The 72,089-nt window shown below is 43.4% G+C and overlaps 3 protein-coding genes across 8 annotated transcripts in view; all 3 read left to right on the forward strand.

The window, feature by feature from the left end:
* The window catches only part of LOC135557831 (heat shock protein HSP 90-alpha 1), a 5,253-nt gene extending 3,541 nt beyond the window's left edge, over positions 1–1,712 (forward strand). Inside the window, exons 8-11 of the mRNA XM_064991475.1 lie at positions 46–193; positions 313–581; positions 700–1,033; positions 1,269–1,712. Coding sequence (XP_064847547.1) covers positions 46–193; positions 313–581; positions 700–1,033; positions 1,269–1,378 — 861 coding nt within the window. The 3' untranslated portion in view covers positions 1,379–1,712. The remainder of the gene's footprint in view (positions 1–45; positions 194–312; positions 582–699; positions 1,034–1,268) is intronic.
* Positions 1,713–2,164: 452 nt separating this feature from the next.
* On the forward strand, positions 2,165–9,837 carry LOC135557830 (heat shock protein HSP 90-alpha-like). The gene is made up of 11 exons (XM_064991474.1): positions 2,165–2,364; positions 4,926–5,075; positions 5,369–5,738; positions 5,855–5,988; positions 6,335–6,667; positions 6,861–7,026; positions 7,133–7,323; positions 8,073–8,220; positions 8,316–8,584; positions 8,766–9,099; positions 9,342–9,837. Exons 2-11 carry the CDS (start codon positions 4,926–4,928, stop codon positions 9,449–9,451), a joined length of 2,205 nt encoding a protein of 734 aa, XP_064847546.1. The 5' UTR covers positions 2,165–2,364; the 3' UTR covers positions 9,452–9,837.
* Positions 9,838–17,580: 7,743 nt separating this feature from the next.
* Positions 17,581–59,270, forward strand: LOC135557832 (serine/threonine-protein phosphatase 2A 56 kDa regulatory subunit gamma isoform-like). 6 transcript variants are annotated; one of them, XM_064991479.1, is made up of 17 exons: positions 17,581–17,678; positions 18,130–18,177; positions 19,676–19,841; positions 38,613–38,812; positions 46,835–46,945; positions 47,137–47,229; positions 47,325–47,455; positions 47,812–47,871; positions 47,965–48,073; positions 48,279–48,332; positions 48,857–49,027; positions 49,169–49,296; positions 49,414–49,515; positions 49,862–49,934; positions 52,026–52,136; positions 54,105–54,128; positions 54,635–54,724. In XM_064991479.1, the coding sequence occupies exons 1-16, from the start codon at positions 17,652–17,654 to the stop codon at positions 54,114–54,116; spliced, it is 1,596 nt and encodes a 531-aa protein (XP_064847551.1). In that variant the 5' UTR covers positions 17,581–17,651; the 3' UTR covers positions 54,117–54,128; positions 54,635–54,724. The 6 variants fall into 6 exon arrangements, with proteins under 6 accessions (XP_064847551.1, XP_064847552.1, XP_064847548.1 ...); XM_064991480.1 differs by having other exon boundaries at positions 54,105–54,146; positions 54,635–54,665; XM_064991476.1 differs by lacking the exon at positions 54,105–54,128 and having other exon boundaries at positions 54,635–59,270.
* Positions 59,271–72,089: the final 12,819 nt, after the last annotated feature.

The raw sequence follows: 72,089 nt of genomic DNA on the forward strand, positions 1-72,089 counted from the left end.
CTTTTTTAACATCTTTAACATCTTCCATCGTTGTGTGCCTTTTAGCTGGGAATCCATGAGGACTCTCAGAACCGCAAGAAATTGTCAGACATGCTGCGCTACTACACCTCCAACTCCGGTGATGAAATGGTTTCCTTGAAGGACTACGTTTCCCGCATGAAGGACACCCAGAAACACATCTACTACATTACTGGTGAGCTTCCCTACATTTTTCCTCTCCATTATTTTTCCTTTGTTAAATCAATGTTACATTGAAAACTTGAGAAAGAAACAGGGCAATCAAAATGTTAATAACTGTGTATCCTCTTCTAGGTGAGACCAAGGAACAGGTCGCCAACTCTTCCTTTGTAGAGCGCCTCCGCAAGGCCGGCCTGGAAGTGATCTACATGATTGAGCCCATTGATGAGTACTGTGTCCAGCAGCTGAAGGAGTATGATGGCAAGAACCTGGTCTCTGTGACCAAGGAGAGTCTGGAGCTGCCTGAGGATGAGGATGAGAAAAAGAAACAGGAGGAGCTGAATTCTAAATTTGAGAACCTCTGCAAGATCATGAAGGACATCCTGGACAAGAAAATTGAGAAGGTACAAGCACAATTTACCTGAACCTAATCCCTCTGCAAAGTGTCTTCACCTTTTAATATCAGACCACTTACAACAATTGTCACTATGACTACTAATCATCTGTTTTCAATATTGACAGGTTTCAGTTTCCAACCGCCTGGTCTCCTCCCCCTGCTGCATTGTGACCAGCACCTACGGGTGGACAGCCAACATGGAGAGGATCATGAAATCTCAAGCTCTCAGAGACAACTCCACCATGGGCTACATGACAGCCAAAAAGCACCTGGAGATCAACCCAACCCACCCTATTGTCGAGACTCTGAGAGAGAAAGCTGAGGCCGACAAGAACGACAAAGCCGTGAAGGACCTGGTCATCTTGCTATTCGAGACTGCTCTGATGTCTTCTGGATTCACACTGGACGACCCTCAGACCCACGCAAATCGCATCTACAGAATGATCAAGCTTGGCCTGGGTGAGTTGATCACGCTTATTCGCCCTCAGCGTTTGTCTTGGTTGATGGGATTGAAAGTCTCCTAGAGCAATATACAGACAGGGCTGCAAACACCAAGTAACTGACAGAAATATCATGGTAGTACAATGGTAAGGAATATGGCTTTTGCTTTTTCCATACTTTGGCTGTCTGAATAGCAGTTAGTACACCAACTGAAGATGGTGTTCTAATGTAGACTATTTCTTCCCATCTACAGGCATCGATGATGATGATTCAGCAGTGGAGGACATCCTCCAGCCCAGTGAGGATGACATGCCTGTCCTGGAGGGAGATGATGACACCTCTAGAATGGAGGAAGTTGACTAAAGATATTACAGAAGTACATCATTTTATTTCTGCCTTTTAACTCTTTATTTTGTAAGTATTTTTTTTTGTTGTCCCAAATAGACTTTCCAATTTACATTTTCCATTACTGTCGAGCTGTGGAGAAAGTATTGTATTTAATCAATCATAATTAATCAATACCATAATCATATAGTATGCCGGCTGCCTATTCATATAGTATCCCCTATTCAACTGTACTTTAATAATAGGCTATTTAATGTCAAATCAACAGGGATTTGACTTGTCTTTTTGTAACTGTGAGCTATTTTCTATGAAAAACGACAAGATTTATAATAAAGATGTATTTAGAAAAATATCTTACATCGTCTCTTTCTGGTTGATGAATCCTCTTTTTCAAATAGTCTGGATTATTGTCAGGCATGTTTATAATTCAACACAATTTAATATCTCAGAGATGGATGAATGGAATATTTATTTTGCATCACCTTACCCTCTCCTAAGTGCTCCCTGTAATGACAGTTTTTCACATCTTGTTTTCTTGTGAATTCTTTTGAGTTATCATGATGATGAACATGTCATGATATTGCCGTGGAAATTCAACACAGGGACACTATATTGGTATGTACTGTACCAATGACTGTTTGTTTATATGAAGGTATTAACCCTGATTTTAAAAAATAAAATACAAAATTAACCCTGATATCGCCACGCCCATAAACCCGCCTTCACAGAATTGAATGCAAGAGGGGCGTGGACAGAGTTCTAGCGTTTGATTGACATTCCATCGCTCCTCTCAGTGCACACACTCATCCTACACACTGTAGAAGAACAGTTTTGGAAGAGTCCAGACGGTTCTAGAAGCTGAGGATTTCTCGAAGACACTCAGCTGGGATAAAACCTTGCCAGTTGTCCTCCTCTCCCCATCTTTGGCGTTAGCTGGCTGGGTTGTGTTTGGTCAGGAACCAACTTCTGAAGACGAGTACAGGGACATTTCCATCCACAGTAAGGTAAGAAATTAAATAACATTTTCCAACAGTAAAATGAGTGTCACTCTCCAAGTCATACAGTCAGTGGTAGTCAGTGGTAATATATAGATTATATTTCATTTCTTTGCCATCAGAAAAATCCACCCAAAACATTATTTTGTTGCAATGAATTCCATTGTACTTTTCCTAATTTCCTTCCATTATTTCACCATAGCCCACCGTCCATACGTTTGCATTCATTATATTATGAAGCTGACCTATAAAACCTGCAGTATATCCCGTCATGGATCTTGACTGTCTGTCACACTTTGATCATTTTTCTGAAAATGATTTTCATTCACTTTACTAAATAACTATTCATCACGAGTTGGATAATATTTCTTCAAGTAGGAAATTCATAAATATAAACATAAATCGTTATAATACACAGTCGCGAGGAGGAGATTGCGATATGATAGATAGAAACGGATTATGCCCTGGTAGGTTCTAGAATCATGTCATTTACCGTACCAACCGGCAGGTGGAGCATGTTTGTCCGATGTTACTTCAAACCACGTGCTTTCGGTCAGATTACGCTGAGATTTGACGATGAATGAGTTTTATTTTTATATATATCTATCCGTCCCTCTAAAAGCTGTTGCTTATTAGCGCATCGTCATTGTGGCTGGTACTTCCATAGCCTACCGGCAGTGTGGAATGTAGAATATTCGATTATATTATAGTGCGCCTGTTCAGAGTAGACAATTATCCATTGATGTAATTTCCTTACAATTAATTTCAGTTTATTGTTGAATACATTCCTCTTTAAAATAAGCTATTGTAATGACCTGACTAGATCATAAATGAACAATTGTCCAGACAGAGGCTTGAGTTTGCGAATTGACGGTTTATTAAACCAACTTTACACAGGCTACTGTTTGGGCCGTAGCACACGCCAAAAAGATGACAGATAACCCACAAGCCAATCGTGACCTTCTCTTGGGAAGCCCAGACGTAAGAGAGAGAGAACAAAAAGCTGAACCTGGTCTTAACTTCCAATGCTCCACCCCCCTGCCCAACCCCCCTCCGCCACTCCGCCAACCACCAGGATGCCCGGCATCAGAACATTCCAGGCATTCCCGTGATTGGCAGATAGCAGGTTGATTGACATGTCGGACCCCGCGAACACCGGGTACTGGTCAGTACAACACAACCACCTCCTAGCCTAACACATAACACACAGCTGTCTGTGCGGGTCGCTACACTATGTAAAATGTAAGAATATACTTACTACATTTTGAGGGAGACATTTGGAAAAGTATTCATACTTCTAGGGGGGGGTTATATTTATGACTATGTGGTCGTCTCATCTTGCTATCTTTAGATGAATGCACTAACTGTAAATCACTCTGGATAAGAGCATCTGCTAAATGACTAAAATGTGGCAAGGACCTGTGGCTTCTCTGCTGATGGTTTGCATTTGGTGGATTACAGTCATGAAGTCAATGCAGCTGTGAGGAACAGAAAGGACAGTCTGTCACACACCATCTGTCTGTTTTAAGCTATAAATCCTTTACGGAACTCCATGCAGGTGCACGAGCTCGTGCGCACATTAAAGGCCCAGTGCTGTCAAAAACATGATTTCCTGTGTTTTATATATATTTCCAAACCGAGGTTGGAATAATACTGTGACATTTTGAAAATTATGATAATTCCCTTTTAGTGTTTGAAAAGAACACCTGACATTTCAGCCTGTTTTGGTGGGATGGAGTTTTGACCTGCCTGGTGACATCACCAGGTGGTAAATTATTTAAGATGCAATGTGTAACTTTTTGGGTGACCTGACCAAATGCATATAGAAATGTGAGTTAATGATCTGAATGTTCATTGAAAGCAAGTCTAAGAAGCGGTAGATTTGTTCTATGTGCGCTATTGTTTTGCTTCCCTAAAGTTTAGATTTTGCATCTTACTTCTGGTTTTGTACACCAGCTACAAACAGCATAAAGTTGTTATAGAAAATATATTTCACGGCAGTTTAGATTGTACAATGATTCTCGACACTACTTGTTTTGTCACATGAACTGAAATTAGCTAAACTATTTTAATTTTTGCAACCAGGAAATGGTTCAGTGATTTCTACATGGTACACCTTTAAAATAGGCCAATAAGAAAGATACTTCCTAACCTCTCTGCCAATAATGGCTAGTTTTCAGTTTCTCACTCAGACCACTCCCAGACAGTCCTAGCAAAATTCTTGCTTGAGAAAATAATTGAAATTAAAATGACTGCATTGGACCTTTAAGTCTGAAACGCAAATGTCAGGTCCAGCCATGTCTTATGGTTTTGAGAACTAGTATTGTGTCAGTAACATCCCTACTAGCCACTCACTGACTGCCGTTGACCTGATGGAGCTGTCTGGACTGCCATGACCATACTGACACAGTGGTTAATTTGGGGTAGAGTTGAAAAATGTGTTTTTTGACGGTGACGTCAGGTTGCACAACTTCGGCTGGACTGACAGTCCAAGGAGTGATGCAACCCGTCAGAAGACAGTCTGACGTGTTGTGTTGTCTCCTTCTCAGAGTGTGTGTCTGTCTCCACAGATGCCAGAAGCCCATGACGCTCCGATGGAGGAGGAGGCAGAGACCTTTGCCTTCCAGGCTGAGATCGCCCAGCTGATGTCGCTGATCATCAACACATTCTACTCCAACAAAGAGATCTTCCTTAGGGAGCTCATCTCCAACTCCTCAGATGTGGGTACTTCAGACACCACAAGCACTTAGACTTCTTGGTAGTTTAGTATTATTTGACAATTCATAAAATACACAGGCATTTTACTTACATTCCTAGTTTATTGCACCACTATTAATATTTGAAGTATCTTTAGATTGTTTAAATTCATATTTTATTAAACACAATAAAATATTGACGTAGCCTGCAGTATACATTTACATATAATTAAGAGTTTTGTTAATCTTGTGCTGAGGTCGGTGTGAAATCAAAATTCAGATGTATTTAGACCTATTTATTTTCAATCGACTACTAGGCTCTGGACAAAATCCGCTATGAGAGCCTGACAGACCCGACCAAGATGGACTCTGGCAAGGACCTGAAGATCGAGGTCATTCCAAACAAGGAGGAGCGCACCCTGACCCTGGTTGACACCGGCATCGGCATGACCAAGGCCGACCTGATAAACAACCTGGGAACCATCGCCAAGTCTGGCACCAAAGCCTTCATGGAGGCCCTGCAGGCTGGAGCTGACATCTCTATGATCGGGCAGTTCGGTGTGGGTTTCTACTCTGCCTACCTGGTGGCTGAGAGGGTGACTGTCATCACCAAGCACAACGATGATGAGCAGTACATCTGGGAATCCTCTGCTGGCGGATCCTTCACCGTCAAAGTCGACACGTCAGGTAAAGACAGATTATAGTTTTACAGTGAACTGTACCACTTAACTCTATGTTAAGACTATTTTCCTGGTATGGTCTGTCCTAAACGCTGACTTGATTCCCATGTCTCTCTCCTATAGCTGAGTCTATTGGTCGTGGCACCAAGGTGATTCTGTACCTGAAGGATGACCAGACAGAATATTGTGAGGAGAAACGGGTCAAAGAAATCGTGAAGAAGCACTCCCAGTTCATCGGATACCCCATCACACTCTTTGTAAGAACTAGTAGGCGTGAGTGGATTCAATTGTAGCTAGTGTGAAATCAACCTCTAGATGTAGTGGGAACTCCACTGAGTGACTACTACGTTGTTGGAAGTACATCTCAAGGATCCTTTCAGATTTGCATAAGAGGTCAAGGGAGGGGGTAGGAAGAGATTTCAGATCGGACAAGTAACTGATTGGACGATAAATTGATGCTGATAACATTTTTCACTTTTTTCATTTTTATATCGAATGTGAAACAGACACAGTGAATGAAATATTTCTGCCAACTTCCCTCTAAAAATAACTTACTGTACACCAACTCTGTCCCCTAACATGCCCATGATCCTCTCTGTTCAGGTGGAGAAGGAGCGCGACAAGGAAGTGAGTGATGATGAGGCAGAGGAGGATGAGGAGGAGAAGAAGAAAGATGGGGAAGGAGAGGAGGACAAACCTGATATTGAGGACGTAGGCTCGGACGAGGAGGATGACCATGATCATGGCCACGACGGCACATGTGGGGACAAGAAGAAGAAGAAGACGAAGAAGATCAAGGAGAAGTACATTGACCAGGAGGAGCTGAACAAGACCAAGCCCCTTTGGACTCGTAACCCTGATGACATCACCAACGAGGAGTACGGAGAGTTCTACAAGAGCCTGACCAATGACTGGGAGGAACACCTGGCTGTCAAGGTGAGGATATTCTATTTATATTGGCCAAACGAATACATTTCCACACTATTTACAAAGTTTCACTCTGATTTGTAAAGTCATAGGTAGTACCAATATTGGTCAGTTAATAATGCTTGAGCTAATTTCATAATGGCATACAGTGTACATGAAGATTTGTTTTAGTTAGTTGTTGACCTTCTGTTTTCTTCGACAGCACTTCTCAGTGGAGGGCCAGCTGGAGTTCCGTGCCCTGCTCTTTGTGCCTCGCCGTGCGCCCTTTGACCTCTTTGAGAACAAGAAGAAGAAGAACAACATCAAGCTGTACGTCAGGAGGGTCTTCATTATGGACAACTGTGACGATCTGATCCCTGAGTACCTCAGTAAGTCAGATAGAACTGAAGTAGATGCTCACATAGAGCAGGTCTGTGAATGATTAACACAGCTATAGTCTCATCTGACCCATATTGTCTTGGTCATTCTCTCCAGACTTCATCAAGGGTGTGGTGGACTCTGAGGATCTCCCCCTGAACATCTCCAGAGAGATGCTGCAGCAGAGCAAGATCCTCAAGGTGATCCGCAAGAACCTGGTCAAGAAGTGTATAGAGCTTTTCACAGAGCTCTCAGAAGACAGAGAGAACTACAAGAAGTACTACGAGCAGTTCTCCAAGAACATCAAGGTCAGTTTCATACTAATGTGACACTGTAAACATAGTAATAATGGATTATATTATTAGACAGAGCTTTTCACTCAATTTCTGACAATTGATGTGTAACAGCAGCACCCACCACATGGGTGGTACACGGCAACCATTTTGTGCCAACATGCTCACCACACATCAGCTATCATCATTGTAACATTACCTTCAAGGTCAGCCTGAACTAAATCTAGGTTGCGACAGTCACCTTGTATCTAGTGGTATAATAGGATGTAGGAGACAAGCTAGGTGGATACTATGTCATATACCCACCTGTTCTTTGAAGAATCATTGGGGAACATTCTGAAAGGTGTAGCTGTAGAATGTTCCACTAACCTTTAACTGGTCTGATCCCCTCGCCATCTTGTCTCCTCTAAACCTGATGTAAGCTGCTTAGGACCCTGTCGCTCAGAGTGCTCCTTACCGCCATCTTGTCTTGTTGAAGTGGGTTTGCATGACTAGGGTCAGCCTCTATGGCATATTGGCCTTGGATTCCAAGTTAAAACAATCTGCAGGGGGCACACCTTTCATGTCCTCCGGAATTATATGAAATCTGGCTCTATTCTTAAAGGACGTTTACCTTACTGACACAAGGCAACAAACAAGCCCCTTCTAGATATCATATTTGTCAGAACTTTGGGTTACTTCCTGGAAAATGAAAGTCTCGTAATGCACCAAGATACTTTCTGGGTGACTTGTTGTTTAACTTAGATCTGTGTTTTCTTTCTCAGCTGGGTATCCATGAGGACTCTCAGAACCGAAAGAGGCTGTCAGACATGCTGCGCTACTACACCTCAGCCTCAGGGGACGAGATGGTCTCCCTGAAGGACTACGTCACACGCATGAAGGACACCCAGAAACACATCTACTACATCACTGGTGAGGAAACACTCCTCACTGTACAGCCCAGTTCATAGGTTGTCAGATGGTAGGAACCTGTTTGCTCAAGTTTCTTTACCTACTGCATGTTCCAGGCGAGACCAAAGACCAGGTGGCCAACTCCGCATTCGTGGAGCGCCTCCGCAAGGCTGGCCTGGAGGTGATCTACATGATTGAGCCCATTGATGAGTACTGTGTCCAGCAGCTGAAGGAGTATGATGGCAAGAACCTGGTCTCTGTGACCAAGGAGGGTCTGGAGCTGCCTGAGGATGAGGACATGAAGAAGAGACAAGAAGAGCAGAAGTCTCAGTTTGAGAACCTCTGCAAGATCATGAAGGACATCCTGGAGAAGAAAGTTGAGAAGGTGAGGACGCTTAATCACACTGCTTACAGATATCATGTTGCTGAATAGGTCCTTTATGATAAGGCAAATGTCAGGAGGCTTCACTTTACCTCAAAATGTCACCAATAAACCTAACTTTATTTACAAGCTCACTGACAGTACAACGATTGCCTGATTCAATGCTGTTCTGACCCCCCCCCAGGTGACAGTGTCCAACCGCCTGGTCTCCTCCCCCTGCTGCATCGTGACCAGCACCTACGGATGGACGGCCAACATGGAGAGGATCATGAAGGCCCAGGCCCTGAGAGACAACTCCACCATGGGCTACATGGCTGCCAAGAAACACCTGGAGATCAACCCAGACCACCCCATTGTGGAGACCCTGAGGCAGAAGGCAGAGGCTGATAAGAATGATAAGTCTGTGAAGGACCTGGTCATTCTGCTGTTTGAGACGGCTCTACTGTCCTCTGGGTTCACCTTGGATGACCCTCAGACACACTCCAACCGAATCTACCGGATGATAAAGCTAGGCCTGGGTTAGTTGATTTGCTCAAACAAATGACGATGTTTGTGATCAATTGTAACCCCTTTGCCTGTCGTCCTTTTGTGTTTTCTGATCTGAAGGACCCATGTTGGTGTAATCAGTAAGGTCATATTGTCTCCATCTAGCCCTCCAGTATACTATACTTAACATTAAGTGGCCTAGATATGAGAGAGAACCTTGTTAAAACTTCAGTAACTGACCATGACTCATTCCTCCCCCTCTTCACCTGTCCAGGTATTGACGAGGATGAGCTGACCCCTGAGGAGCCAACTTCAGCCCCCATCGAGGACATGCCTCAACTGGAGGGAGATGAGGATACATCCAGGATGGAGGAGGTTGACTAGACCAGCTTGCTCAGCTGCAGTGTTACTGTAACTATGGCAGTTTGCTTCGGCACTAGTAGTGTTAACAGGACGAATTTGTTTGTTCATAACCCTGGAATGCCTCCCCCCTTGCCCTCTTACTTGATCCAAAATCCCTTGACCCGCATTGACCACATGCAGTTCAGATTAATTCCCCTAAATGTTAAAATCTTTTGAAGAAAAACAAGAGCCTGTTGACATTTTTTTTTTTGTATCTTGGAATTGTATCAAGCATTTTTGTATTTATTGACATTCCAATGTTCTTTTGTGTGTTGAATGTATGACTTGACTGTAAATATCTTCTCGAATTGATACGAACTTCAAATGTTGGGGACCCAAAAAATAATAAAGTTTACCACGTTAACCAATTGCATTGCTTCATTTTGCTATTTGTGTTTTCGAATAAAATTAGCTTTTCTAGCGGTTTAGTTGGATACTGTACAAATTCTCCAAAGTTATAATGGTGTACAGCTTCTTCTGTCAGTAGGGTAAGTTGATTTAAAACCATTACATTCAGCATCCTGCCATCAAGGGAAATTAGTTATTTCTTACTTTTACCACTTTTTCTCCTCAATTTCATGGTATCCAATTGGTAGTTAGTCTTGTCTCAAAGCTTCAACTCCCGTGCGGACTCAGGCAAGATGAAGGTCGAGCTGTGTATCCTCTGAAACCCAACCAAGCCGACACTGCTTGACACAATGCCCACTTAACCCAAAAGCCAGCCGCACCAAGGAAACACTGCACCTGGCGACCATGTCATTTTGCACTGCGCAAGTACACAATGGGATAAGGACAACCTTGCCGGCCAAACCCTCCCCTGACCCAGATGACACTGGGCCAATTGTGCGCCACCCCATGGGTCTCCCCGTCACGGCCAGCTGCGACAGCCTGGACTCAAACCCAGAATTTCTAGTGGCACAAATAGCACTGCATTGCAGTGCCTTAGACCACTGCACCACACCGGGAGGCCATAAGTATTATTTCTAACAAAGATGTCTATATATCTCAATGTTGTATCTCTGGAAATGATCAGATTTCATTTTAACATTAGTTTTGAAAACCATAGCTTGTCCAAAAAACGGGTCTCCTGGCACAACTTATCCCAGGACTGGGGTAAGCTGAGCCACGGTACAGCATACGTTAGGCCACCTACACATTTCTGTACTGAATTAAATATTACCACTCTTTTTAAAATATTTACTCAATTCAACACAATCACAAGTGCTTTTTTTGTCTTAATTTTAAACATATTTTAAAACGGGCTTAACACCTTACACTTTAAACATGGAGCAGGCCCTGTTAACTCATATCCCAAGTGATAATGCCTTGAATTATCCCTGGGAAGAAAACATTTCAATTTGCTCAACTTGCCATTGGCTTACACATTTTCTCAACATACCCCAAGGCCATTTTCTCAACATACCCCAAGGCAAACATTTAGACTTAATTAGCCCACAAAGCTACAAGGATGCACTTTCATGCTAGATTTTAACAACACATATTGAAACTAATAACCCAACTGATAGAAAAAAACTACCTTAATTATCTAATTTGGTTTAGAGGTTTCATGACACTTGTAAGACTAATTTGACTTGGTGAAATTTCTTACCACTTTTTCCATGTTTCTTCCTCCACACATTCCATGAAATGACCTCTTAAATATTTGGTCAAATTATTAATTATACATTTTGTGGGTGGCTCAACTTACCCCACTCTCCCCTAATGTGCTGACAAATACTTTGCATTACAATCATTGTCTACGATAACAATTACACAGTTGCATAGCCTATGAATAGACACCATGAATGGAAGGAGAAGAACTCCATAATCAGAATAAATATGCAACACAACATTATGCACTCTCATGGCATCTGCCTCTACTATGCTATCCCAAACAGACTAACAGAGATAGTTGACATATTAAACATGGTGAGGAACTGCAATACTAGTACCAGCTGCATACTATGTGCTATATGTCTCCAGCAGCTGAAAATGTAAAAAAAAAAGTTACAACCATACAAAAGAAAAACTGCTATCGAACTGCCATGTTGGAGTAGGAGCCAGATAGACACCCATCCAACTTGACTGATGTCAAACAGCTGCAGTTGTAACGTGTTTTGCCAGCAGGGCGGGTGCCAATGGGTTGGTGCTCCCATGCACACTCGTGCACTGTCTGTTAAAAAGAGACGTTGAGTCGCCTGACAGTTAGCAGCCTAATATATCAGCGAGGATAGGCAAAAATGTTCTGATGATGTTTCATCCAGACAAGTTGTGAGACACAAAGTTATATGGGCAGAGTAGCCCACATTTTGGGAGCATGGAGAGGCTAGAGACAGACAGACTAGTGAATTACAGAAGTTGGGTATTGGAGAAAGGCCACTAGTGAATACTTTGCAAGCAGTACAGTGGATGAAGGCGCGGCATGAGCATGGTGAACAGAATGCCATGGAAATGGCAGCGAAGAATGAGAAAAGCTGGCTGCAGCGGGAAGATATGTGTTGATGAAGAATGGCCAAGTACAAACTGTATTCTGTTGTCTCTGATGGCTCAGATTTTTAACCTGATGAGAGTGGTGGCAGGTGTGAAGTCCCCCCGAGTCCAAGCCTTGCCCCGATGATCATGCAAAGGATGATTCATGCCCAGTGGGAGTGACATTTTTGGAGCCAGTGGATCCCTGCCTTCTGGCTGATCCATATGTCGTCTCAGGCTGGGTAGAAAATAAGTTGTGTACTGTTAAATCTGTGAAGATAGCTCAAAGATTACTTGTGACTTCTGTCCAGAGGTAGCGGGCTCTTCTCATCACACGCCTAGGAACAAGACCTGTGACTTGCTTTGTACTCCAGAACAGGGCGCCTTTGAAAGGAGTGATTACTGAGTTGGTGTTGAGTGTTGAGATGCAGCAACTGAAATTGAAAATTCCCTGTCTGTGACACCCGTCGTTTGGTGCGACACAGACACGGTGGCGAGCATGGTGAAACGGAGAAGACATCATCTATCCTTTTGAGTTTTGAAGCAGTCTTAATTTGATCAACTAATGTTAAGATGTCAGTTATCCCCGTGAGAGATTTTGTGCCAAACCCACTAAGGTGTTTCAGATGACAAGTTTATGGTCATGTTGCAATAGTGTGTAGGAGGGAGATTCTAAGATGTGAGAAGTGCAGGAGGCCTGGGACAAAGGAATGTGTAGTATTGGTGGAAAAAACTGCCTCAATTGTGGGGGTGCCGATGTTGCTGGGGATCAGAAGTGCCCAGTGCAAGAGAGACAGGTTGAGGTTGCCAGGGTCACAGTAGAGGAGAATGTGTCATATGCTGAGGCAGTGAAGAGAGCACAGGATGAATGGTCAAAGGTGAGCAGTAGGCCTAGGCCAATACAGTGATATGAATTTGTGCTTCAGTAAGGTTTGCTTCTTTGCATCCTTTGCCTTGGTTATCAACTGTACTACAGAAATGGTATGTAAGTCACAGAAAATAGATGCAGAGCCCCACATGTTTTGAGCCCCACCTGTTTTCATGTTATTTTGGCATTAATATGCAGTTTAACAATGTATAACAATGTATAAATATGTATAAATATATATTTTGAGTTAAGAAAGTACTTTCTGTGGTGGAGGGGCATCCATCGGGAAAATACAGAGCGTAGGGGTTGCTAATCTTCTCTAGTTGCGCTGTGATTGGTTTAGTGTTCTATCACTCATGGGACACTACGTCTCCGCCAAATCTACAGGGAGAGCTAGAAAGTTCAAGCCCCCTTGCGTGCTGCCATAGATTTACATTAGAAGTGCCTATCCAAGAAGGGGCAGGATCATTGGCCACAGATAAAATTACTCAAATCATGTTATATCTACCGTAGCTTTGATTGGACTGATCATGTCAACATCATGAACAACACTCAGGCTCCCGAGTGGTGCAGTGGTCAAAGGCACAGCATCTCAGTGCTAGAGGTGTCACTACAGACCCTGGTTCATTTCCAGGCTGTATCACAACCAGACATTATTGGGAGTCCAATAGGGTGGCACATAATTGGTCTGGCCTCATCTGGGTTAGGGTTTTCCCAGGGTAGGCGGTCATTGTAAATAATAATTTGTTCTTAACTGACTTCCCTAGTTAAATAAATAAAATCATATTTTCAAAATCATAGCAAGCAGTCATCATGAATCACCTCGACAATCTACTGGCAAATCCTTGTCATATGAAAAGAAATTAAAGATAAAACGTATCAGTGCTCGTTGGCCATTGGACATAAACATTATACAAAAATTTGGAAATCGCAAATTCAACAATGAGTAGTTAGGATGGAATCGATGCCTAACTGCAAACGATGTAAAGCAATCACTATTTTGCTTCCGCTGCTATTTGATGGAGAGTGTGTGTGATCCAAGTCTGGATAAACATTCAAGGATAAACATTCACACACAACACCATGGGTCAGAAAAGGTTGAATAAATTGGCCATGCTATCAATCCAGCATAAATTCTGCCACGTTCAAAACAACTGGAAACTCGGAACTTGGAAATCTCAGACTTCAGTGAGTTCACGACAACTGGGAAAGCTGAAAAAAAATGATCTCAGACTGGGAAAATACGTTTTGAACGGTCATCCAACTTGGAATTCTAAGTCGGGAACTCTGGCCTCTTTCTAGAGCTTGGACCTGAAGATCACTGACATCATGATTCAACACTCTTTTTTTCAGAGTTTACAAATCTAGAGAATGCCAGACTTTGAATGCGAAGTTTCATGACAAAATTTGCCCACAAGCAGGACCGCACCATCTTCCTGTTCAAGTGTGCACAATGGTCCAAAAATGTCTTGTATGCTTCTGCATAAATTGTGTAATATGCCAGGGAGATATGTATACTGTAGTTAAGAAAGTAATACTAAGTGTATGTTGTGTAGTAAGATGTTAATAGCCCATGTGCATCACCCTAATATTTCAGTCCTTTTCCTTCTCACAAGTTAGCCTACTGTTCTGACTTGCTGGTGCACATGTAGCCTATAATCTGTTTTAAAGTCATCATCGAATATAGTAAGAACTTTCATTATCTGCTTATATGGCCAATTTTATTTATCCTAAGGTTCTGACTTGGTGTACAGGGAGAATACTGTAAGAACGGCCCAAGTTCTGAATTATGTCGCAGTACATTTCAAAAGTACTGAACAAATAGTTATATCGACCATGGAGGAAATTATATTGGAAGGTCGGAAGGCCCAGCTGCGTTGTTGTAGGCACGTTATTGGGGACATGAGCAGAACTCCGGAATGAGAAAATGAAGTCCCTAGAGAAAGCAGGTACAAGATGGAGCGGCAGTATTATCATAAGGAGACGTGTACTTGCAAAACGGAGAAGGAATGGAGGGGAAAAGAGAGGGAGAAGAGGGTGAGCTTGAGTCGGATAAAAATGGTGGGAAAAGGGAGATGGTTTGTCAAAGAATAATGGTAGAAAGTGTAAGCAGAGGGAGCTTGTAACACCTGTCGTCGGAAGGAGAGGACCAAAGCGCAGCGTGAAAAAAGTGTTCATGATTATTTTTATTATTAAAAAACACTCGAACAAAGTAATAAAACGACAGCGAACAGTTCTGTCAGGCAACAGAGACAAAACAGAAAATAACTACCCACCAAACACAGGTGGGGAAAAGGCTACCTAAGTATGATTCCCAATCAGAGACAACGGTTGACAGCTGCCTCTGATTGGGAACCACACTGGGCCAAAAACAAAGAAAAAGGAAACATAGAATGCCCACCCTAATCACACCTTGACCTAACCAAATAGAGAAATAAAACGGCCCTCTAAGGTCAGGGCGTGACAGCACCCCCCCCCCCCCCCCAAAAGGTGCGGACTCAAGTCTCACACACCCAATTACCTCTCTGCAGCTGTCACCACAACCTCAAATTTCTGAGACTGAGGAGACGTACTGGAAGCCTGGTGCGTGGAGCTGCCACAGGGCTTACCAGGCTAGGTAGACATACTGGAGGCCTGGTACATGGAACCGGAACAGGTCTCACCTGACTGGGGAGATGCACTGGAAGCCTAGGGCATGGTATAGGCACCGGATACACTGGGCCGTGGAGGCGCACTGGAGGTCTCGAGCGTAGAGCTGGCACAACCCATCCTGGCTGGATGCCCACTTCCGCCTGGCAAATGAGGTGCGCTGGCACAGAGCGCACCGGCCTGTGAATGCTCACTGGAGACACCTTGCGCATCACCTCATAACACGGTGCTTGACAGGTCACACGCTCCCCATGGTAAGCACGGGAGTTGGCTCAGGTCTAAACCCTGACACCACCAATCTCCCAGTGTGCCCCCCTCCCCATTTTTTTGGGGGGGGGGCTGCCTCTCGGGCTACAGTTGTTGTTGTGGACCAAAGTGCAGCGTGAAAAGTGTTCATGGCCAAAAACAAAGGAAAAGGAAACATAGAATGCCCACCCTAATCACACCCTGACCTAACCAAATAGAGAAACAAAACGGCTCTCTAAGGTCAGGGCGTGACAGAGCTGAAGACAGGAGGAGAAACGGAAGTGAATGAGGGGGAAGTATCAGAGGTGGTAGGTGTGGTGAAGTCATCGGAGACTGAGGTATGCCCAGAGGATCAGGATGAAGAAGAGTCTGTGACAGTAGGAGTGAAGCTTACAGAAAAAGTGGACTCCTGCCTTTTGACTGATCCACTTGTGGTTTCACGGTGGGCGAAAAAGAGTTGGGTCATGTGGAATCGGTGAGGGTAACTAGAAGTGGTTTAGTGATAATTGTTTGTGTTTCTGTTGGGCAAAGGAAGAATGCTTTCGAAGTAAAACTAATGGGGGCAAGAAAAGTGAATTGTTTCGTTCTCGAGAAAAGGGCACCAATGAAAGGAGTGATAACTGGGGTAGCAGTAGATATAAACGTTGACCAGCTGAGGGCAAAGATTTGAGTCTTTGCCTGACAAAGTGAAGTTAGGATATGTAAGTTATCATGTACGAGTGTATGTGCCGAATACATTAAGAAGTTACAGGTGTCAAGCTTATGGACATGTGGCAGCAGTGTGTAGGAGGGAGGGTCCAAGGTGTGAGAAATGTGCAGAAGGGCATGAGACAAAGGAATGTGTAGTATTGTGGAAAGTAGTGGAAATTGTAGGGGTGCCCATTGAGTTGGGAATCAGAAAAGTCCCGTGCGAGAGAGGCAGCTTGAGGTTTCCAGGGTTAGAGTAGAGCAGAAAATGTCATATGCTGAGGCAGTGAAGAAAGTAGAGGAAGCTGGTTAAGGGGGAGGAGTGGTGAGAGTAGTAAAGATATACCAGTACAGAGGGACAGTCCAAAAAGTGAAATACGTTTCAGTAAGATTGGATTTTTAGCATTTATAAACAGGGTTATTAATTGTACTGCAGGGATGGATCGGAAGTCTCAGAAAATGGAGGTTGTGGTGACAGCTGCAGAGAGGTAATTGGGTGTGTGAGACTTGACAGCAGAAGAGTTACAGGATGTGTTAAGTGGTGATGTCACATCCTTTCAGGGTGATGGCATGAGGTAGGAATAAATACATTTCATTAGTGGAGTAGTGGGGGTGTTCATTTTATTTTATATAATTTTGAGATTATAGAGTATAGTGTGAGATGATAGGGTATTTATTTAGTACATTTTTCTTTTTCAAGTAAAGTATAAGGGAGTTTGTACTCCAGTCTAGCCGTTAAACCTCATAGATGAAGAATAAGTTATATCGACTATGTCTGTTTTAGCTCACTCATTATTGTCTTAATTGAAATTACGGATTGCCTCTTATCCGCTCATAGTTCCCTTATGCCATAGTTTGTACATCTCAATTGTCAGTAGAAACCACATTTGTTTAAGCAAGTCAGCCATATCAGCTATGTTATTTTAAAAGGCAGTAAATGAGGCTGAATGAACAGTTTGGCTGCCAGGCATGGCTCCTCTGATAGCAAGGATTTACTCCATTGGGTTTAAAAGAAAGCTCTTTTAAAGATTTTTATGGTAGGTTACATAGGTGTAGGTTAATCGGTGGTGAAATTCTTTCATTTTTAATTTTGTATCACAAAATATAACGTGATCGACCACACACTACCGCACAGTAGGTGGCGGCGTGCACAAACAAAATATGCGAACGCCATGATACCAAAGAAGAAGAACTGCTAAACGTTGTTAGGCTTTAGCTTCTGGAGAGCGTCAGAGAGGGAACGAGGGCGGCTACATTTTTGCAATGCCGAATAAAGCGAAAAAAGAGAAGGTAAGTTGGGAGTTGGCTTGCAAAACCGCAGATACGAGTAGTGGAATGTACAACAACTCGTTTGATGTTTTAAACTACGAACAGGCGGCCATCGACTCGACATTTGCAATGTCCCATTATGACTAGCTAATGTTAGCTAGCTATGCTAACTTGGATAGCTACCGTTAGCTGGCTAGTTGCATGTAGCTAGTCAGATTATTTGTAACAAAAAGTACAGTACGATTTGAGAGACATAAACGCATAGCTAACGTTTGCTACATTTTAAAGTTAGCGTCTTAAAGTAACTAAATAACTTGTTCAACTTCAAGAAAACTGTCAAATATTAGCTTTGCTTGGGAATGTAAACATGAAGAAATGCTAGCGTTTGACATTAGTCAACTTGCCCCCTGTCCCTACACATGACTTAAATGACTTGTGAATAAGGCATGTCTAAAATATGTTTTCTTTACAGGAGTCGGGAAAAGTTGTAAAAACTGGAGGTCAAGAAAACGACCATGAGGTAACTAAACACCTCGCTAGCTCTTGAGAACCTGTCTATGAATGTGCAAGATAAACACTTAACGTTAGCTACTACAAAAAACTATATATATATATATATATATATATATATATATAGCAAACATTTCGATGCCATTTTGGTCTACCCAAGCAGTGGATATGAACCTGATTCGCATGTAGAGAGGCTGGTTGTCTGTTTCTAAAACATGGTAGCCACTATCCCTTTACTGTGTCCGAATATAAAGAATGCTTGCATAACATTAACTACTACCATTGTGATCTGAGACCACTTAAGAAGGCTAGCTATGTCAGTTAAAATCAGATGTACTGAAGATGTAGATCTGGCCATGAATCCACAGGAACATACACCAGTCAGTGATTAAGCCCTCATAGAAACGGTTTGCCCTCCTCTCTCTCTCTCTCTCTCTCTCTCTCTCTCTGGGGGTGTAATCCGGGGTTATCTATCTGTACACTGTGTCATCAGCCATGCAGCCGATCTGCTAATGTGCCAGCGTTGTGTCGAATTGAAATCGCTGTATTACTCCCACAACCCAATCCAACCCCTCTGCATACCGCCAGGTTCCGCTCTCCTCTGGGATGCTTGTGGCCACTGGGGTTCTAAGCTTTTGACGTCAGTGGGATGATGACAATGAAACCATGGGAGTCATATTATACAGGCTGGTTCAGGTTTAGTAATACCCTTTGTTTAAGCTCCAATGGCCTGAGCTGGCACGACCTTCTCATTGTTTGAGCTGGGTTATACAGGTCGATAGATGCAAGCAGAGAAGTTTGTTGATATTTATTCTGCTTGTTTCTGAACAGCCATGTCTGCCTCTTTGGTTACATGGAGCTAGACTTATTTCCTATCTTGTCTCCTGTGTTTTTTGGATGTGTGAACCACACCACTTTCTTACCCAAGGGCCTGACCAGCTGCAGTATGAAGCTAATACAGTATATGAAGCTGACACCGCTATGAAGGTATATAGTTAGGAAGCTAACTAGTAAATTAATCAGCGGGAGAGAAGACCTTCTGTTGTGTCATGGGTCAGTAATCCACGCCTGTCATGTGTTCCAGCAGCTTTATTCCTCCCATTACTAGACAGTCGGCAGGCCGGCTGCTCACTAAGAAGGCCTAAAACCCTAAACCCTGTCTTGTAGTGTGAAAGGCAACATTTAGTTGAGTTCAGTGAATTTGACATATCCCCCTTCTGATGTAACTCCATAGCGGAAAGACAGCCTTGTCAGGTGTATATGTGGTGATTTAAAGGATCCCAGCAGGCAGGTGGGACAAGACTATAAGAAACTGCCCACATTTACCAGTTTTCATATCTAACCTAGGGGGACCGGGACGACTCTTCACGGGGTTGTGTTCAGTAGGGAAAAACCTTGGGAAATTAGATAAAAATGAATAGTCCCTCCGATTCATTGTTTTGTTTGGTGTCGAATGAACAAACCTTGGTGCATGCTCTGATCCATGCCCCCCCCCCCTCTCCACACAGCAGGGTTCCAATAGGAAAGGCAGTAACAGCGTCCCTCCCGCCACTCAGCTGCTGAAGGGCAAGCAGCCGGGTTCCCAGATGCCGGTCAAGAAGGACAAGAGGCAGAGCTCGTCCCGCTTCAGCCTCAGTAACAACAGAGAGCTGCAGAAGCTGCCTGCCTTCAAAGGTACGATTGGACCTAATCTAGCCTAGCCTTAACTCGGCCTATTCAAAGACATATATTTTGTCTCTGTTTGCTCCATAATTGAAAATAAATCAAGGTACCTAGGCAATGGTCTGAATCCTGCGTTGGTTTGGTTTCTCAGCCCTCCCAACTGATGTATGTGCTGGCCCCTGTCCCTTTACCCATGTCCCATTTCCCCCAGCTCTGGCTTATCCTCTAGGTTTAACCCTGGTAAGCTTTAGCATAGCTGCCTGCCATCTCCAAAAGCTCTCTTGCATTCTTTTCTGATGTAAATCACAGCAATGTCACCATCACTCTCTCACTCTCTGTGCAAGTCTCTGTACCTCTCCACTGCTCTGCCTTGCTATAAAATGTACCTCCGACAGCGTTGCTCAGGACGTGGAAACAAACAGTGGACGTAAAGGGCTCTGACTTTGTGCTGGATTTAAACGAAGTGTCTATATTTAGGGGGTAATCCAGAGATAAGGCTTTGATGCTGCCAGGCCCTTGTTTCAGGATGCTGCCGGTTGCCAGATAAGTGGGTGGCTGGCAAAGAGCTACATTACAACCCAACTACCCTCCCCTGCATTTCTCATGGACAATATCAGCACTGGCGTATGCAAATCCTATGCAGTGTTATAATGTTACTACTGTGAGTGACTGGCATGCAGTTGGCTGTCCATGGCAAACTATTATAGATGTGGTATGTGTGCAGTATGCACATCCAGCAGATTTCATAAGTACATAAGCTATGCTACACCACGTGAAAAGGACAGGACCCGTGCAGTACTTAGGCCTAGATGCAGGGTTTGAAATAACATGGGACATTTGGTGTTTAAGAGCTGGGGCAAAGTGGAGAGCTCCTTTAGTTTCTGTCTAGACATTCAACTCTGTCTAGAGTAGCCACACAAGCCAACTGCTTCAGCAGTGATAGTGTGTCCTGTACACCTCTCACTCTTCCCTGTGTCTTCTGTCAGACCGCTTACATTCAGGCAGACACTTATCTCTGATCATGTAATGCCTTTGTTTCCTTTCTCTTGTGTTACTGTGTTCTTTACGAGTTCGATAAGCTCAGTCGTGATAACAGCTGGTCACATCCATGGGCCCAACGAGGGCTTTTGATAAGGTTGTTCTGCAAATATTGTCCGATGGACCATGACCTTGTGGGTGTTGCCAGTGGTCCTGTCCTATTAGGCAGTCAGGCACCGAGCAAGGCCTGCTTTCATTCCACACATTCTCCTCTGGATGGAGATGGACTCTTTTGGGCGGCAGCAGTCAGGCTACACCGAGCTTTAGTCCTGCTGCTTTTTGAATGGCTGAACTACTGCAGACTAGACTGCTTCATAGAGCTTTACCAACGGGTTGTCTCTGGACACCTGGGCCACATGAAGAGGTAGAGTGCTGCTTTTGGAGAGTTGGTTCTGTGTAGCTGAAGAGCTGATTTCCGAGAGCTACAATGAACTTTCGGGGTTGTTTATTTTGTGTTCCACAGAGTTTTAGTAGGTGCCTCTTTTTGACAGCAGACTGACCAGGCAGGGGAAGATGCAGCCTGATACCACCTCACATTATTGCTGAGGGGAATATGCAGTCTGCATCCTGTTCACGTGGTGGTAATGCCCAAAAAAAAGCTGTTCCAGGATAATGTTGACCTTTTCCACAGTTTGATAAGCATGAGCAACTTGCTATGTTGGGGGAAAAACAACACCACAGTGTTTCAGACGAGTGTCTGTTTTTAGTTAACCCCCCACTTGGCTCTCAACTCTCCCACCACTGCAATGGTTTGCCAAAAGATGGTGAAGAAAGGAACGAACAGCAGCTTGTGTTTTTGTTTGAGATCCCGTGACAGAGGAGCTGTCTTGGGAGGGATACAGTTTCTCTCGCTCTCTGTTGGGAACTGTTGTCTGGAGGAACTGTTGTTTCAGAGCGGAGGAACTTCACTCTGTGACTGTGAACTCAAGTCATTGGCTGGATGACATATGGCTTCAGTAGTAGCTTGAGGTCAATAGAACATGGTGTTGAAGTGTCAGCAGACTCATAAAATAATTCTTCAATTACTTCCATTGACACATCTTTGAAATTGCTACAATACAGACCTTGTTGTTATAGCCAGAGTAGCCCGACGTGTCACAAGTTTAGTCCAGTTGTTCTGCAGAGGCTAGCGGGAGAGTTTATATAAATGGCTGGAGCCCGGTGGCCTGTGCCAAATGAGAGTTTGGAGGATAGACTGCACGCACTCACTCATTGGTTATCAGAAGAACAACAGCTCTTCAGACAGGAGAATGCCCCATGACTAAGTAGGCCAGAAACCGCTCTTTATCTCACACACAAACAACTTGTTTTTTTTTATTCTTGTGGGGACCTAAAATTTCCATTCAAAATCCAATTTTACTTAAAGTTAACTTCTAACGCCAAACCCTAACCTAACCTCTAAGCTTAAAATAGCCTTTGACCTTGTGTGGACATGGGAAATGTCCTAACAAGGGAGAATTTCTTGTTTTACTATCCTTGTGGGGACTTTTGGGTATTTCAGGTTGACATGAGGATAGAAGAACAAGACAACACACAGAGATGGCCGGTGTTTCTTTTGCATGTATTTTAATGACTTCTGAGGATTTTGTATGATGTATTGAACTACACTCCAGTGTATTTTGTAACAGATACTTTTGAAAGCTGTAATTTGTAGTTTCAAAATACTTCACTATACCATTTCTTTATAGCAGTTCAACATTTTGTGTCCCTCTTTCACCCTACATTGGTATACCCTACATCAAGTCTGATGGCACTATGGTGTGATATGAGCATCTGATAAATGAACTATGTAATTTAAAAATTAACAATTGCATAACATGTTGACTTACTCTGATCTCCGCCCTGAAACGAGGTCAATGGAAATACCCAGTGTGCTTTGCAGTTGTTCAGTTTTGCATATTTACATTATGGTCATTTAAAATATGCTCTTATCCAGAGTGAGAGTGCATTCAACTAAGATGGATAAACAATATATCACAGTCATAGAGGTTTCTTTAACGGTTACTGACAATGTTGTTGCTTTTTGCTCGGCTACTTCCAAATGTATTTTAAAGTACATGTATTTTAATTGAAACATTGGTCTATAGGGTATTTTGTAGTTGTATTTTGTACCTTATGTCCATCCCTACACACCACACACACACACTTTAAATACTTGAATCCAGAAATTACATTAATGATTCAAACATTTCAATGCTCTTGTATACAAAAAGCTTCCCTTCTCCACACAGCTAGGCTGCCCATAACCACTAAAACAGAGCATTACTTCACCAGTTGCTTTGCTCTAGTCGTATGCAGGCCTGCAATCTTTAGTTCACGTACCGTAAACCTTTGTACGTGGCTGAGACTGCCAAATATCAGCGCCACCACACACACAAACCAGGAATTCCTATATAACTAAACCGAATTACCTGTTATCAGTATTTTCTAATTGTAATTAGTTCTACTGGTAACGATACATTTACCTACTCTTGAATACTGCCAATGGTACTAGTTAACTTACAAGAGAGAGGCTTCTTCCTTTAATATTCTTGCAGATTATTCAGTGTGGCGCACAGTGACATTAGCTCTCTCCCCATGTGCTACTTTGCCACGCAGCCTCCTTCACGTCTAATGTAAAGACTGTTGGTTCAGTCTGTATCTATAGTAACATCAATACTTATACCTTCCTATAGTGACACAGAACATCCATCCATCAAAATGCAGTTGAGTTCACAAGTTGCACTATGACTCACTTCACCTATTTGATTTAGGTCAGAAACCACAGTAGGGGGGAAAGTATGAAACATGCCAAGAATCTCACTGCCGATGGGTACTTATCACAGTGGGAGGGTGTTCCTTCTCTTGCTAGACAGAAAGCAGTACTTGCTGCGTGCTGAGCCGGTAGCGACGAACCTGCCGATTCTACTTGTAGACTCGGCCAACAACTTGACTTTGAACCAATGTGCGGCAGGTAGCCTAGTGGTTAGAGCGTTGGGCCAGTAACCGAAATGTTGCTGGATCAAATTCCAGAGCTGACAAGGTAAAAATCTGTTGTTTTGCCCCTGAGCAAGGCAGTTAACCCACTTCTCCGAGCGCCGAAGACTTGGATGTCAATTATGGCAGCCCCCTGCACCTCTCTGATTCAGAGGTGTTGGGTTAAATGAAGACCCATTTCAGTTGAATGCATTGTTGTTCAACTGACTAGGTATCCCCCTTTCCCCAATCCGAGTGCACAAACCCCCACGTGGGGACCGGAATTTGGAATTTTCTCCATATATCGGTTAAATGTCATGAGCCAGTCACTCTTCATGTGCAATGTAAGTTATGGGATGGTAGCTGGTTAAGTGCACAGATGCAATAGACACAACAGTAAATATGATGGAGATGATAGTGGACTACAGGAAAGAGAACCGTGCACGCCCCCATGCTCATCGACGGAGCTGTAGTGGAGCAGGTTGAGAGTTTCAAGTTCCTTGGCGTCTACATCACCAATAAACAACTAACATGATCCAAGCACACCAAGACAGTCGTGAAGAGTGCACGGCAACCTGTTCCCCCTCAGGAGACTGAAGAGATTTGGCATGGGTTCTCAGATCCTCAAAAGGTTCTACAGCTGCGCCATCGAGAGCATCCTGACTAGTTGCATAACTGCCTGGTATGGCAACTGCTTGGCCTCTGACCGCAAGGCACTACAGAGGGTAGTGAGTACAGCCCAGTACATCACTGGGGCTAAGCTGCCTGCCATCCAGGACCTCTACACCAGGTGGAGAAATTGTTAAAGACTCCAGCCACCCTAGTCATAGACTGTTCTCTCTCTACTACCGCACGGCAAGCAGTACTGGAACGGCAAGCAGTACTGGAGCGCCAAGTCAAGGTACAAGAGGCTTCTAAACATTGTACCCCCCTTGTTTAAAAAAAAATAACGATAGTTTGGAGATATAGTTTTCAAGTAACGGAAAGTGTAATCTGAATAAAGGGGAAAAAAGGCCTGCCTTTGCACATGGGGTGAGACATTCTTAGTCATTTCCTAGAGAACCATTTAGGATTTGAGTAACTTTTGTATGACTGATTTCTGCCCTCCGAATTCATATTCGTCATGTTAATAGGCCCTTTTAATTTTGTCTGGCTTGTCATTCCAAATATAATATTTTTTTGTTCATATAATTTAAGTGGGTCACTAGGTGTAGGCAAAACCATAAGCAAATAGGTAAACTGTGATGTGACTAGAGTTAATCAGGGAGAATTCTTTTAATTTATTTCCCCCCCCTTTGATGGCAAGATCTATTTTTGTTAACTTTCAATAAAAAAATATATTGGAGTGAGATCATTTCTTTCTATCATGATAAGTATACTGAGTATGTCAACATCCCCGTCAGACCATTTTATTAGTCAACTACACAGTAATGTAAACTTTTTTTTGTGATCCAATACATAATGTAGTACATTTACCATAATTTGGTTAAATCCAGAGAGGTTAGCAAAAGTATCTAGATCCTCTGAGGCTGTGGAGGGATTCTAATTGTGGTTTTAATAGAAACATGAATTCTCAGCGTACAATGAAACCTTTGTTTTTAAGCCATGGATTTCTAATCCCTTAATGTTATTGTTGGATCTAATTTTAACAGCTAACATTTCGATGGCAATAATAAATAGATATGCCGATAGTGGACAACCTTGTTTTTCTCCTCTTGACAGTTTAAAACTTACTGAGATGTAGCCATTATTTACTAGTTGTTTTTTACATAGGGTTACTATACTTAAACCCATTTTAAGAGATTCTACAAAATTGATATATTCTAGGCATTTTATATATATATATATATATATATATATATATAAACTCAAGTCTTTATCAAAAGCCTTTTCAAAATCAGCTATGAAAACCAGGCCTTTTTTCCAGATATGTCATAGTATTTTATTGTTTCCAGTACATTATCTCCAATGTATCGTTAATGTAAACTGTTGTTCAGGTTCGTTATCATTGTTTTAGTTTACAATGGAGCCCCTAGTTCCACTCCTCATACCTCTACCTCCTTTGTCCCACCTCCCACACATGCGGTGACCTCACCCATTATAACCAGCATGTCCAGAGATACAACCTCTCTTATCATCACCCAGTGCCTTGGCTTACCTCCGCTGTACCCGCACCCCACCATACTGTCTGCACATTATGCCCTGAATATATTCTACCACGCCCATAAATCTGCTCCTTTTATTCCCTGTCCCCAACGCTCTAGGCGACGAGTTTTGATAGCCTTTAGCCGCACCCTCATCCTACTCCTTCTCTGTTCCACGAGTGATGTAGAGGTAAACCCAGGCCCTGCATGTCCCCAGGCACCCTCATTTGTTGACTTCTGTGATCGAAAAAGCCTTGGTTTCATGCATGTCAACATCAGAAGCCGCCTCTCTAAGTTTGTTTTTCTCACTGCTTTAGCACACTCTGATCCTTGCCGTGTCTGAATCCTGGCTTAGGAAGGCCACCAAAACCTCAATTTTTCTTACCCAACTATAACCATTTCCGTCAAGATAGAACTGCCAAAGGGGGAGGAGTTGCAATCTACTGCAGAGAGCCTGCAAAGTTCTGTCATACTCCCCCCCCCCAGCTCCCAGCTGTGCCCTGAACACCATCTGTGAACTGATCGCCCCCCCCATGTAGCTTCAGAGTTTGTTCTGTTAGGTGACCTAAACTGGGATATGCTTAACACCCCGGCAGTCCTACAATCTAAGCTAGATGCCCTCAAATCTCATACAAATCATCAAGGAACCCACCAGGTACAACCCTAAATCCGTAAACATGGGCACTCTAATAGACATTATCCTGATCAACTTGCCCTCCAAATACACTTCTGCTGTCTTCAATCAGGATCTCAGCGATCACTGCCTCATTGCCTATATCCGCGGTCAAATGACCACCCCTCATCACTGTCAAAAGCTCCCTAAAACACTTCTGCGAGCAGGCCTTTCTAATCGACCTGGCCCGGGGATCCTGGAAGGATATTGACCTCAACCCGTCAGTTGAGGATGTCTGGTCATTCTTTAAAAGTAACTTCCTCACCATCTTAGACAAGCATGCTCCATTCAAAAAAATGCAGAACTAAGAACAGACATAGCCCTTGGTACACTCCAGACCTGACTGCCCTCGACCAGCAGAAAAACATCCTGTGGCAGACTGCAATAGCATCGAATAGTCCCTGCGATATGCAACTGTTCAGGGAAGTCATGAACCAATACACACAGTCAGTCAGGAAAGCAAAGGCCAGCTTTTTCAAGCAGACATTTGCATCCTGTAGGTCTAACTCCAAAAGGTTCTGGGACACTGTAAAGTCCATGGAGAACAAGAGCACCTCCTCCCAGCTGAAGCTAGGTAACACGGTCATCACAGATAAATCCGTGATAATCGAAAACTTAAAGCATTTCTCAACGGCTGGCCATGCCTTTCTCCTGGCTACTCCAACCTCTGCCAACAGCTCCCCCCCCCCCGCAGCTACTCAACCAAGCCTCCCGAGCTTCCCCTTTACCCAAATCCAGATAGCAGATGTTCTGACAGAGCGGCAAAACCTGGACCCATACAAATCAGCTGGGCTTGACAATCTGGATCCTCTATTTCTGAAACTGTCCGCCGCCATTGTCACAAGCCCTATTACCAGCCTGTTTAACCTCTCCTTCGTATCATCTGAGATCCCCAAGGATTGGAAAGCTGCCGCGGTTATCCCCCTCTTCAAAGGGGTAGACACCCTGGACCCAACCTGTTACAGACCTATATCCATCCTGCCCTGCCTATCTAAGGCCTTTGAATGCCAAGTCAACAAAACAGATCACTGACCATCTCGAATCCCACCGTACCTTCTCCGCTGTGCAATCCGGTTTCCGAGCCGGTCACGGGTGCACCTCAGCCACGCACAAGGTATCAAATCAAATTTTATTTGTCACATACACATGGTTAGCAGATGTTAATGCGAGTGTAGCGAAATGCTTATGCTTCTAGTTCCGACAATGCAGTAATAACCAACAAGTAATCTAACAATTCCTAAACTACTGTCTTATACACAGTGTAAGGGGATAAAGAATATGTACATAAGGATATATGAATGAGTGGTGGTACAGAGCAGCATAGGCAAGATACAGTAGATGGTATCGAGTACAGTATATCCAAAAGATGATTATGTAAACAAAGTGGCATAGTTAAAGTGGCTAGTGATACATGTATTACATAAGGATGCAGTCGATGATATAGAGTACAGTATATACGTATGCATATGAGATGAATAATGTAGGGTAAGTAACATTATATAAGGTAGCATTGTTTAAAGTGGCTAGTGATATATTTACATAATTTCCCATCAATTCCCATTATTAAAGTGGCTGGAGTTGTGTCAGTGTGTTGGCAGCAGCCACCCAATGTTAGTGGTTGCTGTTTAACAGTCTGATGGCCTTGAGATAGAAGCTGTTTTTCAGTCTTTCGGTCCCAGCTTTGATGCACCTGTACTGACCTCGCCTTCTGGATGATAGCGGGGTGAACAGGCAGTGGCTCGGGTGGTTGATGATCTTTATGGCCTTCCTGTAACATCGGGTGGTGTAGGTGTCCTGGAGGGCAGGTAGTTTGCCCCCGGTGATGCGTTGTGCAGACCTCACTACCCTCTGGAGAGCCTTACGGTTGTGGGCGGAGCAGTTGCCGTACCAGGCGGTGATACAGCCCGCCAGGATGCTCTCGATTGTGCATCTGTAGAAGTTTGTGTGCTTTTGGTGACAAGCCGAATTTCTTCAGCCTCCTGAGCCTCCTCCACAATCATCTCCTTAGTTTTGTTGACGTTGAGTGTGAGGTTATTTTCCTGACACCACACTCCGAGGGCCCTCACCTCCTCCCTGTAGGCCATCTTGTCGTTGTTGGTAATCAAGCATACCACTGTTGTGTCGTCCGCAAACTTGATGATTGAGTTGGAGGCGTGCGTGGCCACGCAGTCGTGGGTGAACAGGGAGTACAGTAGAGGGCTCAGAACGCACCCTTGTGGGGCCCCAGTGTTGAGGATCAGCGGGGAGATGTTGTTACCTACCCTCACCACCTGGGGGCGGCCCGTCAGGAAGTCCTAAACGATATCATAACCGCCATCGGTAAGACAGTACTGTGCAGCCGTTTTCATCGACCTGGCCAAGGCTTTTGACTCTGTCAATCACCATATTCTTATCGGCAGACTCAGTAGCCTTGTTCTTTCTAATGACTGCCTTGCCTGGTTCACCAACTACATTGCAGACAGAGTTCAGTGTGTCAAATCGGAGGGCATGTTGTCCGGTCCTCTGGCAGTCTCTATGGTGGTATCACAGGGTTCAATTCTCGGGCCGACTCTTTTCTCTGTGTAGATCAATGATGTTGCTCTTGCTGCGGGCGATTCCCCGATCCACCTCTACGCAGACGACACCATTCTGTATACTTCTGGCCCTTCCTTGGACACTGTGCTATCTAACCTCCAAACGAGCTTCAATGCCATACAACACTCCTTCCGTGGCCTCCACCTGCTCTTAAACACTAGTAAAACCAAATGCATGCTTTTCAACCGTTCGCTGCCTGCACCCGCACGCCCAACTAGCACCACCCTGGATGGTTCCGAAGCTCTGCCTTATCTCAGTTCACTGGTCACGATGGCAACACCCACCCGTAGCACGCGCTCCAGCAGGTGTATCTCACTGATCATCCCTAAAGCCAAAACCTCATTTGGCTGCCTTTCCTTCCTGTTCTCTGCTGCCTGCGACTGGAACGAATTGCAAACATCGCTGAAGTTGGAGACTTATCTCCCTCACCAACTTCCAACATCTGCTATCTGAGCAGCTAACCGATCGCTGCAGCTGTACATAGCCCACCCAATTTACCAACTTCAGCCCCATACTGTTTTTATTTTATTTACTTTTCTACTCTTTTGCACACCAGTATCTCTACCTGCACATGTTCATCTGATCATTTATCACTCCAGTGTTGATCTGCTAAATTGTAATTATTCACTCCTATGGCCTATTTATTGCCTACCTCATGCCTTTTGCACACAATGTACACTGCTCAAAAAAATAAAGTGAACACTTAAACAACACAATGTTACTCCAAGTCAATCACACTTCTGTGAAATCAAACTGTCCACTTTGGAAGCAACACTGATTGACAATAAATGTCACATGCTGTTGTGCAAATGGAATAGACAACAGGTGGAAAAAATAGGCAATTAGCAAGACACTCCCAATAAAGGAGTGGTTCTGCAGGTGGTAACCGCAGACCACTTCTCAGTTCCTATGCTTCCTGGCTGATGTTTTGGTCACTTTTGAATGCTGGCGGTGCTTTCACTCTAGTGGTAGCATGAGACGGAGTCTACAACCCACACAAGTGGCTCAGGTAGTGCAGCTCATCCAGGATGGAACATCAATGCGAGCTGTGGCAAGAAGGTTTGCTGTGTCTGTCAGTGTAGTGTCCAGAGCATGGAGGCGCTACCAGGAGACAGGCCAGTACATCAGGAGACGTGGAGGAGGCCGTAGGAGGGCAACAACCCAGCAGCAGGACCGCTACCTCCGCCTTTGTGCAAGGAGGAGCAGGAGGAGCACTGCCAAAGCCCTTCAAAATCACCTCCAGCAGGCCACAAATGTGCATGTGTCATGTGGGCATCTTTCTTTTGGTGTTTTTCAGAGTCAGTAGAAAGGCCTCTTTAGTGTCCTAAGTTTTCATAACTGTGACCTTAATTGCCTAACATCTGTAAGCTGTTCGTGTCTTAACGACCGTTCCACAGGTGCATGTTCAGTAATTGTTTATGGTTCATTGAACAAACATGGGAAACTGTGTTTAAACCCTTTACAATGAACTGTGAAATTATTTGGATTTTTATGTATTATATTTGAAAGACAACCCTTTTACAAGACCCTATTGTTTTTGTGCTGAGTTTATATACCAGTTGGATCCTGTTTCAGTAATAATATCAGACCTTTTTGCTTGTCTGATAATCCACTGTTTATGTAGGAGTGGTTAAAACATGCTAATAATGGTCTTCTGAATATATCAAACTTTGTTTGATATACTTCCACTGGTATGCCATCCATCCCTGGAGTTTTCCCGGACTTAATGGCTTTAATTGCATCAAGAAGTTCCTCCTCTAATGTGGCCTTCATCTGTCTTTCTGTACAGATGTCAATTTTACATTGTTAAAAGGAAAAAAATCCATACAATTTTCTTCGGTTAGTGGAGATGGAGGAGACTGAAATGAAAACTTAAAGTACTTTAAAAATATTGTTCGGTGAATCATAGTCCCGCTATTGTTATTTTCCTGCTGCTCTTTTACTTTGTACTTTTATTTCTTCTCCTTATCCATATTTTAACTGCATTGTTGGTTAGGGGCTCGTAAGTAAGCATTTCATTGTACGGTTTACACCGGTTACAACCTTACAGCATGTGACTAATAAAATTTGATCTGAAATTCTTCCTCCTAGCTAGCTAACCACTGTAGTTAGTATTTCCATTATAATTCAATCACAATGCCTGTTATTGCAGTGTCCTTAGCTCAATAGCTATGTTGTGCTAACTAGCAAATATGCTAGCGCTAGCTAAAAATGTCGCTATGGGCTGGCAGTGGCAGTATGGGATTATGGAGAGAATTACATTGTCATTCGGTAGATATTTTTCTAGCTGTGGCCATCTCTTTCAAAAAGTACTTTCTACAAAATAGCAACATTGGCACATCTAGCTAGCTAACGAACATTGGAATCTAGACCTTAACACTAAGCAACGAAAACGGACATGCATTGCCAAACAATGCTACTGCCACCTCAAGGCCTTGACTGCCAACTTCATGGTCTTTGCGGTGTGAACTAAAGATCTTGACTACTGACACTGTTCAGAGGTGCTAATTACTCTTTTTTATTTAATTATTTTTCCTTTATTTTACTAGGCAAGTCAGTTAAGAACAAATTCTTATTTTCAATGACGGCCTAAGAGCAAGAGAAGAATGTGAGCCGTAGTCGTTGTGTGCGCGCTGTGTGTCTGCCTGTTGTGCTGGTGTTAGTGATGTAACTGCTCACTCTGAGAGCAGCTGAGGCAGAACATTTGCTCACAAGCTTCCTGTGTTTATAACTGTGGCTTCCTGTTTCTTACACCTGGGCCATATGTATGTGCACGCACCCACACGGGACCTCCGCTTTTACTGAATGATAGTCAAAATGCCTCCAAGTGTTTTGCTATTTTTCACGTCTTTCATCAATCACTGTCATTATGTATCCTTGTTGTTGTGCGCAAGAGATAAGATGCAGCCTAACAATAGGTGTGTATAGATCTGACCTACTGTACGTTGTATAAGGTATCAAAGTGCTGTCTGTGCTTTTCCTAGAGCCAAGATAAGGCGGGTGATAATGTGTAGCCTTTTAGACCGATCCTACACTGTTTGTTTATAGGGGGTTACTTTGTCTGAAAGTCTTGATTTATTTACATTGCTCTTTCTGATGGGAATGCCATTTATTGTAATAGTTGCGGGGGCAGGGTAGATGTTTGTGTGAGAGACAGAGAAGGAAAAGACATGAGGGGTAAGGTTTTCAGAGCTTGTCATTTTTCCCACTGAGGTTGTTAGCCAGACCTCCTGGGTCTGCTCCAATCACTGCAAAGGTCCCGCCTCTTCCCCAACCCACCAGCAAATCCCCTCGACCTGCCTCATGCTTATGCATTCTGACAGCCTGCCCCATGTGACCCAGGTTGGCCAATCAGACTCCATAGAGTGATGACATCACAAACTAGCCTGTTCCCTCCAACTGCAGCAGAGTTTCATTTTCTGCTCGGAGTGTTTGGTGTTAAAATGGAGGCTGGCTCCTCGCCTTAGCCTGTGCTACCCTCTCCTCTACCCCAGCCCTTAGATGTTGACAGGCACTAGTGCTGCTAGCGTGATGGTTCTGGATGCACCAAGCTCAAATGGGCCTTTTCAGCCCGTGGCCCTCATGCATTTCAGAGGTGAGCAATGCTAGCTGGCTATTTCTTTTCTCTGTCTTATATCTGGTTCTCTCTGTGTGTCTGCGCGCACGCTAGGGGAGGTGGGCAAAAATGTTGCCATTTACCATCTGTAGCTGTTTTTAATGTGCTTTGCAGATATAAAGGGTTTGAGACTAAAGCCTTCTAGGAGGTGGCGGGGAAGGGTGTCTTATCTACTGTCTGGGCACCTGGAGTTTTTGGAGCAAGTGAAGATTGTTTTTGTCGTAGGCAATAAAGGAAGGTTTTTGCTAGGGCATTGCATAGCTCAGTGTGGGAGAAAGGGAGGGGAAGGGGGCTAGTTTTACTGCCTTCTGCCTCTACCATCCCCCACCAAGACTGCTGATGTCAAAGGATGTGAGGTCACAGTCGTTTGTGTGTTTGGTGTCACCCAGAGCCCTTTTGCTTTGTCCCTCGCAGTGGAGATGGATGTGTTTTCCCTATATTCATTCAGTTGTTGCCGCTCCCGAAAATATTACTACATTCAAAAAAATCATTTTTGGGATGGTAAAATTATTTCAGTGTAAACTATAACCAGATATATAAAGTATGTAGAACAGATAATGGAGCTACATATTTTTAAATGGGATCATCTTGAGAACTAACAACCATTGTTTATAAAAACAAATTTTAAAACTAATCAGCTATGTTTGAGTCAATCCGATAGAATAAGAACACAGCATAAGCCATGGCAAAATCTGTAGAATTGCAGGAAAATGCCTTTAAAAAGGTCAGATGTTCTCTCTGCCCCATGGCAAAATGTGTAGCTTTAAAACAGACATGTGCAACCACTACTGAAGGAAATCTGTTTCCTACATCTTCAGTGTTAAGCAGTAGCTTTAAGGACCAAATTAGTACAACAGTAGCAGACACTAGTCATTTGAATATACATTGTTTGGTGTTCTGTTTTTACTAATAGTGAAGAAACTACGGTTTCCTGATTGCAAAATCAGCTGTCGTTCAAATCTCCATAAAAGCTAATGGCCTCTGGCACTGTTGTTGTGAGTAGTCTGCTGAGACACTGTAGGAGTGACACTACCGTTTTGGCTTAGAGGTGTAGACTTGTGTTCAGTGTTTCCACTCTTCATTTAGCAGTGTTGGACCTCGGCTGGTAAATTTGTTGGCATAGCTTCAAAATATACTGTATTCAAAACATTAAGGACATCTGCTCTTTTCATGATAGACTGACCAGGTGAATCCAGGGGAAAGCTATGATCCCTTATTGATGACACTTGTTAAATCCACTTCAATCAGTGTAGGTAAGTGGTCACCAACCAGTCAATAGCCAAACAATAAAACCTTGATTTCCTTTTTTTTAACGGGGGGTGGTGCACCGGATTCAGCTGCCCTGCGCGCTCCGGGTAGGCGAAGTGTTCCCATTTTTTTTAAATTGTTTCATGTATCTAAAGGAGCAAACTCTGCCTTCCCGGCAGGCATGGGGAGCAAGCAAGTGCACCTATTGGCCAGTGCTAGGCCTATCGGATGTCTCAGATTATCATACAGTAACCTACGTAGCATGTGTAAAATAAAGATCCCTTGAGTGCACTGAATACTATGAAATTTCGAAACTTTTCTAACCTTAACTAGAGACTGTCAATGAATACAATAAAGAGCTGCTGTTTTTGAGTGATTTATTTTCACACTTTATATAATCCATAAAAAGCTCGTTCTCCCTACTTCAACCAGCTCTGCCGCTGCAATGAATGAGTAGGAATGTGTGTCGATAGGCTTATGCTATTATTATTATTATTATTATTATTATTGGCTTAGGTCTTTTTCACTATAGTTGAAAATTTCACTTCCTTTGTTCATAGGAGTAACAACATGAATTTGTGCATGAGACATAAATAATGCGGTGCAACTCGAGTTGTGCCATCAGCTGGAAGATGATGTCCCCTCTTCGGTCAGTGCCTTTGAATAGGCTATGTTAGGTGCCAGGTGCACCGGTTTTTGTCAAGAACTGTAATGCTGCGGGGGTTTTCACACTTAACAGTTTCCCTTGTGTATCAAGAAAGGTCCACCACCCAAAGGACACCCAGCCACAAGTGTGGGAAGCATTGGAGTCAACATGGGCCAGCATCCCCGACGAATTGAGGCTGTTTTGAGGGCAAAAGGGGTGTGCGCAACTCCAATATTAGGAAGATGTTCTTAATGTTTGGAATACTGTCTATTTCTGGTGAGATGATACACTTTTAAATGGATAGTCATTGGCTCATTGACTGGAAGTCTGTGGCAACAGCTAGCATGTCATTATGATAGCGCTAGTAGCACCCCCCCCCTCCCTTTACCACCACTGCTGAAAACAATCCTATGGGAAACACTGGTGTTACTAGGCCTAGTTATGAAAAATGCATTCATGCTATTATTTTGCATAAAAATGGTGCAAACATTCAAAGCAGTTGGTTTAGGCAAAGCAGTTCACACTTTCAGCTTGTCCTAAATCATTAAGTAGGCCCTTCTTGACACACAATTGCCCTAACCGTTTTGCCTTGGCTGAGTCCGGGTCTGTGCATCAACCTTTCAGATGTGCTTGTGTTCACTGGGAGGTATGATGAAGCTGATCCTAGATCTGTGCCCTGTTTTACACCCATAGCGACTGTACAGATGTTTTCTCTTAACCTGTAAATGTCTTTGGAGGCAATAAGGGCATGAGCCCATGCACACATACACTGTCAGGTGTGTGTTGGGTACACGTCCCTTTAATATTTTAGGCATGATGGGGGACCCTCGGGCTGTTGTGTAATGGCACTAGGACTGCGGTAGGGTAGGCATGGAGGAGTGGATAATGGGACACGCATGTTAGAGCAACAACGTGTCTGAACACTCCTGACACAGTCATGTTCCACCGCAGGAGCAGTGTTATGCAACAGGGGATAATGAAGAAGAGGGGTCGTGTTAGCACTGGGCTGCCAAATCAGGTAGTTTCTTTTTACTTAAAAAAACCCCACATGTTTAGGCCTATATAGAATTGTCCAGTTTGGACAATCAGCAGGTTTGGTGAATTTTGCTGTACTATGATTTGTTGTGCTATGATCAACAGCCCTCGTCCCTGTTTCCTCAACCTTTTCTGTAGGATTCTCTCTGGAGCTTCGTCCCAAATGACCCATGGTCAAAGTAGCACACTACATAGGGAATAGGGTTCTGTTTGGGACACACTCTTGGTCATGCTGTGGCAACTAAAAGTCTGAGAGCCAGGCAGTGTTTCACTCATAAGGTTGTGTGTTTGCTGGGATGATACTGGTGGAGGTTGTCCTCCTCAGTGTCGGGCTCTTTTGTAGGTTTAACATATTTATTTGCACCAAAGAAAACAAGTGATAAACAACAAAAGATTAAAAAAATACAAATCACATTTTCTCACATGCGCTGACTACAACAGGTGAAATGCTTACTTGCAAGCCCTTAACCAACAATGCAGTTTTAAGAAAATACCCACCCCCCCAAAAAACAATTGATAATGAAGTGGATGGGGTTGGAAGCCCAATGGCTTATATAAAAAGCAATATACAATACAAAAGTAAAAAAATAAAGGTTTGTTAAAATAGATAAAACCCTCAATGTACAAATTAACCTATCAGAAATTATTTATAAGGGCTTAAATAGATGCCATCCTTAGCACCAATGTACCTGACCAGGTAAGGTATTGAACTCAAGACAGCAATATCTCGCTGAGTTAAAGCCAAGGTTTTAGTTCTGGGAACCAAAATGAATGTTTAAGTCTCAGCTAACCTGCCATGGTTAGGGTACCCATCATGCGAGCATAGTTTTTCCTCCATCTTTGAGAAACAATTTTATATCTGCCTTCTCATTGGCCAGAATGTTCCCGTCTGCCTTTGGTCTTTGGGAACATTTAACCCATTGTAAGAGCGGTGACTCCAGTATCTTGTCAGTATATACCACCATCTTTGTCAAAGATGCTTTGTGTATATGGCCGCTGATCCAAAGTCCTTTCTCTCTCCTGCTTCAGTGGTGACCTAGTGTGCAGGTAGTGGTAGTAGGTCAGTTCAACCAAGATCAAAATGACAAACTTGCAACAAAACAATTCAAGGCACTCATTTCTAAATCATTTTAAAACTAATAGCGTTTGTGTACCCAACACAGGTTAAAATAAACATTCTGAGTGGTTTACCAGAATGCACCGTCAGAGCTTTGTTAGACTGCATTTGTTTTCTCTTCAGATTGGAATTGTCATGTAGGCCTAGTGTATGAAGCTGGCTGCTTCTAAATATTGATTTCTGTCAGGTTGTGGTCAGTCATCGCATGCACAGTGCACACGGCAATGATGCGTGATGAGCTCGCTAGCTACACTATATGAAGTGCGGCAGTGTAGCCTAGTGGTTAGAGCGTTGGACTAGTCACCGGAAGGTTGCAAGTTCAAACCCCCGAGCTGACAAGGTACAAATCTGTCGTTCTGCCCCTGAACAGGCAGTTAACCCACTGTTCCTAGGCCGTCATTGAAAATAAGAATTTGTTCTTAACTGACTTGCCTAGTTAAATAAAGGTATAAAAAAATATATATATATATATATATTACACACAAAAGTATGTGGACACCCCTTTTAAATGAGTGGATTTGGCTATTTCAGCCATACCTTTTGCTGACGTGTATAAAATCAAGCACACCGCCATGCATTCTCCATAGACATTGGCAGTAGAATGGCCTTACTGAATAGCTGTGACTTTCAATGTGGCACAGTCATGGGATGTCACCTTTTCCAACAAATCAGTTTGTCAAATGTCTGCCCTGCTAGTGAGTACGCTTCATGAAATGGGTTTCCATGTCCGAGCAGCCGCACACAAGCCTAAGATCACCATGCCAACTGTTGGCTGGAGTGGTGTAATGCCCGCTGCCATTGGACTGTGGCACAGTGGATATGCGTGTTCTCTAGAGTGTTGAGTCACATTTCACCATCTGGCAGTCCGACGGACGAATCTGGGAGAACGACCTGCCTGAATGCATAGTGCAAACTAAAGTGTGGTGGAGGAATAAGGGTCTGGGGCTGTTCATGTTTCGAGCTATGTTCCAGTGAAGGGAAACCTTAACACTATAGCATAAAATTACATTCTAGTCAATTCTGTGCTATCAACTTAGTGGCAACAGTTTGGGGAAGCCCATTTATGGTTTCATCATGACAATGCCCCCTTCCACAAAGCGAGGTCAATACAGAAATGGGTTTGTTGAGTTGTGGAAGAACTTGACTGGCCTGCACATAGCCCTGATCTTAACCCCATCGAACACCTTTGGGATAAATTGGAACGCCGACTGCGAGCCAGGCCTATTCGCCCAACGTCAGTGGCCAACCTCACTAATGCTGTTGTGGCTGAATGCTGCTGGGACTTGCTGCCAATGTTAACCCTAGTGGAATGCCTTCCCAGAAGAATGGAGGCTGTTAGTCCCCCCCCTTGTTGCAATAACTCCACATTAATGCCCTAGATTTTGTAATGAGATGTTCCACATACTTTTGATCATGTAGTGTATCTACCTGAGTGAGCCTTCATGCACAGAAAGGAGACTGAGCAGTTATTTGGATGTTAATGTTTATTTTATGGCTGCCACCTTCTGTGCCCCTGAGCCTGAATTGAAAGTGTTTACATTTGTATTCGTTCAGTAGGCTCGGTAATCAGGAGCGTCAGTTTTTTTTTTTGTGTATTTTTTTCAAGCTCTCACTCATTCTCTAGTTAAGTGGCTGGGTTTTTGGTTATTTTGTCTTTATTCTGTGTATTTTGTCAAGCAGTGAAAATGAATTTCCTTGTGTGGATAATGAATCTGACTCATCTCTCCCCCCTCCCAGATGTCCCTCCGGCGGAGCAGGAAAAGTTGTTTGTCCAGAAGCTGCGTCAGTGCTGCGTCCTGTTTGACTTTCTGTCGGACCCTCTGAGCGACCTGAAATGGAAGGAGGTGAAGCGGGCAGCGCTCAGCGAGATGGTGGAGTACATCACCCACAACAGGAACGTCATCACAGAGCCCATCTACCCAGAGGTGGTGCACGTGGTCAGTAGACACAGTGAAGAATGCCTTGGGCGTAATTATTAGTGCACACTGTCCCAAAACATTTTTAAACATAAAAGGGAAACAAAAGTGTTTGTTAGTACTCCCTCCCTCTTTTGGACCTTGTTTTGCTTATTTTTGGTTCCTGGTTTTTCAACCCTTCTAAACCTTCATGATGTTTTTCTTCTTCCGTTTATTGTGTGGTGCACATAGGCCTAGTCAGTTGAGAAGGCCCTCTGGTGACATTGATGTATTGTCCTTAGGGGTGTGAACGTATAAAAGTTAAAACGTTTAAACGAAGTTGGGACCCGTTAATGTTAAACAAATATACCCTTAACTGAAAAACATATTTTTTTAAATTAACTTAAAATCACAGTTCAGTTATACAAACTTATATTGTTTTCTGTGTTTATAGATTATCTTAACATATGACTGCCAGCCTGCCTTCTCATGCCTGCCTCTCTCTCTCGTGCTGGCCTGCCTTCTCCTGCCACTCTCACATGCTGGCCTGCCTCCTCTGTCTCTTGGCTAGCGGTGTGCAGACTTCGGTCTGTTGCGAATAGAATATCCTAGCCTATTCTGGCACCTACGGTTTTGGGCCAGTCTCGCGGGCATGGGGTAGTCTACTCTAGGGTTGGGCGGTATCCGGATCTTCATATCCTGACCTTCATACACAAGAAGCGCCATTTGATTCCAGACCATAATATAGACCGTAAAAATACATATTATTTTTGCACAAAACAATTGTAAGCAGCAGGGATCTTGATCCAGGAGGCGATTTGATTCTCTGCTGTAAAAAAAAACAGCTTGATCTTGCAAGCTAGCTACTTAGCTAACAAGTTCGCAAACCAAATGCATAGTTGGAGCCCCAAGCTGGAGATATTTTATTTGGCATATCTTAGGTGGTTATTGTAAAATATTTTTTATACATTTTACATTTTTGAAAACCATAGTCAGTATTTCAAAATGCCATGTTAACATTAACTGGTATACCCTCCAAGCATAGCCTGTGTGATTTCATATGAGGCAAAAAAAACAATACCAGTAGCATGTTTTGATTACGCTTTTCAGACAATGGAATGTGGCCCTTGAAAGCGCTGCAGCATGTTTGTCTGTTTGGGTAGTCTACACTATGTATTTTTTTAAAATGCCCACACGAAACTTTCTCTGGTGAGATGAACTGACATTTACTTGTCTTTAAAGGAATTACTGCTTCCATCACTAGGCAACCAGAACTGTCAATCATAATCTCGAGCTACTGCGCGAAGCCGGCTCGCAGACTACTCACTCCTAAAAAAGTACTTTAAAGTTTGTTAAATACCGTGACTTACCAATACACATCTCGCTACCATACCATTAAACTGCATAAATAACACAGCAGCGTCTATTGTTGTCAGGGAAAAAATACAGAACATTTTTACGCCGAAGCAGAATTCTACAGTCGTGGCCAAAGGTTTTGAATGACACATATTAATTTTCCCAAAGTCTGCTGCTTCAGTTGGTATGATGGCAATTTGCATATACTCCAGAATGTTATGGAGAGTGATCAGATGAATTGCAATTCATTGCAAAATCACTCTTTGCCATGCAAATGAACTGAATCCCCAAAAAACATTTCCACTGCATTTCAGCCCTGCCACAAAAGGACCAGCTGACATCGTCAGTGATTCTCTCATTAACACAGGTGTGAGTGTTGATGAGGACAAGGCTGGAGATCACTCTGTCATGCTGATTGAGTTCGAATAACAGACTGGAAGCTTCAAAAGGAGGGTGGTGCTTGGAATCATTGTTCTTCCTCTGTCAACCATGGTTACCCGCAAGGAAACACGTGCCATCATCATTGCTTTGTACAAAAAGAGCTTCACAGGCAAGGATATTGCTGCCAGTAAGATTGCACCTAAATCGACCTTTTATCGGATCAACAAGAACTTCAAGGAGAGCGGTTCAATTGTTGTGAAGAAGGCTTCAGGGTGCCCAAGAAAGTCCAGCAAGAGCCATGGCCGTCTCCTAAAGTTGATTCAGCTGTGGGATCTGGTCACCACCAGTACAGAGCTTGCTCAGGAATGGCAGCAGGCAGGTGTGAGTGCATTTGCACGCACAGTGAGAAGACTTTTGGAGGTTGGCCTGGTGTCAAGAAGGGCAGCAAAGAAGCCACTTCTCTCCAGGAAAAACCTCAGGGACAGACTGATATTCTGCAAAAGGTACAGGGATTGGACTGCTGAGGACTGGGGTAAAGTCATTTTTCTCTGAATTCCCTTTCCGATTGTTTGGGGCATCTGGAAAAAAAGGCTACCATCAGTCCTGTCATGCCAACAGTAAAGCATCCTGAGACCATTCATGTATGGGGTTGCTTCTCAATCAAGGGAGTGGGCTCACTCACAATTTTGCCTAAGAACACAGCCATGAATAAAGACTGGCACCAACACATCCTCCGAGAGCAACTTCTCCAATCCATCCAGAAACAGTTTGGTGACGAACAATGCCTTTTCCAGCATGATGGAGCACCTTTCCATAAGGCAAAAGTGATAACTAAGTGGCTCGGGGAACAAAACATATATTTTTTAACCCACAAATCCTGACAAACTCCATGCATTGATTATGCAAGAATGGGCTGCCATCAGTCAGGATGTGGCCCAGAAGTTAATTGACAACATGCCAGGGTGGATTGCAGAGGTCTTGAAAAAGGGTCAACACTGCAAATATTGACTCTTTGCATCAATGTAATTGTCAATAAGTCTTTGACACTTATGAAATGCTTGTAATTATACTTCAGTATTCCATAGTAACATCTGACAAAAATATCTAAAGACACTGAAGCAGCAAACTTTGTGGAAATTAATATTTGTGTCATTCTCAACTTTTGGCCACGACTGCACTGTCTGAAAAGATACAGACCTGATGCGGCACTGTTTTAAACTGTCTTAAGTTATAAATTGTCGCTATCGACATAACGCATCTACAATAATATGTCTGTAAAGGGATGTGGTAGATATAACTTCATCGCCCGGACCTAGTTGTTCATACATACGTAATCGAACCATTCTGTATTGTACATTGATGTGGAATTTTGTAATTGATTTAACAATGTTTCTTATCATTTTAACAAATATTTTTAAACATTAAGGAACATTTTACATTTGTCACATCCCAAACTTGCTTTTAATGGTCACCAAAGACGACCCTCTGACGTTTGTGTTGCAAACACATTTCGTGTCCATAGACACAACCATTTTGTGTAGGCCTCTGTCTTTCTGGCTTGAGTGAATTCATAACCCTGCTATCAAGTGGTCATGAAAGCTATAAGCCATTTCAATCAATTAAGTTGTCACAGAAGCTTTCAAATGGCATATTCCACATACCACAAAGTTTCCGCATTTCTCAGTCTGTTTTTTGTTGATGGTGCCTTTGGCAGAAATTCTTCAAGTTATTTCAGTTCAAGTTAGGCTAGATGTTTTCTTTTCTATTTCCTGAGGCATAGGTGTGTCCCATTCCCTTCCAGGTGAACTCTGTGAAACTAGGACATTGCAGAGAGTGGAAACTGCTTTACACTCACCGAACTTGAATCTGTTACCCAGAGTCAGAGGCGGAGCCGACTGTTATTCTATAGTACAGCTAGCAGTAGGCCTATTGTCTACCTAGCACTGTGGGCTCAATATCTGTGTTACGCCACATATCACTGAAATCAGATTGGTGTGAAAATCTGAACTCATCTTTTGTGGTTTCGTCATGGGCTCACCTACCTCTGTAACAGATATACATTGCTGGGGATGTGATGTGTCGTGGTGCTGCCTGCCTGCCAGCCGGCCAGCCAGCCAGGTCTGAATTAAAACAGGCTTTGATGTTTATCAAAGCAGGAAACCAAGGATGATCAAGGTGCAAATGTCCCTTCATTCTCCTGATCCTGCCTCTATTTGATCAGTGCAGCAGAAAATGCAAGGCCCCTGCCAAATCAGCATAAGAATATACTCTTGGTTTACTTTAGTTCTCCCCTTCCTGAGTCTTTCACTTTGATGTGTTCACTGCTTTTAACATCAAAGTGTGGACGAGGCGGACTCTAAAGGGTGTCTTCTTTGTGGTTAGATAGACCACGATGGGTGGCTCTTTGAGGGGGCGCCCAATTGATAAGTGCATTATTGTTACAGCGCCCCAAAGCAAATGTTACATTGATAATTCAGTCAAGTGAGTGCATTTTAACTCAACCTGCTGGGGGTAGGGGGGGTTGTCATCTGAAAGGTGAGAATGAATGGGAATTATATAGCGCTTTTCTACAAACTGAGGTACTCAAAGTGTGGCACTCACGGCAACCATTTTGTGCCATAACGCTCACCACACATGAACTATCAGGTGGATGATGAAATGGGCCCAGGTTGGGAATTTTGCCCTATCACTGGGGTTAACACACCTACTCTTATGATAAGTGCCATGGGATTTTCTTATGACCACAGAGAGTCAGTACATCCATTTAACATCCCATCCGAAAGACTGCATCCTATGCAGTGTACCCTTCAATGCCCTGGGGCATTGGGTTCTCCTTAGACCAGAGAAGAGTGCCCCCTACTGGTCTGCCAACACCACTTCTAGCAGCACCTGGTCTCCCATCCAGGGACCAACCAGGACTGACTCTGCTTAGCTTGAGGCAAGCCAACATTGGAATGTAGGGTGGTATGCTGCTGGCTTGGAGAGGTGAACAAAAAGAGTAGCTTAAGCTTCGGCTGGTTAAAACAAAAAAATGTCTGCTTCTCATTGGGGGGGGGTCTGATAAATGTAATCTTAAAGGTCCTGACATCCTCCTCTCTCTGGTTCTACTGGTCTGTGGCTGTGTTGATTGAAAAGGTTTATAAATAAATAAGGTTTGTAAATGATCAAGAAGATGCAGCCTGATGGGTGAAGAGGTCGGCTGGACATCTGTACTGTTCTCTTATATTTAGTTGTATTCACAATACACATGAAACAAAGGGTGTTTCTTAATATGGCTTCTACCCTGCTCCACACCCCCATCCTCTGTGCATACATTTTGAGGCACTAGGCACTCCCCTGCTATTTCATTACTTTGGACCTTTTTAGAGTAATGTCGGCTGCTCATCTATGCTTGACTTTCCTGGATCACGACTACTCTCAGCAGTTATACGTCAAACATTTGTAGATTTAAATGTCTGATTCGGTTTAACATTGCAATATTGTCAGTAAAGCAAATTATCTACATAGACTAATGTGTTGCATGGTATACCGGTACCAGGGTAATATCATGGTATCAAAACCTCATGATACTTATGATACAAACATTTTAGAATACAGTAGTACTGTTTCATAAGATACTACCACGTTTTTTGTTGTCCCTACCATTCTAAAGAACCCGCTGATGCCTGTTTATGGGATCTTAATAGTCGGTTTTGTTTAGAAATTCAGTTGAATTTAAGCAACATTAACTAGACTCTTGTATGCCCCAGTCCAATAATGTCCGCTTCACTTTCATGCACCTTTCAAATGTGGCAGCTGTACACAGCCAGCCGGCAGCTGGATCCCCTTCCAGCCATCACTCACCTGCATCTCTGTCTGGTCTTCCTGCGGCATTTAGTCCTCCATCAATTTAAAAAAATATATATAGCCGAGTGGGGACGTGATGGCGAGTGGGGACGTGATGGCGAGTGGGGACGTGATGGCGAGTGGGGACGTGATGGCGAGTGGGGACTTAGTCTTCTGATACATTGGAGCAGCTTGCAGAGTAAGCAAAGTTGATACATTGTATAATTTCACCCCTTGTATAACCAAGAGCACAAGCCGGTCTGCGTAGACTTTTCAAGTTTGCTGTCACACAGCCTGTGAGTGCTAGAGAGGACAAATAGGGCCCAGCGTTGTGAAAGGCACATGCTTGCAGCTTACAGCAAAGAAAATGGCTTGTCTCTTGCTGAAACGGTTAAAAAAAGGAACAATTTTACCGGAGCTCCCCTTTCTAAAAACATAATTTCACAAACCATGTCGCTGGCCGTTTGAAACAAATCCCGGGTCTCTATCGGTGTGATAACAATGTTCAGTCATGTTTCCTAGCCAACAACCTAACTTGACAGTAGGTCTAGGCAAATTTGATTGGCACAGGAAGAAAGGGTCTGCTTTGCTACTCATGAGAAATGAATCCTACCCTTTTTGAATCATGTTGGCCTATTGGAAGCCTAAAATGTCTCTTTCTGGTGCTCCTTAAATTCTGTTTGGTGCAAACGTTTTTTAAAGTTGGCAGCAGTATGTTTGGGAGTGTTTTTGAGACGTAGGGAGAGCCTGTGGGTCTGTTTACTGAAGAGGGAGGGTTTCATGCAGTGTTCTCCCTGTACTGCCACAATGATATGCAGATCATTATACATGTGTATTCCTTCCTCCCATTCGTCCAGACAAATCACAGGTAGGCCTTTGCAAGTTGGGGCAAATCAGCCATTCTTTGCAGTATTCTATTATGCAGTGTGAAGTTAAATTCAATACCTGTTGAATTGCGCAGAAGTGTCTAGAGAAATCAGTGTGTTGTATTGAGTAGAAGATTTTAAATATTTTTATTTATTTAACCAGGTAGGCTAGTTGAGAACAAGTTCTCATTTACAACTGCAACCTGGCCAAGATAAAGCAAAGCAGTGTGACACAAACAACAGTTACTGACTATGTTTTGTTCATTCCATGTGTAACACAATAGAAAAAAAAGTCTATATACAGTGTGTGCAAATGGACTGAGGGAAGGCAATAAATAGGCCATAGTAGCAAATAATTATAATTTAGCAAATTAACACCGGAGTGGTAGATGTGCAGATGATGATGATGATGATGTGCAAGTAGAAATAGCGTAGCTATTTGAATATGAATATATTCATATAATATATTAAGTATCACTGCCAGGTTTTTGGTGTATCACATCCTCAATTGTGATTGTGATGCTTGGCCTGGTATCGTTAGTAAAATGTTGGTGTCGTGAAAACACTAACAGACATTTAACGAAAGTAACAAGCTAGCTAACTTCAGCAAGAGACCACTTGTTTTAACTTTATGCATTAGCTTGCAGCTTACTATCATTAACATAAAATATTAGCCTAGACAATGACCATACTTGTTTACTAGTAAAAGGTAACTTGCTAGTGCTGTAACTATAGGTTGTTAACCCTAATGAACCATGGTTAGAAAGAGGACCAAGTTAGCGGTCTAGCTAAGCTAGCGCTCGTCATGACCCATGGCTGCATGGGCTACGACACAGCCTGCGAGTACTCTGTGAAAACTGTGAAAACATTCATATAATCCGTTACAAGCTACAAATACTAACACGAGTCGGGAGACGAGCTGTTCGTGCCTCAGTCACCTCAGCACAACTTTGCCCTGTAACGCATTACTGCCTGTAAGACTTGATCTGCTGCAAGCCAGCCAGTCTAATGGCTATACAGACGACACAAGACTACATAAACTTAACTTCGGAATGATCAGCTAGCTATATGTGAATCGTAATAGTCTAGCTAGCCAGCTAGTTTAAAAGGCAAAAATGACTGATAATCGATGTTATGCAATCTAGATGACGAGCTGTCAATTCTTCGTGGCTAGCTAGTTACCAATTGTTTGTGGCCAGTTAGACCTATTGACTCACTATGGGGTTGCACAATGGGTATTGTAGGCAGGTAAACATGCCAAAATGAACACTATGTATTTATTAACTTATCAAGATAAAATATTGTAGTCCGGCAAGTTCATTCTCAAGTCAGTTTATTTCTTCTCTTCAGCCCAAAAGAATGGCTTCCATTGATTTCAATCATTTTTGCTATTATGTGGTTGCGTCATATTTCTGTGCATACGTTCCGTTGAAGCTTGCAGCGATGCATACTTCGAAATGTTTTCTCCGTGTGAGCAGAGCATGGTAGTATTCATTTTGAGACACCCAAAATGTCAGTTTCCAAAGTGCTGGAGTTGGCCAACCATTGACACATGCTTAGGATAGTTCTTCCAATAGCCCTTATGGTAATAATATGAAGTGCTGTGTCGTGACCTGCCTGTCTGTCTGTCCTTCAGTTTGCAGTGAACATGTTCAGGACATTGCCTCCATCATCCAACCCCACAGGGGCTGAGTTTGACCCAGAGGAGGATGAGCCCACTCTAGAGGCTGCGTGGCCACACCTCCAGGTAAACACGCACAGTCATGCACTGCATACCGCACCGCCAAGCACACCACGTACCACACGGCGGCGCAACACACTTGCAGTTGCACACACACACGCCACGGTCGTGCGCACCGCACACTGTCACACAAACAAGCAATTTAACACGCGCACCGTTTCCTACCACTGATATGTACACCTCTGCTCTTTCTCCAGCTCGTCTACGAGTTCTTCCTCCGGTTTCTGGAGTCTCCAGACTTTCAACCAAATGTGGCCAAGAAGTATATCGACCAGAAATTTGTAATGCAGGTAGCTAAGCACTGGACCTTTCTCACTGGAAGTAAATAAACAGGATGTGAGAAAGTACATGTGATCTAAGGTCACCTGCTGCATTGTCTCCACAGCTATTGGACCTGTTTGACAGTGAAGACCCCAGGGAAAGGGACTTTCTAAAGACCACTCTGCATCGCATCTATGGGAAGTTCCTGGGCCTGAGAGCGTACATCAGGAAACAGATCAATAACATATTCTATAAGTCAGTAAATGGTCATAATACTGTACTATGAAATTGTATTGTCATACACTGAGTGTACAAAACATTAAGAACACCTGCTCTTTCCATGACAGACCCATCAGGTGAATCCAGGTGAAAACTACAGTATGATTCTTTATTGATGTTACCTGTTAAATCCACTTCAATCCATGTAGATGAAGGGGAGGAGACAGGTTAAAGAAGGATGTTTAAGCCTTGAGACAGTTGAGACATTCAATGGGCAAGACCAAAGATTTAAGGGCCTTTGAATGGGGAGACACAACATGGCGATTGCCAATGTTTAAATGACCATTTATTGAACTGCTCTGTTCTGCTTTGACATTGTCATTTCTTTCCAGGTTCATTTATGAAACAGAACGTCATAACGGAATAGCAGAGTTATTGGAAATATTAGGAAGGTATGTGGTTCTTTAATCGTTTTTGTGCCTATATTGTTTTGATCAGAAGTATTACATTGCTGATCACGACCTTCAAATCCTTCTGTTTTGCAGCATAATCAATGGCTTTGCCTTACCGTTGAAAGAGGAGCACAAGATTTTCCTGTTGAAAGTGTTGCTGCCTTTACACAAAGTCAAGTCCCTTAGTGTCTATCACCCACAGGTAGCTATCCCTAACTACCTTTGGTTTCAAACACGTTACCGTTAAAGACCGTGCAGTTAAAGCCTTAGGCCTGCAATACAATAAACCTTTTGATTAGGCCTATGTGTGTTATAGGTTGTAATAAGCTAATTTTATTAGTTGTATTAAGCGGTGTCGACATGATGGTTGTAGTTAATCTGCTTTTATGTTTCTGTGTCTTTTCTAGCTGGCTTATTGCGTGGTGCAGTTTCTAGAGAAGGACAGCACTCTCACAGAACCGGTAAGACATCTTGCTGTTCGCTGGGCAAAAATCACCATTCCCCCATGGAATGCGTGAGGTTAGTACTTTGCTCTAATGCTGGCTTAGTGTGAATGTGTGAATCTTCTCCATAGACAGTGATGGCTCTGTTAAAGTACTGGCCAAAACACACAGCTCTGTGTGACTAGTTAGTTAGACCCACAGCTCTGTGGGAGGGACTGGTTAGTTAGACCCACAGCTCTGTGGGAGGGACTGGTTAGTTAGACCCACAGCTCTGTGGGAGGGACTGGTTAGTTAGACCCACAGCTCTGTGGGAGGGACTGGTTAGTTAGACCCACAGCTCTGTGGGAGGGACTGGTTAGTTAGACCCACAGCTCTGTGGGAGGGACTGGTTAGTTAGACCCACAGCTCTGTGGGAGGGACTGGTTAGTTAGACCCACAGCTCTGTGGGAGGGACTGGTTAGTTAGACCCACAGCTCTGTGGGAGGGACTGGTTAGTTAGACCCACAGCTCTGTTCACTATAAATTTATGACTAATCTTGTAGACGGTGATGGCTCTGTTGAAGTACTGGCCGAAGACACACAGTCCAAAGGAGGTGATGTTCCTCAATGAGCTGGAGGAAATCCTGGACGTCATCGAACCCTCCGAGTTCGTCAAGGTCATGGAGCCTCTCTTCAGACAGCTGGCCAAGTGTGTGTCCAGCCCTCACTTCCAGGTGTGTTGTTGATCTGTTGGTACTCATGCAGTGTGCAGTGTTGTGCATATGCGTGTGTTGCGCATGTCCAGGCTTGTGTGTGTGGTTCTGTGCTACGGTGTGGCCTTATCAGGCATCCCTCTCTCTGTGTGTGTGTATCAGGTGGCAGAGAGAGCGCTGTACTACTGGAACAATGAGTACATCATGAGTTTGATCAGTGACAATGCTGCCAGGATCCTCCCTATCATGTTCCCCTCGCTCTACCTCAACTCCAAGACCCACTGGAACAAGTGAGCCACTCTGCTAACCTACCATTATGGAGCAGACTCTTTCTCCGTCTCTCTGTTGCTGCCCTGTGAAAGAGAAGTAAACGTCGCTCCATATGTGTGGTTAATGTGTGTGTGCAGGACGATCCACGGTCTAATATACAACGCCCTGAAGCTCTTCATGGAGATGAACCAGAAGCTTTTTGATGACTGCACACAGCAGTTCAGAACAGAGAAGAACAAGTAAGACTACTTTACCTCTAAACACACACACACTGAATAAAACCTTTGTCATAACTGTTCATTCATTCGCAACGTCCACCCACATAGTTTCATTCTACGTCTGTCTCCACTTAGCAGATTTCATCTTGAAATGACTCTGAAATGCCTGTTCCGCTGTCGTCTGATCTTTGTTCCCGTCTCTCTAAACCTGTCGTTGTGATGTCTGTTCCCCTGTCGTTGTGATCTGTTCCCCTGCCTCCATAAACCCGCCATTGTCTGATCTGTTCCCCCGTTGTCGTCTGATCTCTGTTCCACTGTCTCCCTAAACCTGTTGTGTGTGTGTGTGTGTGTGTGTGTGTGTGAGAAGAGAGAAGGCCAAGTGGAAAGAGAGAGAAGAGGCGTGGGTGAAGATTGAGAATCTGGCCAAGTCCAACCCTCAGGTGAGCTCTAAGCATCTTTCCTCGTGTGTTTTAATCCAGCCCCTTTGTCTCTTGCTCTCTTAAGCATTTGATATTTTAGTCATTTAGTAGATGCTTTTATCCAGAGCGACTGTGTATATGCATACATGCATGCATGCATACATACAGTGGGGAGAACAAGTATTTTATACACTGCCGATTTTGCAGGTTTTCCTACTTACAAAGCATGTAGAGATCTGTAATTTTTATCATAGGTCATTTTTATCACTTCAACTGTGAGAGACGGAATCTAAAACAAAAATCCAGAAAATCACATTGTATGATTTTTAAGTAATTAATTTGCATTTTATTGCATGACATAAGTATTTGATACATCAGAAAAGCAGAACTTAATATTTGGTACAGAAACCTTTGTTTGCAATTACAGAGATCATATGTTTCCTGTAGTTCTTGACCAGGTTTGCACACACTGCAGCAGGGATTTTGGCCCACTCTTCCATACAGACCTTCTCCAGATCCTTCAAGTTTCGGGGCTGTCGCTGGGCAATACAGACTCTCAGCTCCCTCCAAAGATTTTCTATTGGATTCAGGTCTGGAGACTGGCTAGGCCACTCCAGGACCTTGAGATGCTTCTTACGGAGCCACTCCTTAGTTGTCCTGGCTGTGTGTTTCGGGTCGTTGTCATGCTGGAAGACCCAGCCACGACCCATCGTCAATGCTCTTACTGAGGGAAGGAGGTTGTTGGCCAATATCTCGCGATACATGGCCCCATCCATCCTCCCTTAAATACGGTGCAGTCGTCCTGTCCCCTTTGCAGAAAAGCACCCCAAAGAATAATGTTTCCACCTCCATGCTTCACAGCTGGGATGGTGTTCTTGGGGTTGTACTTATCCTTCTTCCTCCAAACACGGCGAGTGGAGTTGAGACCAAAAAGCTCTATTTTTGTCTCATCAGACCACAAGACCTTCTCCCATTCCTCCTCTGGATCATTCAGATGGTAATTGGCAAACTTCAGACGAGCCTGGACATACGCTGGCTTGAGCAGGGGGACCTTGCGTGCGCTGCAGGATTTTAATCCATGACGGCATAGTGTGTTATTAATGGTTTTCTTTGAGACTGTGGTAGCTCTTGGCTGATCCCTCACCTTCCTCATGATCATTGATGCCCCACGGGGTGAGATCTTGCATGGAGCCCTAGACCGAGGGTGATTGACCGTCATCTTGAACTTCTTCCATTTTCTAATAATTGCTTTAACAGTTGTTGCCTTCTCACCAAGCTGCTTGCCTATTGTCCTGTAGCCCATCCCAGCTTCGTGCAGGTCTACAATTTTATCCCTGATGTTCTTACACAGCTCTCTGGTCTTGGCCATTGGGGAGAGGTTGGAGTCTGTTTGATTGTGTGTGTGGACAGGTGTCTTTTATACAGGTCACGAGTTCAAACAGGTGCAGTTAATACAGGTAATGAGTGAAGAACAGGAGGGATTCTTAAAGAAAAACTAACAGGTCTGTGAGAGCCGGAATTCTTACTGGTTGGTAGGTGATCAAATGCTTATGTCATGCAATAAAATGCAAATTAATTACTTAACCAATCATACAATGTGATTTTCTGGATTTTTGTTTTAGATTCTGTCTCATAGTTGAAGTGTACCTGTGATAGAAATTACAGACCTCTACATTCCTTGTAAGTAGGAAACACTGCCGATTTTTGCAGGTTATCAAATGCTTGTCCTCCCCACTATATATAGATATGTGTGTGTGTGTGTATATATTTTTATACATACACACACATACATACATACACTGGTCCCCTGTGGGAATCAAACCCACAACCCTGGTGTTGCAAGCACCATGCTCTACCAACTGAGCCAGTAGTTTTGCCACTAGTCCTCCACCACAGAACAGCCCAGGCAGCACCAGATACGTAGGTGTATTCTATGGCTCAGAACCCAACAACCAGAAATCATCTGACTCATCATGGATTTGACCAAATGATCTAAAAAGGTCTATATCATTATCTTTGGTTCTGGGAGTTCCTCACCTCTCCGCTGAGTTTACTTCCTGTTGTCTCATTATAATCCTACCCTCCTCTCTCTCTCTCTCTCGGTGTGTTTAGTTCCTGGTGTACGTGGACCCGTCAGACCTGGGTAGTCCTATGGAGACAGACGGACCAATGATGGAGGATGTTAACATCTTGAAGAAGACCATAGAGGAAGAAGCCACGCAGGTACTGTGTGTTGGGGGGGCGTGTGGGCTAGTGTGCTATTCCTCTGACGTCCTCCATGCACTCAGTGCATTGAATTAGACTGTTCGTGTGAAGGTTCAGAGCACAGTCTCCCGAGCTGTTTGAAATGTAGAATCAGAATCTGGTGCTTCCTGTCACACCTTGTTGCAGTTTTGACCCTGGAGTCTAAGCCTGGGTTTGGAGTGTTCTAAGCTAACATTATGGAATTGGTTAAGATGGTCCTACCAAGTATCATGTAGCTATTAGATGTGTAATTTAAAGGCCCCTGAAGGTAGAGGGTGATATCGGCGGATGTGGTGTTTTGAGACGCTGCCCATGCAAAAACATCTCTGGCTTCAACAGTCAGATGTTGATGGGGATTTTGTATTATTATGTTCATTAGATTCCCGCTGGGGTGCAGTAATTGTAGGCTAAGGGTGAAGAGGGGTGGAGACAGACGTGTAGGAACAGGAGTAGTGCAGCATGGGTAGGAGTAGAAGTACGCCATTCACAGCCCTCTCCTTGCCTACTGCCCAGGCTGTCATAAATGGCACCATATCCCCTATATAGTGCGCTACTTTCAACAGAGCCCTATGGGCCCTGGTACAAAGTAGTGCACTACATAGGGAATAGGGTGCCATTTGGGATGTAATGTAGGTTGGAGAGAGACAGGGTCGGGGAAGAGGGCTGTGAGTGATGTACTTATCGACAGAATCCTATCTATAGGCAGGCTCACATTTCTAAGGCAGGGGAGAGCTGACGGTAATGTATACTATAGTGTACACTTCATACAGGACTAGGACATGATGGATTGGGCTGAGTTGGGAATACAAGTTGATCTAGTCAAGACGTGATAGACCTAGTTAAACGTGCTATTTGAATTCTAGCAGCACTGAAGACTATCAAGGACTAGAGAAGGTTTGTTTAGGCTGATGGACTCTGGATGTGTAACTGTTCCCCCGTCTCTTGAAGAGGATGTGTGATCAGTCTAATGCCTCCATAAGACCAGGCACTACTTCTAGCAATCAGACAATTGGAGGTCATTCATTATCAAAGGTGGGAGCGAGAAACAAGGATGCACCATAGTGCCCTTAAAGCTCACCACTAAGCTTAGGACCCTGGGACTAAACACCTCCCTCTGCAACTGGATCCTGTACTTCCTGACGGGCCGCCCCCAGGTGGTGAGGGTAGACAACACAACATCCCCACATCTGCCGCGCTGTTCCTCAACACGGGGGGGGCCCTCAGTGGTGCGTGCTTAGTCCCTTCCTGTACTCCCTGTTCACCTACAACTGCGTGGTCAAGCATGAATCCAACACCATCATTAATCAATCAATCAGATGTATTTATAGAGCCCTTTTTACATCAGCCGATGTCACAAAATGCTGTTCAGAAACCCAGCCTATAACCTCAAACAGTAAGAAATGCAGATGTAGAAGCACGGTGGCTAGGAAAAACTCCCTAGAAAGGCACAACGGTGGTAGGACTGATCACTGACAACAATGAGACAGCCTATAGGGAGGAGGTCAGAGACCTTGACAGTGTGGTGCCAAGACAACAACCTCTACCTCAATGTTAGCAAGACAAAGGAGCTAAACATCAACGGGGCTGTCGTGTAGTGGGTCAGGAGTTTGAAGTTCCTTGGTGTACACATCACCAAACTACCATGGTCTAAACACAGCAAGACAATGTTCTCTCTTCTACTGCATGGCAAGAGCTCCAAGTCTAGGTCCAAAATGCTCCATTAGACTGCTGAACACCCCACCCCCCCTATTTTTACACTGCTACTCGCTGTTTATTATCTATGCACAGTCAGTTTAACCCTACCGATGTACAAATTACCTCGACTAACCTGTAACCCCACACATTAACTTGGTACCCCCTTTATATTAGTTCGTTATTATTTTATTGTAACTTTAATTTAAATATATTTAATGTGTTTTTGTTTTTTTTCTTAAACCAACAATGCAGTTCAAGAAATAAAGTAAAGGGCTTGTAAGTAAGCATTTCATGGTAAGGTCTACCTACACCTGTTGTATTCGGAGCATGTGATAAATTAAATCTGGTTTAGCTACTGAGCTGGGATCTTTAATGGTGAAACATTTACGTCCGTCTGGGAAATTAAAACTAACAAAGAACCAATTTTTTCCTCTGTCACTGCATGTGCAATATAACAGCAGAATAAGTGATGCATCTTCTTTTCCCTAAATTGCACCTCACATCCACAAAGCAACACAGTCGTGGTGCTTCCCCGAAAGCCGACTTCAACTGTCGGTGACTAAAGAGTCCGACGTTTATGCAAATTAGCATCGGCTTAATAACAATCAGGGACGGGAGGATCTAGCTTGCTTAGACACCACGCTGAATTGGCTAACAGCCAACGCAACCTCGTACATTCTATTTGGAGAATACATCCACATAGGATGATCTCCGCGATTCCTTACTACTTTGTACATTTTGGTTTGACTATTCTATGACTGTTCTCCCTCTCCCCCCGAAAGCTCCAGAGGAACGAGCGTAAGGAGCGTCCGCTGGTCAGGAGGAAGTCTGAGCTGCCTCAGGACATCTCCACCGTCAAGGCCCTGGAGACGCACCGGAGGGCCAATGATATGGTCACACCACACGACGGACACTAAAGACACACGCACGTACACGAACAAACGCGTACAGACAGTCTCTCTCTTTCTCACACACACATACAGTCGCACACACAGACGTACAGACAGTCTCTCTCTCTCTCTCTCTTTCTCACACACACACACGTACACACATACAGTCGCACACACAGACGTACAGACAGTCTCTCTCTTTCTCACACACACATACAGTCGCACACACAGACGTACAGACAGTCTCTCTCTCACACACACACATACAGACGTACAGACAGTCACACATACAGTCAGACACCACATACTGACAGACAGACCAGCCCCGGGGGGCCCAGAACAGTCCATCACAGACAAGGTCCAGACCAGAATAGAACAAAACAGAATGGCCTGGCTGAAAGAAGCTGCAGCTCAAACAACTCCACCAGTCCAACTCTGAAGTGTTCCCCAGTTCGCTACAGCCCTGCCCAGAGATGTCAATGGCACAGGACTGTATGGCATGACCACCAAACATGACATTGTTGCCCTCCCTCCCTCTCTCTGTCTTGTAAAAGCAGTGCTGTCCCCTTGTGGTCATTTTTCTCAGGTCTTCTGTTATTGTTTTAATTTGTTGGGTTCTTTCTGTTTTTCTCTCATCCTCATTCTAGATGTCATGTGCACTGGCAATAGGATTGGCAGACAGACATGTATTATAGATGCATACTGTACGTAATGGGCGAAGGAAGAAGCAGTTTAGTCTCCTCTCTCTCAGCATAGAGAGTAAAGCACAGTCCTTCTCTCTCATGTTTATTCTTTGTTGCCTAGTTACTGCTGCTATTGCCATAAGTGTAATCTTTTTCTTGTGTTCTGCTAGGATTGATTTGATGGGAGGGGAATTATTGGGGACCGCCAAGAGACGTAATAAAGTTGTGGCTCTAAATGTGCTTGGCTTAGTGAAAGGGGGGTTCTTCTGTCCACTGGACATCAGCTGATCTGTACAGACCTAGTTTGGTTCCAACCTCACTCTTGCTTTTTTTTAAACTTATCCACCCTTTCTTAGCTGTATGATATTGTAGGCAATAAGTTGCAGTGTGTTTGGTTCGAACAATGGTTAATGGTTTTCTAAGACTGAGGGCACAGCACATCAATTGTTTTCTGGATCCATTGGAGTTTACTGTCCATGTGAACACGTCAATCCCATTCCCTGTCGGTCTGTTCATGTCTTCATTCGTAATCAGTATAGATCAAGACATCCAAGTCATGTTAGTGTTGTGAAAGCTGAGGTCTGTGTTCTAGTTCAGTGTTTACAGACTCCCATTGAGCTGTAGTGTGGGAGGAGCTGTACTGGGCTACACACAGAGGAATACCTGCTCCTCACTGCTCTCTACTCTTCATAACCAAGACCCCTCTCTTTCTGATGTTGCTTTTATACCTTGGTAACTAAGTAGCCTAGTTCAGTCACATAAGATCATTCTGTCTGTAGTCAGTCAAAATTCATCACAAGCCTTTCCTTTCATAGTGCCTTTATTGTACAAGTGGCTAAACTGAGAGTAGAATAGCAGTGTTATGTGAATGCAGAACCAAGTTCAATTTAGCATTAGCTTCCCAACAGACCAGAGAGACGCACGTTGAAACACAATGACACTCACACCTACCCACAGAGTATGTAGGGCCATGTTTAGTGTAAAATGCATACAAGTTGTTTTTGTTAAATCTACAAAGCAGATCAGTGACTGTGGTCGAGCTAGAGAGGAGTGGGTAAGCCCCAAAGACTTAAGATAGAAGCACTTCCTGATAAAACTTGAAGAATAAAAACCCAAGATCCAAAATGAATTAATAATTCGTGCTGTCTGGTCTGTTTAGTTACGTCAGTTCCTCTGTGTGCCTGATGAAAAACGTGTAGAGAAGGATGCTTCTCATTCAACCTGATCTTATTACCCCTCGCCCTGTTCCATTTAGGATGTCCCCCAAATGGCACCTATTCCCCTATGGACCGTGATCGAAAAAAGTGCACTATATAGGAAATTGTGTACCATTTTAAGATGCACCATTGTTTGAGTCCCCAGACAGACATGCACTCTGGCTGTATCCCTGTAGAGAAGCTCTGTGTGTGAGACACTACTTCTGGATGTGTGCAGGGTCTTTTCCATTGCCTGCAAAAACTCTGATGTTCAGATTGAATGTGCAAATTGTAAATATATTACTATCACGATGTTTCACTCTCTTTCTAGATTGTTTTCTTTGTCTTAAAGAATATCATTCACCATAAATGTATGCCACCCCCAACTATTTTGCTGTAAAATTACTGAAAGGAGGTATAGAGTGCTTTTATAGATGGCACCAACAAAACTGGATGGCACCAGGGTTTTGGGTCAATTTAAGGAAGTTATCTGAAATACAAATGTTCCTCATTGCTTCACAGAGGAGAATTGTAATTTCAGTTTCCTGAATGTGAATGGATCCCTGGCTGTTCCCAGTGTCCTGTTGGTGACTGTTGTTCTTCATCAAATTGCGTTAATATTGTAGCCTCTGTGGCGCTCTCTATATTTTACATACAGTGCATTTTGAAAGTATTCAGACCCCTTGACTTTATCCACATTTTGTTACGTTACAGCCCAATTCTAAAATGTATTAAGTTGTTTTCCCCCTTATCAATCTAATCACAATACCCCATAATGACAAAGCAGTTTTTTTTATATATATATATAAATTTGGGCAAATTTGGTATTATTTATTTTTTAATCTAGCACATTTACATAAGTATTTAGACCCTTTACTCAGTACTTTGTGGAAGTACCTTTAGCAGTGATTTCATTCTTCTTGGGTATGATGCTACCAGCCTGGTGCTACACCTGTATTTTGGGAATTTCTCCCATTCCTCTCTGCAGATCCTCTCAAGCTCTGTCAGGTTGGATGGGGAGCATTGCTGCACAGCTATATTCAGAACTCCCCAGAGATGTTCGATTGGGTTCAAGTCCAGGCTCTAGTTGGGCCACTCAAGGCCATTGAGACTTGTCCTGAAGCCACTCCTGCATTGTTTTGTCTGTGTGCTTAGGGTCGTTGTCCTGCTGAAATGAGAATCTTTGCCCCAGTCTGAGGTCCTGAGTGTGATGATAATCCTGTTCCAGAAATGGTCTTGCTGTACTTTTCTCTGTTCATCTTTGCCTCAATCCTGACTAGTCTCCCAGTCCCTGCTGCTGAAAAACATCCCCACAGCATGATGCCACCACCACCATGCTTCCATGTAGGGATGGGGCCAGGTTTCCTCCAGATGCTTGGTATTCTGGCCAAAGAGGTTGATCTTTGTTTCATCAGAGCAGAGAATCTTCTTTGTCATGGTCTGAGAGTCTTCAGTTGCTTTATTGCAAACTCCAAGCAGGCTGTCGTGCCTTTTTACTGAGTGGCTTTCTTCTGGCAACTCTACCATATAGGTCTGATTGGTGCAGTTCTGCAGAGATTGTTGTCCTTCTGGAAGGTTCTCCAATCTCAACAGAGGAGCTCTGTCAGTGACCATTGGGCTCTTGGTCACATCCCTGACCAAGGCCCTTCTCCCTAGACCGCTGAGCGGCCAGCTCTAGGAAGAATCTTGGTGGTTCCAAACTTCCTCTAAGAATGGAGGCCACTGTGTTCTTGGGGACCTTCAATGCTGCAGAAATGTTTTGGTGCCCTTCCCCAGATCTGTGCCTCGACACTCCTGTCTCAGAGCTCTACGGACAATTCCTTTGACCACATGGCTTGGTTTTTGCTCTGATATGCACTGCAACTGTGGGACCTTATATAGACAGGTGTGTGCCTTTCCAAATCATGTCCAATCAATTGAATTTACCACAGATGGACTCCAACCAAGTTGAAGAAACATCTCAAGGATGGTCCATGGAAACAGCATGCACCTGAGGTCAATGTTTCGTCTCATAGAAAAGGGTCTGAATACTTGTGTAAATAAGATATTTCTGTTTTTTTTAATAAATTGGCAAACTTTTTTTTTTTTTTTAAACTGGTTTCCCTTTTGTCATTGTGGGGTTCTGTGTAGATCGCTCAGTATTTTTTTCTCCTTACATTTTAGAATAAGGCTAGTGTGGGAAAAGTCAAGGGTTCTGAATACTTACAGTGCGAAGGCACTGTATGGTTTTGTTTATTTTGAAAAGAATGATTCTGTGTCTTTTGGTATACACCCTGTATGATAATTGGCCTCATCTAATATTGTACATATAATGTACTTTTATTTTGTTATAGCTACTACATGGTAGATGTAATATTTTGTACAGAATGTCCCCTGTGTACAGAAAACAACGGTTATTAGCTACCACAGTTGATGTGACACAGATGTCAACACGTGACCTATATGCATTTAGGACAGTTTTGAATTTGGATTCTACTATTTTTTTATCGATTTGTAATCAAGATTTTCTTTGTTTCAGCATTTTAAAGTATGTGATGAGTTCCTACATACATCTGCATTGTGTGTGCTTTTATCCAAATTCTCCAGTGGTGTACATCTATCTAGCTGTATATGGTAAATAAAGAGAACATGTGAGTTTTTATATTTTCATCCGAGAACAGGCATAGTGCTTTCATGATTTGCTGCCTAATTCCTCATTTACTACCCTTGGAAGCCTGTGACACGATTTGGAAGGATGGCCATGTGAGACTACTCCTTGAAGAACTACATACCCTATCCTTATTTAGTTCTGTATCCATATACACAGATGATCACTTATCAATGTTTCCACCTCATCTCCATCACACAGAATCTGGAGATTGCCTTTGACTAGAATATTATATCTCCACACAACACATCACCCAGAGAGAATATGTACATTTAGAAGCCTGTTTTAATCTTTAATACAGTAGACGGCGTACACTGACTCATACCAGAAATCATTTTATAGCAGTGCTGTCTATCGGAGAGTAAACTATAAAAATACAATAGTGCACTAATTATGCTCCCAAACATTTAAATGACTTATGCTTTATGCAAACAATACCTATTACATTAACACCTAAGCTGTTTTATTGACTGTTCCAATATCTAGCATACAATGAACCCATTGTTAATATTATTTTGTAAGTCTGCAGGTATAATGCATAAAAATGGGTTTCAGGTGGTTGGTTACCAAATTTAACTGTTTTAAGGTGGACTTCTACACATTTTTTGGAAATAAAATGTTAGTTTTAAAGCAATATTTTTCTCTTTCAATTCTACATGGCTTATTTTATTTGTTATTTTACCAGGTAAGTTGACTGAGAACACATTCTCATTTGCAGCAATGACCTGGGCAATAGTTACAGGGGAGAGGAGGGGGATGAATGGGCCAATTGTAATCTGTGGATTATTAACCCTGGTGTCCTGGATAAATTCCCAATATGTCCCTCATACCATCATGGCCACCTAATCATCCCCAGCTTCCAATTGGCTCATTCATTTACCCAGGTTGTTGCTGTAAAATACAAAATGTACTTTACTCTCTTAAGGTTGAATGGAAACCTGTTTTAATGCCTATTTTTGTACATTTTAGATTCTCCATGACTGTCTAGCTTCTATTTAGATAATTGTTAGTTTTCAAAGATGACCTTACAATTTAAAATAATTTCTACATATCTGATTTTTGTTTTATTAAGTTTACATTGATAAATGTTCCCATCCTGAAAATAATTTTATAAAAAGGAAAAAAGAAAGCAATTTAATAGTTTTGAAATGGGCTTCCCGGAAAAAAACAAAGTTAGGTGGAACACCCAATAAACCTGATGATGCAGTCATAATGTATTGGACGTTTGGAGCATGTATGACCCCCTTATGTTTTGTCTCATTGTCATGCATACTGGTGTGCAAATTAGTATATTGGAACTTTGGTTTCCTGTCTTTAAAATAAAATGAGTTACACCAACCATGACATCCGAAAGGAAGCAACAAGCATTGAAACCGGGGCCCAGTATCAACTAGAGCATCCTATTGTAACCATCTGCTACCATCTTGTGGTTTAAAATGATCACTTTTTATTCACACAGCACCAGAAATCAAATACAAGTAACAAGGAATCTTTCGATCATAGTGAACCACACATTCTGAAGAGATTTGCTAGACGGGCCAGTTGCATGAAACCAATTCAATGGAGCATATGGGGGCTTGTCATTGCTTAGAAACACTATACTCATTTTAGTTTGCCTGTTGCGTGAATGGGACAGCCAACTGACTGGGCGCTTAGTTTACACATTTTAACCAGACCAGGGTCCAATTCATGTCAAATACTCGAATGTTGAGATTAGTCCAGAGTCTGTTCACTGACACAATGGGGAATACTTCTCTTCAAATACATGTTTTATTTGTCACATGCGCCGAATACAACAGGTGTAGAACTTACTGTGAAATGCTTGCCTACAAACCCTTAACCAACAATGCAGTTTTAAGAAAATAGAGTTAAGAAAATATTTACAAAAAAATCTAAAGTAAAATACATGATTTAATAATAAATAAATAACAAAAATATACAGGGGGCACCAATACAGAGTCAATGTAAGTATATGTAAATAAGTATATGTAAATAGTCCGTGTGGCGATTTGATTAATTGTTCAGGAGTCATGGCTTGGGGGTAGAAGCTCTTAAGGAGCCTTTTGGACCTAGACTTGGTGCTCCGGTACCGCTTGTCGTGCGGTAGCAGAGAGAACAGTCTATGACGAGAGACCTTGATCATTTTTTGTCCTTCCTCTGACACCGCCTCGTGTAGAGGTCTTGGATGGCAGGAAGCTTGGCCCCAGTGATGTACTGGGCCGTACTCACCAACCACTGTAATGACTTGTGGTCGGGTGCCGAGCAGTTGCCATGCCAGGCGGTGATGCAACCGGTCAGGATGCTCTCGAACCTTTTGAGGATCTGGGGACCCATGACAAATCTTTTCAGTCTCCTGAGGGGGAATAGTTGTTGTCGTGCCCTCTTCACTACTTTGGTGTTTGGACCATGATAGTTTGTTGGTGATGTGGACACCAAGGACCATGATAGTTTGTTAGTGATGTGGACACCAAGGACCATGATAGTTTGTTGGTGATGTGGACACCAAAGACCATGATAGTTTGTTGGTGATGTGGACACCAAGGAACTTGAAGCTCTTAACCTGTTCCACTACAGCCCTGTTGATGTGATTGGGGCCGTATTTGGCCCTCTTTTTCCTTGTAGTCCACGATCATCTCCTTTTGTCTTGCTCACGTTGAGGGAGAGGTTGTTGTCCAGGTCTCTGACCTCCTCCCTATAGGCTCTCTCATTGTAGTCGGTGATCAGGCCACTGTTGTCGTCAGCAAACTTAATGATGGTGTTAATCGTGCTTGGCCACGCAGTCGTGGATGAACGGGGAGTACAGGAGGTGACTAAGCACGCACCCCTGAGGGGCCCCTGTGTTGAGGATCAATGTGGCAGATGTGTTGCAACCTATCCTCACCACCTGGGGGCAGCCCATCAGGAAGTACAGGATCCAGTTGCAAAGGTAGGTGTTCAGTCCCAGTGTCCTTAGCTTAGTGATGAGCTTTGTGGGCACTACGGTGTTGAGCTGTAGTCAGTGAACAGCATTCTCACATAGTTATTTGTTTTGTCTAGGTGGGAAATTGCAGTATAGAGTGCAACAGAGATTGTGTCTGTGGATCTGTTGGGGTGTTATGCGAATTGTACTGGGTGTAGGGTTTCTGGGATGATGGTGTTGATGTGAGCCATGCCCAGCCTTTCAAAGCACTTCATGGCTACAGACGTGAGTGCCACAGGGCGTAAGTCATTTAGGCAGGTTACTTTCGCTTTCTTGGGCACAGGTACTATGATGGTCTGTTTGAAACATGTTGGTGTTACAGACTCGCTCAGGGAGAGGTTGAAAATGTCAGTGATGTGAATTGTAAATGTTTTGCATATCCCAACTCCCCCTGAGACACCAATATGGACAGCAATCAGGACAAAAAATGTTCCCCGACATTCGCTTTAGGGAGCGGTAAATTGGTGCTGTAAGAGCAATAAGCTATATGGGTGATTTTAGCATGTATTGATGGTTTAGCAACAGATTACCTTGTGTTTGAACTTTGTTGTCTACAAGCTTGATCGGATTGAATTCTGGCCTGTTTCATGTTGGGTTATGTTATGTACAGTATGTTAGATATGTGTTCCAACAGAAGACATTAAAAGGAAATTCTAATCAAATATGAAACTTATTTCTGCAGGAAGGCCTTGTGCAGGCCCAGAGTTTCTCTTTTGAAACTAACCTCACAGTCTACGTCCCAATATCCATAGCATACCAAGTCTTAATGTATGACAAATACATCACCTCTTAAATGGTGTTCTAGTGCGTTGTCTTACGTCAGATTCTGCCTGCACTGAAGGATGAACCTCACGCATGAGTGTTGCCACCTGACAATGATTCTAGTGTGGATATTGGACCACAGAACCAAGTCATAACCTTTGAGGCCAAACCTTTAACTTTATTAGTTGTTATCTACCAATATAGGCTTCGTGGGCTATATCCCAATTGGCACATTCCCTATTTAGTGCACTGTCTTTGACCAGGGTCCATAGGGCTCTGGTTAAAAGGAGTGTGCTATATAGGGAATTCAGTGCCATTTGGGATGTACCCGTAGATGAGGTAAGTGTAATTCTGGGCTGTGCTGTCTAGATGGTGGTGTAGAGGGGCAATTGGCCAAACAGTGCCAGCCCCTGACTGTTAATAGGTTGTTCCAGGGTCATGCAGTTCTCCAGCGACTTAGAGAACAGACGGGGCTGTCGCTTGGCGACCGCCCCACCTAGGCACACCCTTCTGTGTCTAGTACCCCTGCTGAGCCCTGCTCTGGTCGCACACCATCCATCCATCCAACGGACCGACACGCTCAGCCGCTCAGGGAATCATGTCTATAATGAATATGCTCATTCAACGCCATGATCCTTATCAGGATGATAATAATGACTATTGTGATGGTAATGGAGTTTATGATGATGATGATACATGCAGTAATTCTTAATTTTGTTGATAACCTAGTTAGAATATACTTACATATTGTGTTGTAATAGACAGTGTGGATCACTCCCAGTTAGAACAACATTAGCCACAGGCTAACCTCAGTCTGTGTCATAATCATTCCTTTATGTAAGTGAAAAGAGTGTCCGCATTTGACCCTTTGGAGGTGTTTCTTAAAAACAAATAATTAGCTTTATCGACACTGCTTGCCATTTATCCCAAAACAAATGTTCTCTTTAAGGAATCTGAGACGTAGAAAATACGTCAACGGTTGGTTGTCAAAGTGAGTATTTTTCTCTCTCGCTCTCTCTCTCTGGCTTCCTTTCTCTCTCTCTCTCTCTCTCCCTCCTGTGGTTACCCTCCCTCTTTCCTCTTTCGCTCTTTCTAGCTTTCTGTCTCTCAGATGAGGTCGTTAAGTTCGTTTAATGTTTTTGCGAACAGCCAAAGCGCCTTGCTTTATGTAGGCTACCAGAGAGTTTCAGAGAGGATATACTAGTTGTGTGCCTGTTGTCCTGCAAAGCCCCTCTATCTCCAGTGTTAAATCTCGCTGCTGTGCCGCTACCTGAGGTCTCTGTATCCAAAAACATCTTGTCACGACAGGATGGTGTCAGCTACTATTGCCATGGAAACACGGCTCAGAACTTTTAAGGGACCCCATTGAGATTGCGTCCAATCATATTTTAGAAAAAACATTCAACAATGTCTGTGTGTGTGTGTTCCTTCCCACCTCTACATGACTCAGCACCCCTCTCCAGCAGCTTGTGGATGAACTGGAGACGGAGAGAAGATGGAGGGGTCAGCTACCCAGGAAAGAGCTACTGAGGACCAAGAAACTGACTCACACTGCCCTGGGGGTCTGGAGCAGCTTGTATGTGACTTCCTCTCTTTTAATTTCTCTGTCTTTGTCTCTCTCTCTTCATGTACCTGTCTTTATGTATCTCTCTCTCACTGTATTTCTCTCTTGCACAAACACTCTCCCTACCTGTTTTCTTCCCACATCTCTCTCCTGTAGTGCCAGAACTCAGTATAGAAGCAGCGTGTGATTCCATCATAAAGAGATCAGGCCTTCCGCTGTGCTGCTTCATAGAGAGGGATACGTTTGTTTCCCCTGACCTATTTTCTTTCTGTTCCCTTAGTCATGGGACCATGCGACTCACTCACCACCAAAACAGCTCTCTCTGTGATCAGCAGACTGACTGGAGTGGTGTGGCAGCAGGCAGGGCCAGGGAGGGTGAGAGGCAGACAGACAGACAGACGGGAGGAGAGGGGGGGGAGAGGGATGGAGAAAGAGAGAGTGGGAGAGTGAGGAAAAGAGCAATGGAGAGGTGTGGAGTTATGACGCTGATCAAGGTAGCGCGAATCGACCTACCCGGAGAGGGAGAGAAAAACAGGGAAAAGGATGGCGAAAAAAAAGATGTAGAGCAAAAGAAAGATATGAAGAGAGGGGAAAGAGCGAGTGTGTGAATGAGTGGCTTTAAGCGACATACCTAGTTTGGGATACTCTACATCACCCTGTGCTGCTCCTCTACTTTAATAATTATTGCTGGTGCAGGAGCAAGGGCCTGTGCTTCACTCAGCTCAGAGGTTATGTCGGCTCCATCTTCATTAAAACACACTTCGAGTTAAATTGACCCTGAGAAGGGGGGAGAGTGATGCAGAAATTAAGGAAGGGGTGAGGGGGGAAAGAGAGAGGAGGAAGATAAACAAACAAGGAGGGAGGTAAAGAGAGAGATGGTGAAACCTAGCAAAAGAGAGCAGGAGAGTTCACAAACACAAACACACCCTACAGAGCCCCAGGACAGCAGCACAATTAGACTCAACCAAATCACGAGAAAACAAAAAGATAATTACTTGACACATTGGAAAGAATTAACAAAAAAACAGAGCAAACTAGAATGCTATATGGCCCTAAACAGAGAGTACACAGTGGCAGAATACCTGACCACTGTGACTGACCCAAAATTAAAGAAATCTTTGACTATGTACAGACTCAGTGAGCATAGCCTTGCTATTGAGAAAGGCCGCCGTAGGCAGACATGGCTCTCAAGAGAAGACGGGCTATATGCTCACTGCCCACAAAATGAGGTGGAAACTGAGCTGCACATCCTAACCTCCTGCCCAATGTATGACCATATTAGAGAGACATATTTCCCTCAGATTACACAAATCCACAAAGAATTCGAAAACAAATCCAATTTTGATAAACTCCCATATCTACTGGGTGAAATTCCACAGTGTGCCATCACAGCAGCAAGATTTGTGACCCGATGCCATGAGAAAAGGGCAACCAGTGAAGAACACACACCATTGTAAATACAACCCATATTTATGCTTATTTATTTTATCTTGTGTCCTTTAATCATTTGTACATTGTTAAAACACTGTATATATATAATATGACATTTGTAATGTCTTTATTGTTTTGAAACTTCTGTATGTGTAATGTTTACTGTTAATTTTTATTTTTTTCACTTTATATATTACAGTGCCTTGCGAAAGTATTCGGCCCCCTTGAACTTTGCGACCTTTTGCCACATTTCAGGCTTCAAACATAAAGATATAAAACTGTATTTTTTTGTGAAGAATCAACAACAAGTGGGACACAATCATGAAGTGGAACGACATTCATTGGATATTTCAAACTTTTTTAACAAATCAAAAACTGAAAAATTGGGCGTGTAAAATTATTCAGCCCCCTTAAGTTAATACTTTGTAGCGCCACCTTTTGCTGCGATTACAGCTGTAAGTCGCTTGGGGTATGTCTCCATCAGTTTTGCACATCGAGAGACTGAATTTTTTTCCCATTCCTCCTTGCAAAACAGCTCGAGCTCAGTGAGGTTGGATGGAGAGCATTTGTGAACAGCAGTTTTCAGTTCTTTCCACAGATTCTCGATTGGATTCAGGTCTGGACTTTGACTTGGCCATTCTAACACCTGGATATGTTTATTTTTGAACCATTCCATTGTAGATTTTGCTTTATGTTTTGGATCATTGTCTTGTTGGAAGACAAATCTCCGTCCCAGTCTCAGGTCTTTTGCAGACTCCATCAGGTTTTCTTCCAGAATGGTCCTGTATTTGGCTCCATCCATCTTCCCATCAATTTTAACCATCTTCCCTGTCCCTGCTGAAGAAAAGCAGGCCCAAACCATGATGCTGCCACCACCATGTTTGACAGTGGGTATGTTGTGTTCAGGGTGATGAGCTGTGTTGCTTTTACGCCAAACATAACGTTTTGCATTGTTGCCAAAAAGTTCAATTTTGGTTTCATCTGACCAGAGCGCCTTCTTCCACATGTTTGGTGTGTCTCCCAGGTGGCTTGTGGCAAACTTTAAACAACACTTTTTATGGATATCTTTAAGAAATGGCTTTCTTCTTGCCACTCTTCCATAAAGGCCAGATTTGTGCAATATACGACTGATTGTTGTCCTATGGACAGAGTCTCCCACCTCAGCTGTAGATCTCTGCAGTTCATCCAGAGTGATCATGGGCCTCTTGGCTGCATCTCCGATCAGTCTTCTCCTTGTATGAGCTGAAAGTTTAGAGGGACGGCCTGGTCTTGGTAGATTTGCAGTGGTCTGATACTCCTTCCATTTCAATATTATCGCTTGCACAGTGCTCCTTGGGTTGTTTAAAGCTTGGGAAATCTTTTTGTATCCAAATCCGGCTTTAAACTTCTTCACAACAGTATCTCGGACCTGCCTGGTGTGTTCCTTGTTCTTCATGATGCTCTCTGCACTTTAACGGACCTCTGAGACTGTCACAGTGCAGGTGCATTTATACGGACTCGATTACACACAGGTGGATTGTATTTATCATCATTAGTCATTTAGGTCAACATTGGATCATTCAGAGATCCTCACTGAACTTCTGGAGAGAGTTTGCTGCACTGAAAGTAAAGGGGCTGAATAATTTTGCACGCCCAATTTTTCAGTATTTGATTTGTTAAAAAAGTTTGAAATATCCAATGAATGTCGTTCCACTTCATGATTGTGTCCCACTTGTTGTTGATTCTTTACAAAAAAATACAGTTTTATATCTTTATGTTTGAAGCCTGAAATGTGGCAAAAGGTCGCAAAGTTCAAGGGGGCCGAATACTTTCGCAAGGCACTGTATCTACCTCACTTGCTTTGGCAATGTTAACACATGTTTCCCATGCCAATAAAGCCCTTGAATTGAATTGAATTGAGTGCCCAGCATTGACTTAATATGAGTGGCGTCTACAGAGTGGGTGGATTTGAGCCAATGTCCCTTTCTCACCATGTCCAAGGGGCACAACAAGACAAAAACCTTGAGACTGGGTGGCTGTTTTTACCCTGTGTGCTTTTGGTCCAGCCTAGAACCAATACACAAGATGTCCGCTGAAGATACTGGAGTCCGTCACACTTTACCAAAGCTTCTTTGTCTCCATGTTGAATAAAACAGGCTGTATATTCAGAAACATGCTTCAAAGGGTTATTGAGACTCAGACATCATTAGCCTACTATATTTCAATTAACTATGCCTTTAACAAATAAATGCATTAAACAGAAACAAACATTTCTGTCAGCTACAGTATTCATTTAGCACAAGGGGGGGCAAAGTACCGCTCACGGGGCCGTATCCGGCCCACAAGGCACTTCAAATCCTGCCCGCGAGACATACTAATCCAGCCATTGAGAGATTTTTTTTCTCCCTTTTTTCTCCCCAATTTCGTGATATCCAATGGGTAGTTAGTCTTGTTCCTTCGATGCAACTCCTGTAGGCGAAAGTCAAGAGCCGTGTGTCCTCTGAAACATGACCCAGCCAAGCCGCACTGCTTCTTGACACAATGCCCGCTTAACCCGGAAGCCAGCCGCACCAGCGTGTCGGAGGAAACACAGTACACAGTACAGTGTCAGCGTACCTGCACCCGGCCCACCACAGGGGTCCCCCCAAAAATGCAGCCCTCCTTTGAATTTCAAAATCCCCATGTGTCCCTCGAGCCAAAATGTTTTCCCACCCCTGATTTAGTATCTTAGAGAGAGTGTAGTAACTCCTAACAGGTTTTTACCAGATAAATATATAGAACTGGTGTTGGGGATGTTCTGTCCTGAAGAGAGGGTTACATAGCTACTAAATCGGCCGCACAAGGAATGGAAAATGGATGGAAAGCAGACAGATGGGGATTGGAGTCGCTGGCACAGTTAGCTGGTTTGTCAATCTGCCGTTAGGTGTTTGGATGTACTCTCTGAACTCAAAGTTCACCCTAGACAAAAAGCTGTCCGCGATAGGCTGGACTTTTTGCACCTTTTCTTTTCCCTTCAGAAAGAGTGCCACTTAGCCCTGAAAAGAAAAACGACGGCTCAGCAATGTTCTAGTCTATTTCTTGAAAATATAATGGATAATTTCCTCCTAATTTCCTTGGAAATGTTCACTGGGAAATGTTTATTGATCTGAGCCAACTGGATTAATAAATGTCGTGCAATCTTGGCTACCTAATTTTGTTAGCTCCCTAACTATCCAAGAAAGGAAGACATACATTTCTGTAGTATTACAACAGGCTCATTGTCTATAACTGCTCTGTGACTTTGTACATTGTAATTACAAAGTAATAGGGCATAACTTTGACGAAGTACAGTTTTAGTGACCACCCACTAGGGAAAAAAAATGGTTGAATCAGAATTTTGTCCACGTAATTTCAACCCAAAAAATCTATATGTTGACGTTGAATCAATGTTGTAAACTGATCAGATTTGCACAAACTCACCAACATAAGGGCATTCTGTCTTTTCCCCCCAAACCTAAATCCAAAGACATGGTGAAATATTGTCAACTCAGCCAAATATAAATCAAAACCAGATGTTGAACTAACGTCTGTGCCCAGTGGGTATGTTGCTTTTAATTGGAACCCTCTTGCTTCTTAATAGAAGATGCAACTTCCAGGAATTCTGCTATCTTGATTGGCTCTTGTGTGTCTTCCAGGAGCAGAGAGCACTTCTGTGATTGGTGGATATTTTCTGGCTCCTGCCCAGGAACCATCTTAAAGATTGATTCCGATTTCCGCCTTTGCCCCATTATGAGATTTCACAGTGTGTTCAGTGTCAGGAGGACACCCTGATTTTCCAGGAAATAGATGCCCTTATTATACTATAGACATTGGCCCTGTTCTGATATCTGCACTAACATACCACTTAGAATGAAGGTATGTATTGGGCATGCTTTCTAAACGGTATGATAGTGTGGATATTGGAACCTAGCCATGGTTGCTACACTCTTAGAAAAAAAGGTGCTACTAGAACCATAAAGGGTTCTGCAATTGTCCCCCATAGGAGAACCCTTTGATGAACCCGTTTTGGTTCCAGGTAAAAACCCTTTTGGGTTTCACGCCGAACCCTTTTTTCAGAGCGTTTTACATGGAACCCAAAAGGGTTCTACCTGGACCTAAATAGGGTTATCCTATGGGGACAGACAAAGAACCCTTTTTTCAGAGCGTTTTACATGGAACCCAAAAGGGTTCTACCTGGAACTAAATAGGGTTATCCTATGGGGACAGACAAAGAACCCTTTTTTCAGAGTGTTTTACATGGATCCCAAAAGGGTTCTACCTGGAACTAAATAGGGTTATCCTATGGGGACAGACAAAGAACCCTTTTGGGTTTCACGCCGAACCCTTTTTTTCAGAGCGTTTTACATGGAACCCAAAAGGGTTCTACCTGGAACTAAATAGGGTTATCCTATGGGTACAGACAAATAACCCTTTTTTCAGAGTGTTTTACATGGATTCCAAAAGGGTTCTACCTGGAACTAAATAGGGTTATCCTATGGGGACAGACGAAGAACCCTTTTGGGTTTCACGCCGAACCCTTTTTTCAGAGTGTTTTACATGGAACCCAAAAGGGTTCTACCTGGACCTAAATAGGGTTCTCCTATGGGGACAGACGAAGAACCCTTTTGGAATCCTTTTTTCTAAAAGTGTAGGAGAAGAAAAGTTGGATAAATATGATATATTTAGAAGACAAGGGCCAGACAGTGTTAGATGAGCAATCAGTCCAGGCGAGCTGAGAGTTAGAAACCAAGATCCAATTGCCTGAAGAGGAGAGAGGAGGAGGGGAGGAGAGCTGTATTTTGTGCTGGAGAGGGAGCTTGGCGGGTGGGGGGTGCTGAGAGTTCGTCTGAGGTAAGGAGAGGTGAGAGGATGAGCGCCGCCGTGATCTCAGTTCAGTTGATAAGGGACAGGCAGGGCTGTGTGTGTGTGTGTGTGTGTGTGTGTGTGTGTGTGTGTGTGTGTGTCAAGGGGATAAAGCTGGGTCGGTCTCCTCTGCAGTAATCCAATCAACAGTGAAGCTGGGACGGATGACTGTCAGGATACCACAGAGTTACACCAGGACACACTCCCGCTGTCACCGTCTGAAGCAACACACACACACACACACACACACACACACACACACACACACATAGGGGGACTATGCTATTGTTTACCAGAGTCAAATGGGAACAACAACACCCTCTCTGTGTGAGAGTCTAATGGATAGGTTATTGTGTGTCTGGCTGCAGCTGTACTGTATTTGGGCCAAAGGTACATTCAGACCACACTGGAAAACCACAGGTAGCCAAGACCACACTCTGACAGTCAGGAACAGGAGCAGGCAATCTTACCCTGCCAGTGCGTGTGTGTGCGTCCAGGCTGTTTTCTTCTTCAGCCAAGCTATAACACAGGGATTCCACTAATCAAAGCCTAGATTAGCGAATATGATTAGTTGATTTGTAGAATCAGGTATGTTTCTGCTTGGATGGAGCATTTGTACATTTGAGTAAGAAGAATGATGTGTACTGATATGTATTTATTACAGCCAAGTACACCAGATCAAAGGTCAATTGACAAATATAGTTCTGACATGATAATGAGCTAATTATCAATTTGATATCAATGGCATTTTATTGCAGACACCAAAAGATCTGGCATGGGGTGGAACGAGATTGAGCAGACAACCCAGAACAGAGTGTGATGAAGAGTCATCAATGCCCTATGGTCCCTGGAGAACAGAGTGCGTTGGAGAGAAGTTGTCTATGGCTATGGTCCCTGGGGAACAGAGTGGATGGAGAGAAGTCATCAATGCCCTATGGTCCCTGGAGAACAGAGTGGATGGAGAGAAGTCATCAATGCCCTATGGTCCCTGGGGAACAGAGTGGATGGAGAGAAGTCATCAATGCCCTATGGTCCCTGGGGAACAGAGTGGATGGAGAGAAGTCATCAATGCCCTATGGTCCCTGGGGAACAGAGTGGATGGAGAGAAGTCATCAATTCCTTATGGTCCCTGGGGAACAGAGTGGATGGAGAGAAGTCATCAATGCCCTATGGTCCCTGTTGAACAGAGTGGATGGAGAGAAGTCATCAATGCCCTATGGTCCCTGGGGAACAGAGTGGATGGAG

This window comes from Oncorhynchus masou, chromosome 16 (genome assembly GCF_036934945.1).
Source record: "Oncorhynchus masou masou isolate Uvic2021 chromosome 16, UVic_Omas_1.1, whole genome shotgun sequence".
In the NCBI taxonomy this organism is placed as follows: domain Eukaryota; kingdom Metazoa; phylum Chordata; class Actinopteri; order Salmoniformes; family Salmonidae; genus Oncorhynchus; species Oncorhynchus masou.

Excerpts from the sequence above, each read along its gene's own strand:
- LOC135557830 (XM_064991474.1), top strand. The coding sequence starts at position 4,926 with ATGCCAGAAGCCCATGACGCTCCGATGGAGGAGGAGGCAGAGACCTTT. Across the intron at positions 7,324-8,072 it reads AGTTCTCCAAGAACATCAAG|CTGGGTATCCATGAGGACTC; the intron begins GTCAGTTTCATA and ends TTTCTTTCTCAG. Across the intron at positions 9,100-9,341 it reads GATGATAAAGCTAGGCCTGG|GTATTGACGAGGATGAGCTG; the intron begins GTTAGTTGATTT and ends TCACCTGTCCAG.
- LOC135557832 (XM_064991476.1), top strand. The coding sequence starts at position 17,652 with ATGCCGAATAAAGCGAAAAAAGAGAAG. Across the intron at positions 47,456-47,811 it reads ATCAATAACATATTCTATAA|GTTCATTTATGAAACAGAAC; the intron begins GTCAGTAAATGG and ends ATTTCTTTCCAG. Across the intron at positions 48,074-48,278 it reads TTAGTGTCTATCACCCACAG|CTGGCTTATTGCGTGGTGCA; the intron begins GTAGCTATCCCT and ends TGTCTTTTCTAG.